This window comes from Schistocerca serialis, chromosome 3 (assembly GCF_023864345.2).
Source record: "Schistocerca serialis cubense isolate TAMUIC-IGC-003099 chromosome 3, iqSchSeri2.2, whole genome shotgun sequence".
NCBI classification, from domain to species: domain Eukaryota; kingdom Metazoa; phylum Arthropoda; class Insecta; order Orthoptera; family Acrididae; genus Schistocerca; species Schistocerca serialis.
Window position 1 is genome coordinate 720,633,551 of NC_064640.1, and position 72,089 is coordinate 720,705,639.

The window sequence follows — 72,089 nt, forward strand, 5'->3', positions numbered from 1 at the left end:
ACATGCAAGGTCAAATGAGGCTAATGCAATGTGTTCAATTTGCTTCCCTTTGCACCAGTGTTCAGTGATACACAAAATTTGGCTATCAAATTTTTCCAATTCTACTTCTAGCTGTTGTGCTTTGTTCTTTATGGCTTGAATGTTTTGGTGAAACACTGTTAGGCATTTGTTTTCACTTATCTTGGTGGCGCCTTTCCCTTTAGACCTGATGCTAAAAAATCCTTCAGATGGGCTGGTGGCATGGTTATTCTTCTGTTGATGACAGTGGAGGTGAGTCTGTTGCCGGTTTGACTTGGAAGTTGGTGTATCTGAAGGTATCTGCCTTATGTTAGTCTTGTAACTGAGGCCGGGTACCAAAAATCCTGCAGAGTTGAAAGTTTCCTGGTTCTTGTGCTTCTTCTGTTTGCTTCTGTTACTGCTGATGATGGTGAAGCTGGTGAAAAGTCTTTCACTGTTGAAGACTGAGGAGCGGCCAATACTGATGAAAGGTCATTGGCTGTTGGCACATCAGGCGTTTTTTTTCTTGTTAATGATGCAGTTGTGTAGTATGTCGCTGCTTCTGCTGAAGCTGCTTTGGAAACTTCTGTCCTAGTTGAATCATTTATCTCAGCTGTTTTTGACGAAAGTGGAGATTCTAGTGCTGGACCTGTTGTCAGTGATTCAGTTTCATTTTCTTGTTGGAAATTTTCAGTTGCTGTGTTCGGTGGTCGAAGTGGTATGGTCGTGCTATTCTTGTCCTTAAATGCCTTCACTGCATTAAAGATTTCTCGACTAATGAATGATTTTCTGAGTTTATTTCTGTGAAGCCCATGCCTTGTAAAATGACTTCTCTCTGAGGATGGTACGTCCACATATGTGGCATTTGGGAGGCTTCGGCAGATTTTCTCAAATTTCCTATTAGTAACTGTGATTTCTTTGTTGACACAGGATTCTTCTATAAGATCATGTCTTTGTGGGATACTGGCAATGAAGAAGTTAACATCCGTAATTTTCTGTAATGTATTCCGTAGAGCTCTTGTGGCGAGTTTGCCCTCGTTCCTATAAACATCATTAGCACCTCCTATTATTAGACAGTTGCTTCCAAGCTTCAAAGAATGTTCACAGTCTTTTAAAACTTCGCGCAAAGGGGTACCCGGTTTCGTTATTCCACTAACCTTGAATATAGTTCGCATGTTACACAAAATGTCGGCTAAGCCCTTTCCATGACTGTCTGAAAGTATGAAAATATCTTCTTTTTTCTTCTTACCTGTATTGGTAGATATCTTGTCTGCACGATAAGTATGTTCCATGTATTTTCTGGTATTTCCTTTCTTGTTATTACAGGACTTCGTAGGCCTACTGAAATGATTTGTGGCCGCTACATTTGAAGAAAGTACTTCCTTTCTTTGGCTCTTTTCACATATTTCATATTCATCACACGTTAAAAATTCAAACTTATTTGCTTGTGGGAAACGAAAGCTGTTTTCGTTACGATTAACACGACAAAATTTTTTAGGCCTAATAAAGTTACCGTTTTGTTCGTTTACAACCGTTTCACTACCCTTTGAATGGTCTATCACTTCTTCCAGCTTCTGTACACTATCTATCACTGATTCAAGCTTCTCTACATATAGTTTAGCTAACATAAGATCATATTTTAATGAAGAAGTCGTGCATTCTTCTTCGCATTCCGTTTGTAAACACACGATATGACGATAGTTACAGTGCACATTTCCACAGTCACAGGTCATGTTTTTTTCCTCTAAGACATTTAAACATTGACGATGGATCCATTTCTGTGCCCACGAACATAATTTAACACCATATTTCACCTTGTTACTGCATTTTACACACACAGGATTTAAAAACTCGTAATTTTCCGCGGATCGGTTTATTAATACGTCTACACGCGCCGCCATTATCTTACAAAATATTCTGGACAAAGCACTTGGTGAATCTCTTTCATTCTTCTTGTATCTACTTTTTAAATTTGTTCCTTTCAAGAAGCCTTTCATCTTTTGGAAACTCTTTTTCCTATAGATATTTTACCCCTTATTTCTTATGAACAGTTTTCGTTTTCTGTCACCAAATGTCCTAAGTACAGTAGCTATAACATTTTATTTCATCCAAGGTGTTCACTTCCAGTTATATTTGAACTGCAATTCATATCTGACAAAGGTCATCACTTTGGCTTTTCCCTCAATTGTACTTACTAAATAGTCTTTTACAATCCTATCCATCATAAATTGTAGTTTTTCCCCTCATTTTGTGAAGACTATTTGTTTATATTTATACTTAATTGTTTTTATAAGTTCTCCTCCTATTATTAGGCTTCTTGTTTTCCTAACAGATTTATCCATTAATTTCTCAATATAAATATTGAAAAGTGTTAGTGACAAACAAAAATCAGACCTAACATCTCTTCCAACACTCACTTGTTTCATCATTGCTACTTTTGTCTTGTGTACAGATGCCTTATCAGTTATCTATCTTTTAAGTTTGCACTAACAACCAGGCTCTGCAGGAGGATACTCCAGTGAACTGTTTCAAATGCCTTTTCACAGAGTTAAAAAACTGAGGTTTCACTGTACTGTTTCTCTCACTACATTTTCTTTGGCACTGTGTTCTCTGAGAAATCTTTTATTTACTAGAGATAAAAATCCTCTTCACTTCCCTCCAGTTCATACTAAAAAATTCAGTTATACTTCCAGTATGGTGTTTAGCAGACAAAAAAAGTTTTAATTAAAAGATTTCTTCACACTAACTGTAAGAGCTTCTCAAACACTCATAAGTTTGTGACTAAAGAAAAAGGCACACGAACTGTGCAAGCAATGCAAATTTACCCTTGATAAAGACCTGTATGATCCCATATTACTTTAAATAAAATAAATACTTCAATAATTATAGAATTACTAGTGACTCAAAACAATTTCAGAGATGTTACAAAATAAGTGGGAAAGAAAAATCAATATTAATACATAGCAGTAAATGTGGAGGGAAATCCTTAAAAATAACAATTTTTTAGGGAGTTCAAATATTTTACTCACACATGAACATGATTTTATGATTAATCACACTGAAACAAATATTGCTCTATTGTATGTAGCCAGTTGGCAGGACTAGATCTGAGGAAGGCTTTACAACTAAGGTAATTAAGGGGTAAAGGTTGGTCATGGACATTAGTATCAAAGGATGGTAACACAACAATCCTTAGGATGCAAAGAGGTCAACCAAAGAATCATGTGAGCCCAGATCATCACATTAGCTGTACAATAAGCTTACTGGTTCTACACTGTCATAATATGATAGTGACAGAATACTGATCTTCAGTTGGATGCAATCATTGTCAAATTTCTCAGTCCATTTTATGGTTTTAGGTCTCCACAACGTGGAGCAATGGGAGGAATTATGTTGACTAGCAGAGAAACAGCCTGCCCAATGACTGCATCTAGCATCCATATAACACCATCTAACAAGCCTTCAATTGAATACAAGACGAAACAAAGGAGAGGAGAGTAAGTCTTTACTCAGTGCTGTACAAAACTAAAGCTAGTTATTGAACATTATATGTGTTTTGTACTGAATTAGTGAAATATAGACACATCATGATTGAAGTCTCTTTTTATGATCTTGAATCTGAAGATATTTCTGTTAAGTAATATCAGTAGCCTAGAAATCTTCTTTCATAAATGTCTGTTGACACAGTGTGCAGGTAATAATTAGAAATTTTGTCAGTAACACACAAGAAAGAATTTGTTTTTATGAACATTCTCAAGAAACCACCAGCAGTTTCCTTTGAAAAATGAAATGTGAGCAGCTCATGCATCTCCTCTGAAGTAGAAAGAAATTTTTGTCTTCCCTCATAGCAAATTTTTCAGTATGTCTGATATGTGGAAAACTTGTGTTTGATTCCCAATATTGCTTGGGTGGGAAGACTGGAATTGTGTGTACCCAGATTTGTAATGCCAGTTGGGATCTTCTTGAGTGAGAAGTAGTAGCTCCAAGTTCTGGGAAGGTTTCAAAGGCTGTGGTAATTTTATACTGATTCCATGCCTCTTTTTATTGCACCTGAATGACACCATTATTAGAGTCTGACTTGGCAGCCAGTTGATACTGAAAGACCTGACATGGCCAGGAGATGTAGCTTTAGCTTTAGAAAGAAATATTTCCCAGGCATATTAAGAACATGTAGGAGTTAATCAGAAATAAGTGTTACTAATCATTCTAAAGTTTCTCAGCATCAAAAACTCATATTTAGGTTTGTAACAATATGTGTAGATAAAGTATGCATTCCCTAAGTCCATGTAAGCCTTCACTACATTTTAGTTGCATGATAGCTTCCCAAGTGGTGTAACTTTCATTGCTATTGCCCAGTAAGATATTGTTGCAGTGACATGGATGTTATTTCTGTAAAACATCCCAAACTGCTTGCCAGAATATCGTAAGTTGAAATTACAGTGAGAATATAATTAATTTTGACCTATTTTCAGAAAGAAAGATTCTGAGGCCTAGATATGGGCCACTGGGAACTATACAAGGATAACAACATTCCTTTGTGAAAATAAGAAAGTCAATATGATATATAAAGAGTCTTGGATCTTGAGGTGCTTTGGCAGAGCTGACACAGTAAAATGACTAAGGTAGTAGGATTTTATGAGCTCTAGTAAGCCAGGTAAATAGTCTGAGATCACGCATGTGTTGTATCAGCTGCCAGTAGCGTAGAATTAGTGATCAGTGGGTGATAACATGTGGCAGTGTATGCAACGAGCAGCTGCATTTGGGTAAATGGTTGGCACTCAGTGGATGACTGCCCACTGTCAGCCATTGATATTAATTCTTTTATGGGAGTAAAGCTGTTTGTAAGTTGGCCAAGGCTCCTTAGTCAGATTTACTGATGATTCAAGTAAGTGGTTGTTAAATGTTCTGAACTTCTAATGATAGTGTCTTCTCCAAAGCAGAAGTATGACAAGTAGCATAGGGTGCCATGTACTGTAACTATGCATGGATCAGAATAGAAGAAACTGTACTAAAGTAACTGGAACAGAACAGAGTGAGGGCTCATGAGACTATCTCATTGACAGCAAAGTCAAAACTTGAATCAATTCTGGAGTCAGACTGAGAAAGCAATAACAGGGTATGAAGACCTGTTACAGTTTTATAATAACAGTTAAATATCTGATTATATCTCATGATAGGTTGAATAAATGTTGAACTAGTAAACAATTTATTTGTTAAGTTACATTGGCTAGCACCACAGTATAAAAACCCGATACTCTCAGGGCCACCAACAGCAGAATATTTGCTCCTTGCTCTCAGAGCCTCTTTGAGTATGCACTGCCTGATGTCATGTACACCAGCTATAGAAGCTGCATTCACTACATAATAAAAGTGTATAATAAATCTATGACCACATTTTTAACTACTTACTACTTATAAGTGGAGACTGTGATTCATATTATCACGGTACCCCCAAAAATTTGATATGTGTAATATGAAGAACAAAATTTTTAAAAAAGGTAACTTCTGTCTAGAATACATATAATGTAGAAACGGCGTGGTTATCAGCGCCCGTACAATTATCCAATCTTTGCTCAGTCCAATTTCGCCACTTTCCTGGATGATGATGAAATGTTGAGGACAACACAAACACCCAGTCACCCAGTCATCTCGAGATGTTTCTGTCAATAGTTTCCCTGCACAGTTTTGAAGAGCACTTTCGCCACACTCACTTAACTTGTTCTTAAGTTCCTGAATGTACTTTCATAATGTACTGTAGTCTGTTTTGATGCAACACTGCACCAAAACTGAACGTCCTGTGAGACCTCCAGTGCTCTGGCTCAGGATATACAAATCAGCCCAAATTAGCATCCAGTCTGCAATCCACTCAAAAGCACTACTTAAATATTCAGTTCAGTGCCTTATCTCAGAACTTGATCTCCAGAATGACACAAGTGTTGATGCATGTAATTTATCCTGTTTATATTCCATCCAACATTAAGAAATAATTATCCTTTACTAAAGCACTTGCTAATAAAAACAAGGTAGTCGTTAACAGAGCCAGAACTATATGGGTGATAAACTGTTATCTCCCATGCCACTTTTAACATTACCTATTCTACATGGTAGCAAACAAATTTTACAACCTCAGGATTCATAAAAATATTACCAACCACATCTCCTCAATCATCTTATGGAAAGCATATATTTTATCCTCACTTACCATTAATGAATACATATTTTATATGCCCAGAGAACACACAAACAGCCATCACTGTTTAATCATGAAAAATGCTTAATACTATCCCTTATATTTTTGTAGTAAGCATTCTCAGCTGCAGCAAAACACACACACACACACACACACACACACACACACACACACACACACACCATTATTCACTCATATTCTATCTACACTTTTGAAGATGTATGTGTGTATCTTTCATTCTATATAAAACTAGGTCTCATTGTCAAACTATCTCTGTTTTAACGTGTTATTGCACTATTTTTTTCTTCTTACGTTCCTTCCCTTTATGTGAACAAATATTATAGAATTTATTAAAAATTACATTTATAAGCAACTGGAAGTATGATGATTATACTAAACTCCTTTTCCAGTAGCTCTGTTTTCAAATAACTATCAAATAATTACCATACTTATAAATCTCCTTCAATGAATTTTTCTCGTTTATTTTAGATAATAATGCCCTTGTAAAATTCAATTTATTGGCTTTCCAATAGTTTACACAACTCTGTCAGCACAGACAAGTAAACTCTTCTGAGTCCCTCTGACTTCAGGATTTTCTAAGTTTATAAAACCAGGGGAATCCCTCTATAGTATCATGTACTTCCTGCATTTTCTTAATCAACACAGCTTAGTGTTCCATACCCTTCATTTTTCCAGCACCACCAATGCTACATACTTTATATTATGAAGTATTTTCTATCAATGCACTCATGTTTGATCTTAACCCCCTTGATTTTACAGTGTTGTATTTTTTTCCGCAGTTGTTGTATCTGGCTTCACCACCACAAGACATTAGCCCCATTAACATTTTCTACATTATCAAAAATATCAGTTACATCATTGTCCAAATCACTACCAATTCCATTATCAACAGTTTCTTTGCCATTCACTTCATCATTAACACAAATAAAATCATTAAAAACAACAGTGATGTAATAGTTCACTATTGATTGGCTGGATGTCTAATGGGCACAATATTTCAGCAAATGACCATGTTCAGATCATCAGATGATGAACACAAGGCTGAAATATTGTGCCTGTTGGACAGTGAAACGTGATCAGTCACCTGTGAGCTGTTCCACCATGAATTATGCTGGGAGAAGTTGAAAACCATTAAACAGCAACGTTATCATAAGAAATAACTGTCACCTTTAAAATCATATAATTTTGATCTGCATCAACATGCTCATTAGTCACTGCTGCATTCACTATATCACACCCATTCACATTATCTGCTGCTGCAAGTATTCACATACTTTAATTTCTTCCAATGGAGAAGATTTAGTTTCTAAGTTGCAATCTATTCCGTAAATTGCATTCTTAACCTTGCCATTAAACCTTATGTATTCACTTCAGTTACATTGTATCCCCAACTTCAGCTTGTTTTGAGTATCAGTGCCTCCATTGGTCAACATACTTTTCATTGACTTCATACTACTAATAATTTCAGCACCTTGATTCTTTATACTTTTCTTAATTTCATACAACTGCCCATTCATTTTTGCTAAAACTTGCAATATTAAATTCTGGTGCTCCACTTTCATGTCAGAGCTATTCAGAGAACATATACTGATTTCATTCTCTGAAGATTTACAGTCACTGATGGCTTCGTTAACACAGTATCCATTTGATTTATTCATTTTGACGATCTAGCTAAACCAAGTACAAGTTTCAAAAACATACCTGTGTACCAGACAATTCAGTTTTGTTGTTTACACTTATCTTGCGGAGTGCTGCTGCTTCCAACAAAGTTCATGGAGCCAGTACACTGATGTTGCTGCTGCTGTGTGGTTGATGCTGCCTCTTGTTGTGTTTTCTGGCTGCCTGCCATGGACTGCTGCTACTCAGTGGCATCCCATGGTTGTTTTGCTGGTGATTCACAATTTACAAGCCAGCTGCAGCTTTCAGTATCCTTGTAGAATTTCGATGCCTTTTAGGATTCAAACATACATCTTGAATTTCACTTCACCTGCACACTGCTGCAACTTCACTCAGTACCTAAATTATAGCTTTGATTTTGCCTGTAATACTGTCACACAGGAGTTCTTGTAAAGTTGTTATGATCATTAAAGTTAAATATCTGAATATTTGTTTTGATAGGTTGAATAAAAATTCGAGTAGTACAGAAAACATTATTAAAACAAATTGACTAGTTCTACACTGTAAAAACATGTTACCCTTATGGCTACTAACAACAGAATGTTCCTTGCTCTCAGCATCCCTTCCCACACACACTGTCCGATGTCACATCTGCCATCTATAGAGGGTGTGCTCACTACACAATAACAGTGTAAAATACATCATGTCAACATTTTTAACAACTTATTACACTAATGTGGAGGTTGTAGCTTGTGTTGTCACAAGAGTCAGAGTCAGAAGCCGGCATTAAAAATAGATGCTAAGTTGAATCTTTATTAAAATGAACAGTCAGACTAAAATGAAATCCAGCATAGACTGAATGGAAATCAGTACAGCATGGAATTGACTAAAATGACCATGGGATTGGATCAGCATAAAGTCTCAAATACCAACCACTGTAGGGTGAAATTTAGATATGAAAGCCACTTTTCCACTCTATGGCTCAGCAGTTTTCACCCATATCTTCCTTCTCTTATGCTTCCAGAGCATCAAATTTCGGTGCCAACTTTCAGCTGGACTACCTCAAAAGTACCTAAAATCTTACATTTGTCACCAGTTATTGTTAACTCTTCTGTCCTCATGTCCTGCAAATGTTCTCCCTGTATTGCATTCACTGACTAGCTCTCCTTCTGCACCAGGCTGATGACACATGGTTTGTCTCTAGCAATCTTTCACATCTCAGTGGCAGTGATGGTTAACACATGTGAGAAAGTAGCATACCAATTATGTTTCTCAGGTGGTTTCTTCCTTAGCAAAAAGATGTTTTTTGCTAAGGGAGGAAGCCTTAAGCCATCCGAGGATCCTGCTGTCATGAACCTGTGTGACCAGCACCTCTCTCTTGAGTCATATGAAGCTGAGGGTTCATCATTTCATCAGTCCACAGCCATTCACAGTAAGGTTTCTCCAATAGGAAACAGTTATATAACTGTACATTCACCCTGTCCATCAGATGCCTATCAAGGAGAATTAGTCTGTCAATATCATTTAACAAAGTTTTATTTATTTATTGTCTTACAGACTTATTCCTGCTGGTGCTACTATCAGATCCAGTATTTATAAACTGTGAAACAAAGTTTAGGCCAGTTGTAACAAAAACCTTCTTCATTTCCTTTATTAATGTCTTGTGGTAAACACCATTAGAAAAGTGTTGTGAAGTAACTGAAGAATTATTCTCAAATTTTCTAGTCTGTAAGTTTTGAGGTGAGTCAAGGGACATATGCCATTCTTCCACATGCATGTTAAGATGACTGTCAGTGATAAAATTAGTGAAATTTGCACTTTATCAGAGATTTTATGATGGTTGTTTCTAACGATCTTCATCTACAAATGGAACTGGATGGTTCTATGCCCATAAAAGGCCTAGTATGCTATTTTTGCCGTAAATTGTATCATGGTTCAAAAATTAAATATGTATCAGTAGATACAGGGTGAACTTTGCTGAATAAGTTGTTGGAACACAGGAAGAAGAAAAGTAGAAGATGGTAGTAGTGTATTTCAAATCTGCTTCTCCAAAATACAAATCCAGAGTAAGTGCCAGCCACTAGATGCATGCACACAGCATGAGAGAGACCATTTTGTTGGTGCCTGTTTTCCTGCAAAATAGAGTGGTAGCTAATGACATCAATATATAACATTACAGTAAAACTCCATGTTAATAAACTTCTTTTTTAAGGAATTCCCTCTGGTACTGAATACTTCCACCACCTCTAGTGAACCTGCCATAATAACAATATTACTGAAATTCAGATTTAACAAATCATACTTACAAGGAAACCTCTTTTAAGGACCAAATATTAAACAGTTTGCAAACTGAAACCTGCAAAATCCAGATGAAGATTTTCACACGGGGGTGTTGCTTTATGTGTTTGCCATGTGGTGCATGCTGACATGAGGGAGGCAATGTCTTTATCCATAGTGCGTGGTAGGCCAGCTGTTTGGTGAGGACAATGTTCCAATGACCATTGAGGAGAAGGTTGAGGACATGGTGATGGAACACATGCGGTATGACCACCTGGGTAATGTCGGAATCACTACGCAAAAGGATAACACCACTTTGGAGAAAGAGACTGTGCTGATGATCCCAAAAGTGCTGGACCTCTGCATTGCAGATGCTATGATGGCTGGTCGGCCAACCCACAGCGATTTGGTGGCAGAGAGCTTGCAGTGTCTGTTCCCTAGCAGTGGCCTGCCGGGCTGCATCGATATCCAACACAAATGCATCCAGAGTTGCGTCCACGTCTAGGTCCACATAGGAACAAACCAAGGGGGAAGCGTCAAACTCAGTCCTCCCTGGCAGGCAGCTGAGACAGAAAATTGGTGTTTGCATGCCGTTTAGAGCTGTGGTAGACAATATCAAAGTCGAACGTCGCCAGGAAGAGTGCCCAACATTGGAGGCAGTGCACCGTCCAAATGGGCACTGCAGCATCCACATGAATCAAAGAAATCAAAGGTTTGTGGTTGGCCTGTGGCATGAAATGACGACCATACACGAAACTACAGAACTTCATCAGGACAAAAGCCAGCACCAAAGCTTCCTTTTCAATTTGACTGTATTTGATTTGAGTGTCGGTCTATTATTTGGATGTGAAAACCACCAGCCTGTCAACGCCATCGACCACATGTGAGAGGACCGCATCCAAGGCCATAATCTGAGGCATCGGTGACAATGATGAGGGGCAGGGAAGAATTGTAAGTGACCAGAAAAGGAGGGCAGGAGAGAGCTCACTTGAGACATGTGAAAGCCTGCTCACATGCCATGTCTCAAACCCAAAGTGCATCCTTGCGCAACCTGGTCAGGGGTGCCGAAATCTCGGTGGCGTGGGGTATAAAACGCCGATAATGGTTGATTTGACTGAGGATGGACTGCAGTTGGGTCATGTTGGTGGGAAGAGGCAGGTTTTGAATACCTTGACATACTCCTTAGATGCGTGTAGGCTGCGGGCATCAATCGTGAATCCGAGATAGCTGACCTCTCATGCAAAAAGGTCACACTTTTCTTTCCAGCAATGCAGGCTAGCATTGGAAAAAACCGGAAACATCTGGTCCAGCCACAAGGTCCATTGCAGATGAGATACCGACAATTACATCATCCAGATAATTGGCCCCCTCGGCACCTGGCTTGTGGGGCGTTCCAAATAACATTGGAAAATGGCGGGGCACTGGCAATGCCAAACAGGAGGCGGTTGTACTGGAAAAGGCCACGCAGGGTATTGATGAATAGGATCTGCTGCAATTCCTCATCCAACGGCAGCTGCAAATAAGCATCGCACAAATCAGTTTTGGCGAAAACAGTCGAGCCTGCAAGATGTGTGAGTATGTCATCCACTGATGGGACATGTGAGTATGTCATCCATCAATGGCACAGGATAGGCACTGATGATGGACTGAGAATTGGCCGCGACCTGAAAATCACCACAGCTGCATAAAACACCATTTGGCTTCTCTACTAACACGATAGGCGTCACGCAGTGACTGTGTGCAATGGGAGAAAGGATGCCGTCATCCTGTAAGTGGCAAAGTTACACCTAGAGCCTGTCTCGGAGAGTAAAGGGGGCCGGGCGGGCCTTAAGAAAACAAGGAACACTGGAGGGAAGAAGCTGAACACGTGCAGTGAAACCCTTTACCCTTGGTGTGGAGGATGAGAACAACGTGTCGCATTTCCTGAGTGATAGGGTGAGGAGGGTATCCTATGAGGGAATCAACACCGCTTATACTGCGTCCTGCACTGATAAACCCAAACGACCAAAAATGTCCACACTCAGAAGATTAATAGCTCAAGGGGATTTGACCACCAAAAACTGAGTGGTGAAAGAACGACTGTTGTTTGAGATTTGTGTGCAAATACGCCATCAATGGATATAGAGCGATTACTGAAACCGCGCAACGTGCAAGTGTACTGGGATTAAGCTGGCAAGCCCAGATGTTGGTATGTGGCACCATCCACAGTAGAGATGGATGATGCTGTGTCAATTTGGAAGACTACCGGAATATGCACAACCTCCAAAGTAATGAGAAAATGGGCACCCAACTGGGGAATGATTGAGAATACTTGGCCATCAATGGAATGCAAATCTTCCAGGTTTTGAGGTGACGAATTGTGATGAGCCTGTGCGTCCGCAGGAAGCATGGCATCAACACTATGTTTCTGTGAAGCCTGACACATCATGGCGATATGGTCCACTTGGCTGCAAGCCATGCATCTTGCTCGCCAGTGGGGGCACTCTGCCCTTTGGTGAGTCCGGAAGTAGTCCACACAAGGTGGAAGCCTGGTGAAAGACTTCCTGTCATGGAGTGGGCCAACAGATCGATGACGCTCCCACTCAGCGCTAGCAACTGGCGAGCCACAAAAACAGCTGGATAAAGATGCGGTAGCTGTAACCAGTGAGACTGTTCAAACACACGAATTATAGGCAGACTGGTGTCGAGGGACTAGTCTTGTAAGTTCAAAAACCAGCCCAAAGACCCTGGTCTGGTGTGTGAAACACCACCATATCTCGAGTCAACAAAGAGGCATAAGACTGGTTGCAGGCAATGTTAGCCCACTGGAATTGACAATCGCAGGAGAGACCCTGGAGCATCATAATCTATTCCTGATAGGTCTGACCTGAAGACTTTTGACAAGAAAAGAAAGTCTGACGGGTGGAGGTGACGTGTATTTGTGCGTCAAAATACTCAAAAAGGCAGCCCTTGATGTGAGTAAATGAGAGATCTCGAGGGGACTCAACTGTTGAATTAAATGGTATAGCTGTGGACCGACTCTCGCTAAAAAAAATCCCAACTTTGATTTTCGTCATGGATCCCATGTGCCAGTATCTGTTTTGCTGACTGTTTGACATAATTTGACCATGGTTTGCCAAACCTGTCGAAAGCCGGAAACGTCAGTGGAGCCATGTGCTGCGTGTTCAATTTACCTGCGATAGGGTAGATCCTATGAGCTACTTCTTGCAACTCTGGCAAGTGAGAGCGAATTTCTGAATGCGTGAGCATTGCCTGAATCTGCTGCAGAGTTTCCATCAAGGACTGAAGAAGCTCCTCAGAGGAGGCCATTCCATTTGAAAATGAAAATCCCATCCTCGTCATCAATAACTGTAGTGTCCTGCAATTGGCAGGAAAGAAGTAACAGTCAATTTGAACACAATTTATTACAATTATAGAAAAAATGCCTTCTTGGCATATACTAAGTTTTAAATGAAGAACAAAAAATAAATACAAAATAAAAATAAAAACCACAACTCTGTGGTACCAAAACAGATAAGGAAACAAGACAATGGAAGAAAATACTGACCAAAGCCACTCTACAAAATACAATGTACTACTACAAGACTGGTGACTGAATATGAGGCTAGGGCCAGCATAAGTACTGGCTGGAGCTACTCCTAGCAGTTGGTAAACACTGCCAGTCTGACAGTCTAGGCATGTTTATAAAGCCAGGTCGGCGGAGTGCTATAGCAGTCATATGTGTTCCAATTGGTGGAACACTGTCGCATGTTTGCTGGCAAAGTAGTCCCATGTTTATTTGGAAAACCTGTTACTGTTTCTGTCTGCTGGCGATGTTTCTCTCTGCGCTGCTGGAAGGGGGTTACCAACCCACCTTGCGTGTTTGCTATACAGGCCCTCTAACAATAAGGGGCCCTTACGACAGGCATCCCTATTGCATGTTTAAGTCTACCTAGAAATGTCCCAGTTTTCATTGACAGGTTATGTAAATAGTGGAATATGTGACTGATTAAGTCTACACATGATTTTAAGACCCTGTTTGAGATTCAATCATATTCACAAGACCCATAGCTTTTATGGTTTTTTTCAGTTTCTTTAGGAATTGTGCTTTTGAAATGAAGTGCTATATTTGGTGTGATTTGCATATGATTTAGTAGCTCTATGGCTCCTGTGGAGATTGTTTATTGTATCTCCCTGTTCTTTCAGCTACTTTGAGAAAAAGTTACTAAAATCTGAGGCTGTAGCTTTTTGATTGTTCTTGTCTGGGCCACTGCTAGAGGACTGTCGAGTTCCTGCTTGTTCAGGTTTTATGTTCCTATTTGTCTCACTTTTAATGACGTTGCATATGGTTTTTACTTTGTTGTTTGACTTGCCAATTTTTTCTGCATTATGCATTTGTTTGGCCTTCCTGATTACACATGCTAGAATTTTACAGTATTCTTTTTATTCTTTTTAACGTGGTTCCACTGCTAGGTTTGTGCTAGCCCTTTTGTTCTATATACATGTCTCCCTTTTTAGCACTTGATATTTTGATGCCAACTGTTACACACTCTTTCTTTCCACAACAGGTTGATTTCATACTAATCTGCCTTGGGGTGAAGTAAGCTTCAAAATGTTTGAGAATTAAATCCAGGAATGAATTGAATTTCTTGTTCATTGTGTTTGACTGGTACACTTCCTCTCAGTGTTCACAGTGTCAATTGTTTCTAAACAAGCTAATAGATTCCCTATTTATTATTCTAACATGTTTGACTGGGGTATGACCATTCACTGTTTTTCTTCTGATGAGTTTTAAGATTGTGTATTGACCATTGTGATCAGGCAGACCATTTACTGTGGCTTGTGTTTTTACGTCATTATAATTTGTGAGGTCCAGCAACAGAATATCAAACAAGGTTTGCTATGCCAGTATACTCTTGTTGAGAATGAGACCTTCAGGAGCAAATGGAAAGTTGACAACAATGATTCCAGTTGTTTATGGCTCTAACTATTTGACAGAAAATTAATGTTAAAATTACCACATACTATAATCTGACTGTTATTCCTCTAATGTTATGCAATAACTAATTCTAGCTGCAAGAGGAACTTTTTAATGTTTCCCGCAGGTGCCCTGTAAACTGGAGTTATTACAAGGAACTGTTTTTCCAGTTATAATTTGACAGTGCAACATGGAAAATGTTGTTCAATAGAATACTTTGCAGAGGAAAATTTGAAAATGAAGTTAAGCATTTCTAGTTTTGATTTTTGTACCCTCAGTTTCAGGTCCTGCATTATCCATTAGTGTCTAGACACTGATAACTATGGTGTCACTAACAACCTTTAGACATGATCAGAATTTCTTTTGATTATGTGAGAGTTTACTGGATAATATTCTGCTGCAATAGTTGTCTTTTGACAGGCAAGCGTGTTTCATTTACTGTAACTGTGTCAACATCTTCTGCTTTATGTTACAACTGCTGTCCAGCAATCCTTGTTGCCATAGAAGTTTATTTAGAGAGACTGTTTATTATGAAGGGTCCTTCCCATCATGAGCTGTTCTGTTAGGAACATATCTATCCAATGCTTGATCATGCACTCTAACAAGGGGAATGTATGAACTTCCCCTCACTGATTTGATTCATATTGACAACATCTATAGGACACAAGTAGGACTTTAACATATGTAAGCAGGAAGACACAAATCTCAACCATTTTTAGGAAAATTGAGTTTTAAAACTATATGCATGCTTATGCTGTATGCCTTGTAGAACTGCTAGTGTTCACAGACCAAGTGTTACTGTCATAAGTGTGAGGTTTCTGGATTCTGGATTAATTTCCTATTTTCCTAATCTTTAACAGCAAAAAAGGAGAAATTTTTTCCCTTAAAGAGATTAGAAACGAATAAAGGCTGCATGAGAACTTTCCATAAATCAGTTTAGTCATTTTATCTATAATATTTTCTCCATATTTGTGACAAGTATAATGTGTAACCTGTGTAACACTGGATGAATTAGGGTGATAACGATCATAGAAACATGGGAAACAATAGTTATAGTGACTCGCAGGAGTCTGAACTTTTTGCATGTCCATTGACTTGTCCAATATATGTATTGCAAAACAGACTTGCTTTAAAATCATCAAGGGTAGTCAGTTGTCGTACAATATCAAAGTATAGCATTGAATGTTGGTGCATGTAGCTCACAAAAAATGTAGTATCTGCAGCAAGGCTTGAATCCAGAAACCTTGTGCTTATGAAAATAACTGCTTATTTGCTTGGCTGTTGACTCTATAAAAATTGGTGGCCCTACACAGCATACAGTAGTATAAGGACACCTGTAATTTTCAAACTCAATTTTTTTCAAAACTGGCTAAGAATTATGTCTTCGTGTTTACACATGTTGAAGTCCTAGTTGTGTCCTAAACATCCTGTCAATATGAATCAAATTGGTGAGGGGAAGTTTGTATGGTCACTTTGTAACACAAAAAAGACCACAAAGGATTTATTCAAATGTGATGGAAATTAGTACATGTGATGTACATGTACAGACAAACAAGTGATCAGAATTTCAGAAAAATAAGATAATTTGTTCAAGAGAAGGAGCTCCACAAATTGAGCTGGTCAATAACGTGTTGGTCCACCTCTGGCCTAGAAACTCATTGACTGGAGTAGGTATATGATGAGTAATGAGTCCCACTTTGAACTGAGCCCTGATGACTAGCAGAGATATGTCTAGAGATGCCCTGGACAATGCTGGGATACCAGTTTGACTTTTGCCTGCCATATGGCCTGACAACCAGGAGTGATCGTCTGGGGTGCCTTTTCATTCCATCTGACTATTACTTGTGACAAAGCTGATCATCAGCCCATGAGCATTGGTTATAAACAAACTTGAAGAAATAAAAAATTAAATACAGCAATGTGGTATACATTGTTTGATACATGTCTGTAAGGTACTTTCACAACAGGAAGATCTTCCACACTGCAGTGGCAGTGCAGACAGTTAGTTAGTTAGTTACACGTACCACGGATCATATTGCATAATAGATCACAGTGATGTGGAATGAATCGTTTTACATTCACATCATAAATTAATTTGTGCATATTTGAACATTTTTAAGATTTTTTTGTCAACAGGAGAAAAGAGACACAGATTTACAACTGGTAACAATTTTATTTATTTATTTACTGTTCCAGTCTTCTGGATACATCAGAGCCGTACTTACTACAGTTAGGTATTATTGTCTGGTATTATTATCTACACAATTTTTTTCTAAATTTAGTTACATACATGGGCTATACATAAAAACAGTTTGCCACTGCAATACATAGATTAAGAAGTTTACAGTGTGTGACACAGTCTTTAGATCTGATGTTCATATATTTACTATTTGTGACACTGTCCAGGACCTGAGAGTCATATATTTGTAGAACAAGGGTCTCCCATCATATGAGTGTACTAAATCTAGAAACTCATCTATTGAATACAGATGACTGTTTAGGAGATATAATTTTAATTTCTTTTTTGGCTCTGTAATGGACAATTTAGAGATATTTGTGCGAAAGCAATTCTGTGATTTGATAGTGAGGGCTTTTCTCACAATGCGTGGTTCTATGAGAGATATTGTGGGGCCTCTCTGTGCCTCTAGTGTTGTGGTCATATATTTATTTATTAGGTCTTTTGTTACTGTTTACTGCCATAATCATTATCTTAAGCCCATAAGAGTAATGAAAATTTAGTATTTTTAATTCTTTAAACAAATTTCAGCAGGATTCCCTGGCACATTTCTTTTCCATAATTATAAGTGCCTTCTTCTGTAGTATAAGTACTCTTTTCATATTATGTTTACTGCTGGATTCCCATAGCTTAGATAGGATTAAAACAGTGCAGAATATTTTTGCCTCAGAGTAGTAATGTTACAAAAAGGTGTCAGTTTTCTTAGCTTTTTGCAAATATCATTTACGTGATCAGACCAATTTCACTCCACATCAAGTTCAGACAACCAAACTTGGTTAAGTATTCTTTTTTAATGTAATCATTGAACATTAAAATTTAGTTTTCAGGAGTTTTTGTGCCTTCCAAGATCATATTCAAATGGACTGATTTATCTGTATTTAATTTTAGTTTGGTTTCATTAAAATACTGCAGAACTATACTTGCTGCAATATTGCATTCCACTTCAAGTTTTGAATAGCAAGGATTATCGCATATTAATGTGGTATCATCCACATATAAGATAATTGTAGTCGGGTTTGTTATAGACTGAATATCATTAACATAAATTGTAAAAAGAAGTGGTCCTAATTTTGACCTCTGTGAGGTACCAAAATTAATGTCCTTGGTGTTTGACTTGTATGCTCCCTTGGTAGTGCTAATAGACACAAATGGCTTCCTATTTGTCAAAAAGGATCTAATCAGATTATGTGCTGTGCTTCAAATGCCATAGATCCACTGTTTTTCTAGCAATATGGTCATATCAGCAAAATTAAATGCATTTTATAAGTTTAGATAGATGCTACATACATGTTCTTAATTGCCTGTTGTTTGAGTGACATCTTCAATTAAGTTGGATGCTGCTGTAATGGTGGATGACCTCTTGACATACCCATACTGCCCCTTAGAAATAACTTTTTTGCTTATAAGGAAATTCCATATTCTTATGTATATTACTTTTGCAAAGATTTTGGCTATTATTGGCAGAACAGATATGGATCAATAGTTTCCAACTAGATCTACGTTTCCTTTTTAAAAAGAGGCACAACTTGAGCAATTTTTAACTCATCTGGATATAGACCATCTTCCATATAAGAGTTGATAACTGCTGATAAAGGTGATGCAGTTGTATGAATACATTTCTTATGAGTGGCCAGATTAAGACCATCATATCTACATCTACATCTACATTGATACTCCGCAAGCCACCCAATGGTGTGTGGCGGAGGGCACTTTACGTGCCACTGTCATTACCTCCCTTTCCTGTTCCAATCGCGTATGGTTCGCGGGAAGAACGCCTGTCTGAAAGCCTCCGTGCACGCTCTAATCTCTCTAATTTTACATTCGTGATCTCCTCGGGAGGTATAAGTAGGGGGAAGCAATATATTCGATACCTCATCCAGAAACGCACCCTCTCGAAACCTGATGAGCAAGCTACCCCTCGATGCAGAGCGCCTCTCTTGCAGAGTCTGCCACTTGAGTTTATTAAACATTTCCGTAACGCTATCACGGTTACCAAATAACCCTGTGACGAAACGTGCCGCTCTTCTTTGGATCTTCTCTATCTCCTCCGTCAGACCAATCTGGTACGGATCCCAAACTGATGAGCAATACTCAAGTATAGGTCGAACGAGTGTTTTGTAAGCCACCTCTTTTGTTGATGGACTACATTTTCTAAGCACTCTCCCAATGAATCTGAACCATAATTTTATATGATCATTCCACTTCAAATCGTTCCGCATGCATACTCCCAGATATTTTACAGAAGTAACTGCTACCAGTGTTTGTTCCGCTATCATATAATCATACAATAAAGGATCCTTCTTTCTATGTATTGGCAATACATTACATTTGTCTATGTTAAGGGTCAGTTGCCACTCCCTGCACCAAGTGCCTATCCGCTGCAGATCTTCCTGCATTTCGCTACAATTTTCTAATGCTGCAACTTCTCTGTATACTACAGCATCATCCGCGAAAAGCCGCATGAAACTTCCGACACTATCTACTAGGTCATTTATATATATTGTGAAAAGCAATGGTCCCATAACACTCCCCTGTGGCACGCCAGAGGTTACTTTAACGTCTGTAGACGTCTCTCCATTGATAACAACATGCTGTGTTCTGTTTGCTAAAAACTCTTCAATCCAGCCACACAGCTGGTCTGATATTCCGTAGGCTCTTACTTTGTTTATCAGGCGACAGTGCGGAACTGTATCAAACGCCTTCCGGAAGTCAAGAAAAATAGCATCTACCTGGGAGCCTGTATCTAATATTTTCTGGGTCTCATGAACAAATAAAGCGAGTTGGGTCTCACACGATCGCTGTTTCCGGAATCCATGTTGATTCCTACTCAGTAGATTCTGGGTTTCCAGAAATGACATGATACGCCAGCAAAAAACATGTTCTAAAATTCTACAACAGATCGACGTCAGAGATATAGGTCTATAGTTTTGCGCATCTGCTCGACGACCCTTCTTGAAGACTGGGACTATCTGTGCTCTTTTCCAATCATTTGGAACCCTCCATTCCTCTAGAGACTTGCGGTACACGACTGTTAGACGGGGGGCAAGTTCTTTCGCGTACTCTGTGTAGAATCGAATTGGTATCCCGTCCGGTCGAGTGGACTTTCCTCTATTGAGTGATTACAGTTGCTTTTCTATTCATTGGACACTTATTTCGATGTCAGCCATTTTTTCGTTTGTGCGAGGATTTAGAGAAGGAACTGCATTGCGGTCTTCCTCTGTGAAACAGCTTTGGAAAAAGGTGTTTAGTATTTCAGCTTTACACGTGTCATCCTCTGTTTCAATGCCATCATCATCCCGTAGTGTCTGGATATGCTGTTTCGAGCCACTTACTGATTTAACGTAAGACCAGAACTTCCCATGATTTTCTGTCAAGTCGGTACATAGAATTTTACTTTCGAATTCAATGAACGCTTCGCGCATAGCCCTCCTTACGCTAACTTTGACATCGTTTAGCTTCTGTTTGTCTGAGAGGTTTTGGCTGCGTTTAAACTTGGAGTGGAGCTCTCTTTGTTTCCTAACTTTGTTGTTGTACCACGGTGGGTTTTTCCCGTCCCTCACAGTTTTACTCGGCACGTACCTGTCTAAAACGCATTTTACGATTGCCTTGAACTTTTTCCATGAACACTCAACATTATCAGTGTCGGAACAGAAATTTTCGTTTTTATCTGTTAGGTAGTCTGAAAACTGCCTTCTATTACTCTTGCTAAACAGATAAACCTTCCTCCCTTTTTTTATATTCCTATTAACTTCCATATTCAGGGATGCTGCAACGGCCTTATGATCACTGATTCCCTGTTCTGTACATACAGAGTCGAAAAGTTCGGGTCTGTTTGTTATCAGTAGGTCCAAGATGTTATCTCCACGAGTCGGTTCTCTGTTTAATTGCTCGAGGTAATTTTCGGATAGTGCACTCAGTATAATGTCACTCGATGCTCTGTCCCTACCACCCGTCCTAAACATCTGAGTGTCCCAGTCTATATCTGGTAAATTGAAATCTCCACCTAAGACTATAACATGCTGAGAAAATTTATGTGAAATGTATTCCAAATTTTCTCTCAGTTGTTCTGCCACTAATGCTGCTGAGTCGGGAGGTCGGTAAAAGGAGCCAATTATTAACCTAGCTCGGTTGTTGAGTGTAGCCTCCACCCATAATAATTCACAGGAACTATCCACTTCTACTTCACTACAGGATAAACTACTACTAACAGCGACGAACACTCCACCACCGGTTGCATGCTATCTATCCTTTCTAAACACCGTCTGTACCTTTGTAAAAATTTCGGCAGAATTTATCTTTGGCTTAAGCCAGCTTTCTGTACCTATAACGATTTCAGCTTCGGTGTTTTCTATCAGCGCTTGAAGTTCCGGTACTTTACCAACGCAGCTTCAACAGTTGACAATTACAATACCGATTGCTGCTTGGTCCCCGCACGTCCTGACTTTGCCCCGCACCCGTTGAGGCTGTTGCCCTTTCTGTACTTGCCCAAGGCCATCTAACCTACAAGAGAATTCTTCAAGCTACTTACTATTTTAATTATTTGATCTTCACTTGTTGGTGTCAAAAATATACTTCCAGACACTGGTGTATATCTGAATTTGTGTTTGTGATTTTTAAGCTGGTTGTTTCTGCTGGAGCCAACAGAGGCAAAATAATTGTTAAATAGATCTGCTACTTTATTCTGATAAGTTTCTGTTGTACCATTTATCAGCAAGTGATTTTCCATTGTATGTTTCCAGATTTACCTATTTCTCTATTTACTAATGACCATGATGTTTTGGATATATTAATTGAGTTATGAATGACGGTTCCAAAATATTTCTGTTTTTTTTTTTATAAATTTAGGAGGTCTACATAGTATTTCTGATACTTTTTGAACTCTTCTTTTAATTTTTTATTACTCAAGTCATTTAATGTAGCATATTGATACCATCGTAGTTTCTCTCTAGCTTCAGGGACTGAACTTGGTAATAAGTTTCAGTTTACAGCATGTGACTGAATTCTCTTTTTAATTAATGGACAGGCTTATGTGAGACTAGTATAATTCACTTGAGAATTTGCCACAACTGTAATGTGTTATCAGAATATTGTTCCAATCTACATTACTCAGCTTGTTATTCAAATTAGTTATATTTTGATCTGTATTCATCCTAACATATCTATGGAGTCAGCAATTCCTATCCACCACATTTTACCCATTACAGTAATAGAAATTCTTCTACAGAATAGAAGGTGTTGTCAAGGAGAAACTTTCTCAGTTTGTTTTCAAATTTTACTTTGCTATCTGTACAACAGTTATATCATGGGTAAGTGATTAGAAATCTTATTTGCAGCATTGCACACCCCTTTTTGTTCTAAAGGCAACCTTGATGTCGAGTAATGAATGTCATTTTTCGTTCTAGTATTGTAATTATGTACCTCATTGTTCCTTTTGAAATGCAGTGTATTATTGACATCAAACTTAATAAGGGAATAAATATACTGAAAAAATTAGTCATAATGCCCAGCTTCTTAAGCAGATGACTAGAAAATTAGAATGAGTGAGTACCACATATTATTCTTACAGCACATGTTTGCACGGTGATGACTTTCTCTCGCAAAGATGAGTTAACCCAGAACATTTTCCCATATGGCATTATTGAATGAAAATACACAAAATATGTTGACTTTCTGATTTGGATCTCTCCAAGATTTGCGATCTAACTCCAAATGTGGCTGAAGTAAGTTGTCTTAGGGGTTCCAGACTGTGGTTTTTCCAATTTAAATTCTCATCAACATGGGTACCTTATAATTTTGAACTTTCCACCCTATTTATTATTTCCTCTCTACATGTTACATTTATCATTGGTGTAGTACCTCTAGAAGCAAAGAACTGTTTTTTTAATTGAGCATGAGACCATTTGCAGAAAACCAGTAATACCTTGTTTACCATTTTTTTCTTCAAGAGTAATAGCAGTGTACTTGGCTACAACACTAGGAGAAAGGATGATCTTCACTACTCAAGGTTAAATCTAACTTTGGCTCAGAAGGGGGTAAATTATGCTGCTACAAAAGTCTTTGGTCACTTACCTAATAGCATCAAAAATCTGACAGATAGCCATTAGCATTTAAAAGGAAATTAAAATAATTTCCTAATGGCAACTCCTCCTACTCATTAGATGAATTTCTGGATATAGTAGGTGAGTAATTTCCCCAACACACCCCCCCCCCCCCCCAAAAAAAAAAAAACAAGTGTCATGTAATATTTTTTGTAATGTAATATCTTGTATAGACACCTTTTATTAACCTGACATGTTCCACATCATTGCGGAGTGTGGTATTTATGATCTTTGGAACAAGTACTAATCTAATCTGCTTCTGTAGGTCTGCTTGGATTGATAACAATACTAGTGTCACCTGCAAAAAGAATTAACTCTGCTTATTGTATATTAGAAGCAAGATTGTTTACATGTGCGAGGAACAATAGTGGGCCTAAGATTGTGCCTTGGGAACTCCATATGTGATTTCTCTCCAGTAAGAATTATCTCCCCAAACTATATTGGTTGAACTACTAAGTACAATTTCCTGCATTCTTTTGGTTGGATGTGACTTCCATTGGTTGTCTATACCATCAATCCCATAAAACTTCTATCTATCTGGGAAAAATACTATGATGCACACTGACAAATGTCATAGGTATGTCACAGAAAATACCAACTTGTGCTATTTTGTTATTTAATGCATGTAAAATATGGTGTGTGATCATGTAAGTGGCAGTCTCAGTAGATGAAACCTTCTGAAACTCAAATTGTTGTTAAGGTGGGATAGAGTCCTACAGTATATCATCCTCTCAAAAATTTTTCATCACATTTTTTTAAAGATGGGTACAAAAACCATAAATTTCAGTCTGCCTGAAAAAAATACCTTGAGTTAGTGATGCATAAAACTGGGCTTATTATATGGGATCAAATCTTTAGTACTCTATTGGACACAAAAGCAAAACCAAATGACCTTTTATTTTTGAGAGAATGTGTATTTCTCCTATTTTCAGTAGGACAAGTTGATGATACATTCATATAAATGAATTTTATGAAAGTTTTGTTTTTGACATACTGCTATGAATTTTTCAGTATATTTATTGAACTGTTTGTCCCCTATGCTTCCTGCTATACTTAAGGAATTACTATTAAATGCATTTGTTACCAGTGACCGATCATTTATAGCCCTTCCATTGAGCTGACTGGTCATGCTGTCTTCTTCTGTGGCTGGTTGTGTTGGCTCTTGTTTCACTACTTTACACATAGTCTTAAGTCTGTTCTCAGAATTACTGATTTCAGACATTATGTGCATAGTTCTTGATTTTTTAAACAATATTTATTAGTAATTTTTAATACCAAATGCTTAATACCATTTGAGAAAACTTAAATGCTGGGCTTATGTTAATTAAATATGGAGTGGGGAGCACTGTTTCTCCATACAAATCTTCCTTCAGTGTGCTAGCAAAGATTGCAGCTCTTGCCTTATTCATTATTGTCAGATTGAATCTCCCTCCTTTCCCATTGAGGTGAGGATTGTAAGGAATGCTATAGTCTAGCACAATTTCTCTTTCTTGACACCAATTGTTAAATTCACAACTGGTGTAATCCACATGTTAATCATACCTTATCTTTGATACATTCACATTGAACTGATTTTCTAGTTCCAACACATATTTTCTTATGAATACTGTAGCCTCTGACTTATATCTTAACAACTCCATCACACAAAAAAAGAGTGAAATCATGTAATACATTCATGTGATATCTGTATCCACCAATTTTGGGGATCTGTCTCTTCACACACGCCAGCTTGAGTTGTTTCATGTCAGTCTGTTTCTGTTTCTCTCACAAAAGAATATTGCTTTCTTGTTAGCTTAGCTCTCATAAGCTGCACGTGATTTTTCTGCTGAGCATACGTTATTAGGGAATCTATCTCATATTTTCTAGAACTTTGAAATATACTTATGTCTGGATGACCTAGCTTATTGTGCCGTTCTTGTCTTTCTTCTCCTGTCAGCAGTGATGGCATGCCTGGTTTGATTGGCACTTGGTACGAACCATTTCTTGTTTTTTTGTCGTTTTAAAATAAGTGGCATGCACTTATAAATTTGAACAGAATGTTTAGTAAACCTGTCTGTGCAATCTTCTTCAGTGATAGAATACATAACACCAGATTTCTACACAGTTCAGGAACATATACAAGATTTTTGAAAATAAAGCTTTCACCCACAAAGTTTCATGTTGATGCTGTCTCCTCTGATTCATCTCATTTGGAAACTTTCACAAAACTGTCATAGTTTTTCACATTGGTTAAACAGTACACTTCATTACAAATTTGTCCTGCACGTGCAGAAGCAATTTCCATGACCATTTCTTCTTTCTCATTGACTCTTTCTGAAATATTTTTTTGTTGCTTTCATATACAGTAAGTGCTGTGTCTTCTTTCTTTTTCCTTTATTGATATCTACTTTCCTGTTGTCTTCAGTGTTGCCTTCTCACTTCTTGTTATCATTGATGTCTTCTTTCTTGCTTTCTTGAGTGATTCATTTCTTCTTGTTTCCTTGAATTAATGGATTGCCTTTGATGTCTTTTAGGCAAAATGCTGTTTCTATGTTTGTTCATGAAAAACTTCTTTTTCTTCATGCTTTGACCTTTTTCAGTGAAGAAAAAGCTTGGAAGGTCTAATTTTTTGTTCCCAAACTCCATTTTTGTTTTTGAAGTGCCACTTATCTTCTTTGTGAATATTTTTCTTGCATAGAAAAGTGTTCTTTCTTCTTAAACTTCTCGAATTCTCTTGCAAATTGTGTACATCCACCACAATTGTTACAAATTAGATAATTTCTTTTATTTTTGTTAAAATGAACACCAAAGGATTGTTATCTTCTTGATTATTACTATTCAGTTGTTTCTCTTCTCTTATGAGCCATCCAGTTACATTTTCTCTGGTCTACTCACTCACCAGTGATTGATGACGGTCATGTTAAAGAAGACAATATATGAATTTGTCTGGCAAACTAGACAGCTTCTTGGATATGGCCATGTCTCTAATTTTATTATGTTAGAAATCATAAAATTCTTATGTGAGAGCAGGCTTTCTTTGCGAATTTCATATATAAAGTCTTCACGGGTTGTCAGCTGAGTAGCGTTGTAATCTCGTAGCAGCGTTTTGATTGAATGCATCTCTGTCATCTTCAGGCAAAGTCACTTCACCTGAAGATAATGGAGATGCATTCCATCAAAATGTTGCTACAAGATAACAATGCTACTCAGCTGACAACTCGTGAAGACTTCGCACATAAAATTCTTGACACAGCTGCTACATTCTTGGGAGAAGTGTGTCTATTTCATATTGCTTTAACTTTATTGTACGTAGCCTTGTAACCTTCACAACATGACATGTTTGAAATTACCATTTTGTCAATTGTACTCATTAGACAATGTTTCACCTTGTGGTCCCCATCTTTTTTCTCTTTTATTTGAATGATAGATTTATTATTAAAAGCAAATATCCATTATTGAACACTGAATCATAATTTTGTCTTAAAATAACTTTTTTTCTGTTTTTAATTACTAATAACCTGAAACTTTTAAAATGTGTGTGTGTGTGTGTGTGTGTGTGTGTGTGTGTGTGTGTGTGTGTGTGTGTGTGTGTGTGTATTATAATTTCTTTGTGAATACTGGAGTATACATGCAATTCAGTTAGTAATTCAAAAGAAAAGGATGTGTTTTTATTTACAAAATATGAAATGATGCTGGTTAATAAACATTTTGACTGGATGATAAGTAAATAAATTAAATGAAAATAAGGAAAAGATACTAACTAGGAGAATTGAACTTATATCACTGAAGTTATGAGGCTTACATGCTTTGCACTCAGCTACTGGTGATGGATTTAATACAGTTCAATTTTTTAACCGTCCTGGAAATTTTATAATATTCAAAAAGATTTTCTTGAGGTTTTGAGAATTTCTTTATGAAACTTATGACTGGGTACTGATCTTCAAATCCTAAAAGTGAGAAGCCAATTGAAGAGAACCAGTCCATAAAGTCACATCATAATTTTTATACTGAGAACTTGTATACAGAGCATAGTGTCTCTCTGTATGGCACATGTGCTATTACAGCAACAAGTTAGTGTTGATGAGGAGAAGCAAGTAATGCATTTCCTCATTGTTAAATATGCTCACACCACTTTAGTCTTGTCGCCAGTGATGTTTTACTTTTGAAAGAGGCTTTATCTTCCTAGCATAGCGGTATCATTCATTTTAAATTGCATCTCTTGTAGCCATAACCACAAAGGCCTTCCCTGTACTAACAATTTCAGCTCATCCACTTGTGTTCTGACCCAATTCATATTACATCGCAGTATGGGAGCCACTTAGTTAATAACTTTTGTATGTTCCTTTTTCATCTTGCTGCTGGTATTTCAGACATATGGCAATTGATGTTCCCAGGGAGGTATAGGTTGTTTCTGTCCAACAGACTACACATTCTGTTACTTCTCTGGGTGGGACAACGTCAGACTCATTACAAAAAACAATTATGTAAATGTGATGATTTCTTCTTTTTCTTTTTTGTGTCTCTATTTATGAATATAGCATTTATCATTTAGTGGTCACAATAGAGGTGATTAGCAATTTGACATTCTGCTTTCTGTAATATGTGCCATTCTTTGTTGTGGTGTAACCTGCTTTCTGTACCATCAGTACTCTGTGTGGCTGACCTACTTGTTACTAGAGTGGAAGCTAATAATAATAATAATAATAATAAAATAATACTGCTTTCTGTAATATGTGCCATTCTTTGTTGTGGTGTAGCCTGCTTTTTGTACCATCAGTACTCTGTGTGGCTGACCTGCTTGTTACTAGAGCGGAAGCTGATAATAATAATAATAATTCCCGTGGAGGCCCGGGAAAAGAACAGGCCTCCGGTATGTTCTGCCAGTCGTAAAAGGCGATGAAAAGAACAAACCACTAATAGGGCTAACCCCCCTTTTAGTGTGATTAGTTGGTTCAGGACAGAACTAAAGAAGTCTCGGACAAGCGCCTTCATGGTAGGGGACAACGCTTGAACCCTATGTCCGCCACAATGGTAACGACACTGCTAGCCAACTGGAAAATGATTCAAATCCAAATAGAGGTGTTTTGCAGGATATGCTTCCTGCAACCACCCTAGAAGGAAAACAAGGACGGAGGATGAGATGGTCAGATGAAGTTAATCGACACCTCATATTCTGTTATTACCAAGCAACAAACCTAGGAACCAACACAACTGGATACAGATCACAAGTATTCACAACATTTATTAACAGATACCCAGAATTAAATTTTTTAACAGAACAACGACTAGCTGATCAAATCCATGTAATAATCAAAAATTACAGGATACCCCAGTCAGAATTAGAAAACATCAAACAACAAGTACAACAAATACTGGAACAAAATAATGTGCAAACAGAAGAAGAAGAAAATACAGTAATGGACTCAAACATCCAGGAGCAAACAAACAAAGAACAACACACATCAATTAAACAATCAGAGGAAAACGAAATCTTAAAACAGCCACCAGAACAAGCGCAAATAGAACACGAAGTGACAGACATGTTAGATATAGAACAAAAATTTCAGCTGACATATATAGAATACAAAGACACAAATACAAAAATTAGACCATTCTTGCATAGACCACCAAATAACCCACAAGTCGAAACAATAATAAAAACTATTAACACAATCATACGCAACAAAATAAATGAAAACACATCTATGGAAGAGTTACAACTACTGGTTTATATAGGAGCACTCACTACACTAAATATACACACTAGGCAGAGATCAGAACCAACCAACACACAGAAGAAACCCACAAAACCAGCATGGCAACACAGGCTACAGATCAGAATAGAAAAACTGAGAAAAGACATTGGACAGCTAACACAATTTATAAGAAATGAAATGTCAGAAAAAAAACGAAAAACGTTAGGTAAAATCTCACAACAAGAAGTGATAGAGCAATTAGATGAAAAGAAGCAGAAATTACAAGCATTGGCCAAATGACTTAGAAGATACAAAAAAAGTGAAAATAGAAGGAAACAAAACCAAACATTCAACACAAACCAAAAGAAATTTTACCAGACAATAGATAACACACACATTAAAACAGACAATCCACCAAACATAACAGACATGGAACACTTCTGGAGCAACATATGGTCAAACCCGGTACAACATGACAGTCATGCACGGTGGATACAAGCAGAAACAGATACATACAAGATGATACCACAAATGCCTGAAGTGATAATTTTGCAACATGAAGTCACCCAAGCAATTAATTCTACTCATAATCGGAAAGCCCCTGGAAAAGACAAAATAGCAAATTTCTGGCTAAAGAAATTCACCCCAACACATTCATATGTAACTAAATTATTTAACATATATCTAAAAACAAAGATGATGTGACTTACCAAACGAAAGTGCTGGCACGATGATAGACACACAAACAAACACGAACATACAGACAAAATTCAACCTTTCGCAACAAACTGTTGCCTCATCAGGAAAGAGGGAAGGAGAGGGAAAGACGAAAGGAAGTGGGTTTTAAGGGAGAGGGTAAGGAGACATTCCAATCCCGGGAGCGGAAAGACTTACCTTAGGGGGAAAAAAGGACGTGTATACACTCGCACATACACACATATCCATCCACACATATATATGTCGATAGACACACAAACAAACACAAACATACACACAAAATCCAACCTTTTGCAACAAACTGTTGCGTCATCAGGAAAGAGGGAAGGAGAGGGAAAGACGAAAGGAAGTGGGTTTTAAGGGAGAGGGTAAGGAGTCGTTCCAATCCCGGGAGCGGAAAGACTTACCTTAGGGGGAAAAAAGGATGGGTATACACTCGCACATACACACATATCCATCCACACTTTATTAGGTCATAAGCACCGCCTCTAATGCCCATGTTCCATAGCTTGTCTAATAGGATGTCAACGTTCACACAATCAAAGGCTTTTTCCAGGTCTAGGTATACACCTGCCACATGTTCCTTGCTTTCGATACCCCCTAACACCTCTTCCAATAAGTTGAGCAGCTGCAGTGCTAGTTGATTTACCTTTTACAAATCCATTTTGATTTTCGAACATCAGGTTGTGTTTGTTAAGAAAGTTTATAATCCTGTTGTATATAACTTTCTCAACTATTGTGGAAAAGACAGGAAGGATTGAGACTGGTCTGTAGTTTTCTATTTTGTTGTCACCTTTCTTAAAAATGGGTGTTACCTGTGCTATTTTTAGTCTGTCTGGAAAGGTGCCTGATTCTATTATATAGTTGACTGCTGCAGACAGAGGTACAGAGACATTTTGGCTACAGGCTTTTAAAAAATTAGTATTTAGGCCATCATGCCCAACTGAATTAGAGGGTTTTAGAGAGCTAATGATGCCCATTATTTCTGCACAGTTTGTGGGGGCTAGATATATATTATGGTCACATGTATTACCTTTAAAACTGTAGTGCATGTTTTTATGTTTGTCATTTATGGCTTCCCCTACGGAAGAAAAATATTCATTAAAATATTTGCAATTTCCAGTTGGTCTTTTATGAGCATGCCATTGTGGTTAATAGTAAAGTCCATACAGGATTTGTCATTGCCGGTTGTAAAACTGTTTATGACTGCCCAGATGCCAGTAGTTATGTTGTGAGAGTTTTGAAGCTTATTTGCAACATAGTTGCTCCTGGTCTGTGTAAGTAAGTCCTTATAGTGTGCTTGATATATTTTGAAGGCTTCCTTTAGCTCAGGAATCTCTCTATTATTCAGCATTGCACTGTGGAGTAGTTTTAATTTTTCCCTCACTTCAGTGACATTACTATTTACCCTAATATTTTTGTTTATATTTTTTGTTTGTTTCATTTTTGTGATTACAATTGGGCATGTGGTATCAAAGCAGTAATAGAAGTCAGCAGCAAAGTTATCATATGAAAAGCTATTATTTTCAAACCATTTTATTTGTGTTAGCATCCAGTTTAGTCTATTTATGTTGTCATTATACATTATTCTTTTAGTTACAAACTGTTGCTTTGTGGTGACAGTGGCGGCGTCATGGCATTCCAATTTAAGCTGTACTGCATGGTGATCTGAGATGGCTAGTTTTAAAACTGATGCACTGTGGGATAGGTGGGTCATATTTGTTATTATGTTGTCAAGACATGTTTTACTATTGCCAATTTCTCTAGTGGGTTCCTGAATGAGTGGGGTCAGGTTAAATTCATCACACAGACGATGCAACTTTTTGGTGCTGACATCATTTGTTAATAAATCTATATTTATATCCACAGTAACTATAATATTTACATGACCATTTGGCTCAGAAAATGTTGTGTCTATATATACAAGCAAGTCAGAAAGATTTACAAAAGAGGTATCTGTATTTGCTGCAGGTGGCCTGTAAACACTGAAAACTGTTATGTTATCTCTACCCCATTTCAGGTTTATTGCAGCAAATTCTGAGACTCCTTCCAAGCAGAAGGCACTCACATCAATAACATTAAAATTACTTTCATTTACAGTGAAAATTGCTACACCTCCCCCAGTCTTGTCTTTTCTACTGAAGGCTGTGCAGCATTTCATACACAGTGGTTGACTAATGCTAATCAGAGCTTCATTGTACCAATGTTCAGTTACAACTAATATATCAGGTTTGTCAATCCGTGAAATTACATCTAGATCATTATGCTTATTTCTAAGACTATCAAGATTCTGGTGTATGATTTTAAGGCTGAGTTTTACCTGCTGCACCTTAGAGGATAATTTTGGACTAGCAATGAGGCCAGCAGGCTTCACAAGTTTCCCTGGCTTGCCAGCGGTGGCTGGTGTTGTGGCAGATTTTGTTGAGGTGGGTTGTACCACCCCATGGCAATGGACATCTTTTCATCACTTTGTGAACAATGTCGCCTGACTTCCTCAATAATTTTGCTACTAATGATCTTTTTGCCTCTTTTGTTCATGTGCAGACCATGAGATGTGTGCAGCTCTCTTTCTAGATAGGTGACATCTACTAGAGACACATTCTGAAATTTACTACATAGATCTTTAATCCTGTCATTTGTTTTATGAACTTCCCGGTTCACAATAGTTTGTTTCATAAGATCATGCCTCTGTGGAATGTTGACAACAACTGTTTTAGTGTCATTTAACTTACCCAGTACCATTTTCATATGTCTAATTGCATCATTTGTTTGATTTCTTGCTACATCAAATGAACCTTCCATAATAACGACACAGTCACTGGATGAGAAGGAGTCACACTCCTGCATGCACGGCTTCACCACAGCAGAAAGAGGGGCTCCAGGCTGGATGTGGCCTACAGCTGCAAAGTTGTCTTGCATGTTTGCGATGTTTTGCGCAATTTCACGTCCATGGCTGTCTCCATATAATAGAATCCGGCCCTGCTTGTGTTTCTGATTGTCGTCGTTTCTTCTGTTTTTCTCTAGGGACGATTTCTTGCATGTAATTTCACAGATTCCACTTCCTTGGACGGTTTGTTTACGTTCAGTTTCACGTTTTGCACACGAGTTTGGGACTTCGTGTTTCCTGAACTTATCACTGACAGTTTTTTTGCTGCCTGAAGGATTACTTCTAGTTTGCACGGACTGAACTTGCTCTTGTTCCACTATTTCTTCGAGAATTTGAAACCTGTTTTGAGTATTGACGGCATGAAAGCTTTCCTTGGTTTTTAGTTTAGGCCTGCAGTCGTTCATCAGGCGCTGTTCAAATTCACTCACCTTCTTATTTAAGAGAGTAACTTCAGCCTATAGGCTCTGGACTTCACTTACCATATCGCCAACTAGAACTGATAATTAACACGTACAGTCACAAATTTTTGCTTTATGATAATTATCTGAGTTCTGAACGCAGCACTGACTACAGTTCCAGCATGTTATAAATTCATTATTTTCTTCCACAGATGAGTCCACTTTTGCACATCGAAAATGATACGAGTTATTACATTCCTTGCACGTGATTCCGGTTTTCAGTACTTTTCCGCATTTTTTACACTTTTCCGCGTCAAAACACGAGTTTTTACGTAAGCTAATAACTTTACCATTACTATTTGCCGCCATCTTGGATATTTATCCAAGCTATAATTGATCTGGAGCTATGAGGGGCTTAAGAATCTGAATTGCTTAAGATCACAAAGTTGTGGTGACATTTGTTCTGGAGCTTGTACACTGGAAGAGTTGATATGGTTGTCTTTATTTATCTAAGTCTCACAACTTGTCAAATCCTTCTTCTTTTCTGTTAAAGTTGTTTTTGTGTATTTTTAATTTCTGTTGTCTCTCTGTCTACATTGCAGCATAGCTATGTGTGTGCTTTGAAAAACCTATTGTATTAGAGAAAGTAGTTTAAACACATTCTACATATAAATCTACACCTACATACGTACTCCACAAGCCACAGTATGTTGGAGGATACTATGTACCACTACTAGTCATTTCCTTTCCTGTTCCCCTCTACTCTCATCTCCATTGTTCTTACACAATATGTACATTAGTATCAGCAGAATCATCCTGCATTCAACCTCCAGTGATGGTTCTCTAAATTTTCTCAATAGTGTTCCTAGAAAAGAATGTGAAATTCCCTTCAGTGATTTCAGTTTGAGTTCCCAAAGCATCTCCTTAACATTTGTGTGTTGTTCAGACCTAATGGTAACAAGCCTAGTAGCCTGCCTCTGAACTGCTTTGATGTCTTCCTTTATTATGACCCGGTGCAGACCCCAAACACTCAAACAGTACCCACCAATTGGTTGCACTACTGCCCTGTATGCAGTCGCCTTTACAGAAGAACCACACTTTTCTGAAATTCTCCCAATAAACTGAAGTCAACCATTTGCCTTTCCTACTACAATGCTTACATACTCATTCCCTTTCATATTGGTTTGCAGTGTTATGCCTAGATGTTTAATCAATGTGACAGTGTCAAGATGCACACTATGAATACTGTACTCTAAAACTATGGGTTTGTTTTTCCTACTCATCTGCATTAATTTACATTCTTCTGCATTTAATGCTAGGTGCCATTCATATCATCAACTAGAAATTTAGTCTAAGTCATCTTGTATCCTCCTACAGTCACTCAAAGATGACACCTTCCCATACACCACAGCATCATTAGCAAACAGCCACAGACTGCTGCTTACCTTGTCCAACAGATCTTTTATGTGTATAGAATATAACAGCAGTCCCATGACACTTCCTTGGGGGCGCATCTGACAATACCCTTGGCTTGAACAATTGCTGTTGATGGCAAAGTACTTAGTTCTGTTACTTAAGGAGTCAATCAGGCCACTCACATACCTGGCAACCTAGTCCATATGCTTGTACCTTCATGAACAGTTGGCAGAGTGGCACTGTGTCAGATGCTTTATGGAAATCTAGGAGTGTGAAATCCACCTCTTGCCCTTCCTCCATAGGTGACAGGATTCCATATGAGAAAAGAGAAAGCTGAGTTTCACATGAGTGACGCTTTCTAAAACTATATTGATTTTTTGACAGAAGCATTCCTCTCCCAGGGTAATTAATTATATTCAAACTGAGAATATGTTAAGGATTCTGCAGCAGACATATTAAGGATATTTGTCTGTAATTTTGCTGGTCTGGTCTGTTCTATTAACCACCTGCAATTTTTTCCAGTCATTTGGGACTTTGTGCTGGATGAGAGAGTCACAAAAAATGCAAGCTAACTAAGGAGCCAGTGCTGTAGAGTACACTTTGTTGAAGCAAATTGTAATTCCATCAGCACCTGCAACATATTTGCTTTCAACTCTTTCAGTTATTTCCCTAGACCAGGGATGCTTATTAGTATATCATTTGTATATCAAAGGACTGATGACCTCACTGTTTGGTCCCCTTCCCTGAATCAGCCCTCACTACCATATGTCATGTGATGATCAAATGACAGTATGTTTGTTTGAATGAGTTCTTAACTATGCAATGTAAGACTTCACCTTTACTTCTGCTATCTTTCACTGCCACACCTGTGAGGTCACTGAATGACTGGATTGAAGCCTTATGCCTCTACGTTGTGATCATTGCACCATTTGAGGCGGTGTCTCAAGTCTCACATCTGTTGCATCCTTGGAGCATATGAATAGCTATGAGTTTCATATTGATGTCAGATGGACATTAGGCCTTATTTCACAGAATATACCTTTTGAAACCTCAGATGGCTCATGCAGTGAATTCCCCACACCTTTCGTACCAGGCATTGTATGTGCTGCCAGTTTTGAATACTATATTAAGTGAAACCAAAAATCAGTATTTGTAGATGGGCATCTGCATAAAGTTATCCATAGAGGAATGGGGACAAGACTCTAAAATTTCCTTTTTGATATAAACTAGTTGTCAAGACATGATGTACTAAAAAAACTAAATTTATGGGTGACACACACACACACACACACACACACACACACACACACACACACACACACACACACACACGCACACAAATCTTATTACTTGCTCAATATTTATTCCTGGTAGATTACTTTTATGCTTAAAAGATAGGCATGATTTCACAACTATCTTCAAAGTAAATCTCTCTGTATTATTATAATTAGTATGGAAGGGGTATACTTTTTAAGCTGACAATTTGAAATTGTGACATAGTGACATCCAATAAGTTATTCAGCAATTGCTAAAGCTGTGGTATTGTCCCCCTGTGACCAGCCACACAGTGTTACAATGGGCTAAATGAGAGTTTTAGTGTAATCATGGAATTTCTGAGAATTCAGTAGTGAATTAAAAATCTGTATTCCACATGTGGGGGAGGCGATGAAATAAGTGTCCCTCATTTCTGTCCTTGCCCCCACCTTAGTGGACACATATGACAGTATTGGAATTGTACGGAGAAGACAGATAGCATACTGCTCATGCTCAAGGATGAAATTAAGCAATAATTAGATACTTAAGTAGAACACATAAATGATGACAGTTAAGTCACAGTGATAATAGATAAGACAGTGACCCAAGGGATCTGCAATCATTTGTGGAGATTGTAAGGCAACTATATATTCTTAATCCGTAATATAAACACAGAAGAGTTCAGAAGAGTTTCGGTCAATATTTGCAAGAAGAACATATTTTTAAAACTTGGATCTCATCATTATATATTTACAGTCACCATTAGATAAGGCACCAACACACCCTTCTGGTCATATCATCACAAGTGCATTAGTAATATTTCAAATAGCTGGCAGCATAGTCCTTTCCTGCCTCCAGTATGCATGAATAAAGTGCCGCCCGTAGTAAAATAAATAACATATTTAAGGCACGTGTTTATTGAAATTAGCATTGCAGCATCTAGACAACACTTACCAGCAATTGATGACATTCCTCGCCTCACCAACATTACATTCTTAAGAAATGCAAACTTTATCTCCAGAGCTGTGAACAGATTGAGGCCTCTTAATTTAGCAATTCATAAACCATACAATTTGGAAGGTCATGTTCAAAGAAGCAAGCTTTCCCAACAGTCATGAGCAAGTTCTGCTTGGCTCTCTATTTGGAAAACTACATATGTGGGAAGCTCATGGCAGTATAAGGAGGTGCACATCAATATGGAACATGCCCAGCTGTTTCACACCAGTCCACACAGTTCCATACAATGAATTAAGGCACTCGGGGCAAGATAATGGTAAGCCACATTGAATTAATTTTGCAGGACAGTCATTCAAAAGTTCATAAAATTCATAAATCAGGTAATGGGCGTAACAGGTGTGTTTCTTGTATAATAAGATTCTACATATGTTACAGTGTTATTCTCACATGAAATAAAACATTTTTAACTACTGCATGTAATGAAAAACAATATTAAGTATAAGAAATACAAACAATTCTCTGGCTTGTGATTGTGCCTCACCAAATTTATAGTGCCAACATTTAGCTCCATCGATCAAAATTTAGTGTAATGAGAGATACTGCCATCCGTTAATGTGGATTCATTAACCTGATCCATGGCTTTGTACTGAGTCAGGGATAAATAATATCTATGATGCACTGCTGGTATATAGGGGAGCAGGTCCATGATGTGAGACAATTTCTTATGCTGTATAGTAACAGGCCTACAATAATCTGGTCATAATCTGTGATATCTGTGTTGGACAGCCACACTTCTCAACATTAATGTCATGGAGGCCTAGTTGAACAGTGTGTTTCAGGAAAATTGAATCAGGATTTGGGACCAAAAATATAAATACTGTAACTTCTGATTAGTTACTATAATATGCTGTCTATCCTTTGCTGTATTTCTTTTTGTTATGTGCTGATGAGGCATTTTGCTGAACTCTAGAAAGTCATCATGTTTCATAACTGTCATGGCTAATTTGTTTTCTGCTTTGTTTTTCTTGACAATATCTAACCACTCAGTGGTCATGAAATCCCGGCTCATGTGTTGCCTTCAGTATTTCTTGACTACTATCTGACAGGAGTTGTGTGTGACCAGGAATCACAATCTCTTTTCAGTCTCTTCAACTATGTCTTTGCATACTACTGATGACGACTTGCACATAAGAGTCAAATTCTCGTATTGTCCAGCACAGTTACCTGAATAGGAAGCACTGCTATTTGTCTGTAGAAACATAAATATATGTTTACATATCATTTCACTGCTAGTTTTGCGACATCCTCAGTCCACATGTACATGTGTCCTATGCCTGCTTCACAGTCACATTTACACATGTTGTACATCTGTAGTTTTTGTTTGTAAAAAGCAGTAAGTTTTGGAACAGGGAGGACCTGCTACAAGTCAGTTGAGGTAATCATGATAATGAAATCAGCTTTGACTGTGACGATATCTGCCTGCATTACTTCTGCTTTGCAGTGATGTAGTTCTCATCAGCTTTTTTTGTTTGTCAGGTGGGTTATGGGATTTTGTCTCAGTATTGAGCTCCTAGTGTGGTTTACGGGTGAAGGGGCATCTTGAAGCCTGTGTTGTATTCTTTGCAGAAAATCTGTCTGTACTTAACCTCTGTAACACTGGCATTTTTGTCCCTCATAGTAGGGTAGATATTGATCCCAGTATAAAGAACTGATTGTCATCTCCCACTCCAGATAAACCTTTCTGGGATTCGTGTGCCTGCTATAGTGATTTCAGGAGGTCAGAATGCTTTGAATATGCTTGTGAACACCTTCTACCACTTTATATGGACATTTCTGATGATTTTTATGGTGCCACCTCTGATCTGTCTTTACAAACTATTTACCACTATTAACTCATTTTACAATGTTTTCCACTCTTCTTCTCGATTTGTGTAACCTGTGAATGGAGAGAAATGCTTTCTTACAGATTTTGATGACTTCACCTTGCATCTTAACAGAGCAGATAGTTGTGATCTTTTAAGAAGACTGATCCTTTTTCCATTTCTTTCAGGTAGGAGTGGTTTGGAGGTGCCATTTGAGATACACAAAAAGAAGTAGTTGTTTTGTGCATCAACATCCTCTAAGTCCCAAAATCCATGTAATATTGTGGAATCTGCTTCTTTTGTCTTCATCATCCATTTCTGATGGCAGGAACATGGATGTCTAATTTCCTTGGCAGCTAATTTCCATTTTGTTGCATCATCGTGTAAACCTGACTCTTAAAGAGGAAAATAACATTTGTATTACAACATGTTTATGAAAAAAATTGTGTTAAAAATAATAATATTTATACAATATTATTTGTGCTGGCTCTCCTCAATAATAATAATAGTAATAAATAGTGTTAATTAAGTAAATTGATAACATTTGTTAATACTCTTTGATTGTGGTCAGTAGCCCTTCTCTCAATTCAGATGTCCACTGCTGCAATCAACACCTTCCATCCTTAGCAGAGGAGATGGCTACCTCTCTAACAACAAGTGTTGAGTCTGCCTCCTTGTGGAAGGAAAAAATGCAAAAATTATGAAGAGATTGAACCTATGAATTTACAATGAACAATACTGTAATTTAACAGCTACACAGTGGCACTGCTAGAACAATACAATAGTTTAACAGCTAATTAATGGCAAGCCACAATAACCCCTGTACCAGGCACCTACTGATGTTCATCACAAGTATAAAAATTGTTCATAGTTAATAGGCTCCAGATAAATATCTTAGAAATTGTCCCATAGTTCACAATTCCATTAATTTCATAGTATTAAGAGTTTTCTGCACTGTCAGGGTAAGCTACATTGTCACATGCTTCAGTATTGAATGCCACATAATTAAATTTTGTTACTGATTACTTATAATCACATGGACACATGGATTAGGTCTGTAATCTACATCTACAACCTTGTCATTGCAAGAGGATTCACTGTCAAAACAGTCGGCTTCTGTATCGGTCCTCAGTACATTTTTTTATATGGACAGGTCAGACTGTTTCTTTTGTGAGTCATCATCTTGGCTGTGAATTACCATACTAAAGCAAAAAAAAAAAAAAAAAGATGTACTTTGTCTCTTAGTCTTATCAAATCATGCTCTGCCAGTGGCTTTCCATCTTCTAGCAGATATGAAAAACACAGAAATCTTAATCTCACTGAGTGTGTGGCTTACCATTATCTAGCCTTGAGTGCTTCAGTTGTATTTGACTCTAATTCACTCAATGCAGCATAATGTAACTGCATTTAGGTACAGAGCCATTGGAATAGTATATACAAACCTGAAGTTCCATTATTTGATAAAAGGTTTCTCCATGTAATGGACCCCATAATAGAGCATTAATAGCTATATTTGGTGCATGTAATATTATACCAAATCAGACAATATTTGGCCCATGTGATATGATATCAGACACCTGAGCAATGACAAAGTAGGCTGCATTTTTAGAAGCATACAAATGTAAGATTATTTTATAAGCTTGTCATCCATGGTACCACTCCTAATGCTCTATTCAAACCTCCTGTAGGACGCAAAAGTAGCTCTAGTTACTAACAAGGATCCCATCCTAGCGGCAGTGACTCAAAGAGTGTAACACATTTGGCTCAAACATTTACCTGAGGTTGCAGCACAACTTGTGCAGCAACATCAACTATCATTAGCTAATGGAATGTTGATAGTTTCACTAAATCCAGAAGAATATTAGGTAGTTATTCCAAAGCCAATGCAGGAGCACATCTTATCACTGCTGCACAGAGGACATTGGAAGTGGACACAGGAGTAACAGCTGGCTAGGCAATATGCTTAAGTCCCCAAATGTACAAGTACAAGAGCCACAGAAAGTACTGTGTGTACATGCTATAAGTATGCACACTTCCAGCTGGTATCTCTGAGGAAATCTGAATTATTACCAATATCTAGCCATCCTTAGTGGCACACTCATCTGGACCACTTGGAACTGTTTTCAAAATACATGTGGTTGGTGGTGTCACACACAGAGTCTAGTTATCCATACATCATCAACATGCTGTCAGTCACTACAGATCATATAATATGAAGCCTAACTAACATTCTCACACTTGAAGTGAGCCTATTTGCATACCAGACAACACAAATAAACTGAAAAGCCCGGCACAGATATTTTATGGTGGACAACCATAAATGTTACTACACCTCCTCTACATTCAGCTACCTCCATCCTGCACCCAAACACCTTGCTTCTGGCAGTAGTAGAGACCACCCATGGCCAGATGATGTTCACTGCAACCACCAGGGAGAGTTCTCCGTGGCACCACCGAAACTGTCTCTGTCCATGGTGGTCTTACCAACTAACCTCTAACAAATGGAGAACAACAAGACCATCAAATAATATCCCATGAAAAATTTCACCGGACATCACAGATGGTAAGTGATACTGGACCAACTGCTTCACCACAACCAGAGACAGCACCCCATACAGGTGGCACCTTCAACTAAAATAGGATTTTCCATAAAGACTATTTTCGGGAGGCCCTTGGAAGGATGGTCTATTGGCAAATCCTACCAACTATCGGTCTAACTACCCTGATAACTTCATGCCTATAGACAAAGAGAGGCAGAACAATGCCCCAACATTGAACACCCACATACTTTGCACATTATTAATCTGCCAGAGTCACAGTCACTCAAGATACATCTAGGCCTATTTGCTTTCCATTGGGGTGGGTTTTGATGCCAGGAAATATTATTAATAATGATGTTGTATCACAGATGTCACAAAACCTAGAGATAACTAACAACCAGAGGGCACCCTCAGGCCATAACACCACCATGGCTCCATCAGCCTCCTTCACATTACTAGGATATGCATCCACTGGCATCAACATATGACACAAAAATTTAACAAAAACCATAAGTTTTTTGCTATGCTGGTGTGATGTACTCACCAGTCTCCTAATATTAATGTCAACTCATATTCACTATGGACATTAAATGAAATATTCTATAGGTTGTTGCTGTGATTAGTGGTCTCAAACTTTGGCTTTGTTGATGGGTTCTCTTCTGTACCTGTTTAGTTGTGACTGGGAAGTGCTCATGCCTTCAAAACAGGAACTTGTAGATGTGCTCTTGATATTCTTGATATTAACTATACTAATATTTGAGATTTAATAAATGTTAGCATGTCACTGACAGATCAGACTCATCCTGCTCACCATAATTTGGTGATGGCAGCCTATAAGGTGAACACTTACTGTTGTTATCTTGTGTAAACTGCTATTAGTGTTGAAAACAGTGTGCAAACAAATTCATTAGACATCCTTACACATTTTCTTTGGATGCTGGGCTAGGATTTGTCTCTGTAACTGCTAAAGGCTGTTCATTAGTCTTACTTTATATGTGCTGAGGGAACCATTTTTTTTCTGAAACCACTGGCAGTGAGGTTGCCCAGTGGACATAATGATCCAAGACATGTAGAAGATTTTACTTTTTTGCCTAACCATCCCAGAACCTGCATCATGTTCCCAAATTGTGAGAAGGCAATCTATTTTGTACTTTCCCACTGATATTCTCTGTATATAAATGGACCTTAGTCTCCAGAGAGATTGTAAACTACATTGTCTCTTGTAGCCATGTATCTCCTTTAAACATGAAAATCCGAACCATTTCCCTCCCACTGGTATTACAAACTCAGTTTTCTTCCCATATTGTGTTTAGGATGTGAAAGTTTCTCATTCATTTGAAACATGTGTTCAGACTAGAGTCTGTCAAAGTATATGAAACCTAGGAGTTTTAGTGACTGAATTATGAATCTGCCAACTTAGCAGGTGTTAACAAGGTGCTCTTACTAGAGATCTGTAAACTCCCACATAAGATAAGAAGAAGAACAAAATACCACAATGATCACAAGATATACAGGTGACTTCACACAGCTTTATAGATGTTGCAGCACTTCTGTAAAAGAAAGGACAATATCAAAACATTGCAGATAACCTAGGCAATAAATTCCACAAAATAATTCTTTAACCAGGATATATATTATTCTTGATATGGTATCGTGAGATTTATATTCAAAACAATAAATTTGGTGCTATTACGTTTTGTTGTACATTTACATAGGACCAGTTGACTCTACATGACCAGTGGAAGGCTTCAGAGTTTTATTTATCCAGAAAAAAGGTGATATTGGCTGTTATCATTGGTGGCTGGCAAAACAGACATCCTGAGGATGCAAAGTATTTAACCAAAATGTTGAACAAATACGAACATAATGCAAACAAACTTATGTCTTCAGTAGTTCTACAGCATTCCCAGTTTGTAGTGACAAAGTGGCAATATATTGTAAAGCTCACTGTTGACCATTTCATCTTGCTTTCAGGAATTTGGAATGTAGAGCAACAAGTGCAGTGATGTCAACATTCTGTGGCACACCAGTCATTCGCCCATCAACAGAGTATGCTGAGAAACAAATGGGAGGAGGGTAAGTATTTCCTCAGACCTATACAAAACTGAACAGAAAATATCCAATTCTTTATTGAGCTGCATGAACTGTATGCATCAAAATATAATCCACACATCATAACTGAGTTCTCTCTTTATTCTGAAAACAGTACTGGGAACTATCATCAGTAATTTAGTAGTCAATGGATTTCCATAAATGTTGGTTGACTGTAAATAGAGAACTTTGTCAATGATGATGGAAACAGTTTCTTCTTATGAACGTTTTCAGCTGAATTTATCAACAGAAATCACAAACCATTATAAGGGTAGGTTAGATATTTACATACCAACAAAGTTTAGGTCATTACAAATGAAACAAAAGTTTGTGTTCAGTATTTTTTATGCTGTTTTTCTGTATATCAAGTCAGATTGAAGGTAGAGACACAAAATTTTGTAAGAAGAGAATATGGAAACCCATTCAGGATGTTTTGTGTTCACCTCAATTGCTTAAGCAAAATTCTCAACAGACTCCTGTGGTAGACAACAAAGGAAAAATATTGTAATTAGTTGATATCTTAATATTAACTTTCCAAGCCTATGAGTTTGGATACAAGTCATAATAAATATTCCACCCTCACACATATGTATAATGTAGTGATTAAAACAGTAAAATCAGTGAAATGTGTGTTCTTTTAATGTGTTTTAATAGTGGTTCTGCATATTCTGCATCTGAAAATGGGACTGCACATCGGTAAACCAGTACTGAAGTATTATGTAAGACACACTGTAAGCTTTGTGACTGCTTAGAAGGGTACAAATGTAGAGGAATATATGGACTGGTATATAATGAAGGAATTGGACTGAATGGTGAAAGAAAATTAAAGTAGATAACTGTGGAGTTGAAATCCACTTCTCATAGATATTCGTCAATGGAAATTGATGGACAGAAGACAAAATATAATGTCATAATAGAGCACAGTTTGCTACAAAACAAGAAAGGCACAGCTACGGACATCAACAACTCATATTAACTTTTCTGTAGTTTACAAAAAGTTTACCTTTTTAAAACAATATGAGTCTTCAGGTACAATATTTTAACTATAAATAACTTTCAAGTTTGTTTTACTCACACTGCACAAGTGTGCATTGTTTACAAAGTGTATATGGTGTTTGTTTGCACACAAAGCCTATAGACAATTAACAAACAACTAAAACATGTTAGACGAAAACTATTCAGTGTGTACATGACAACAGAAACAGAAGTCTTACAGTCAAGGTTTGGTGAAACATTCCTTGCACAACTGAAAGCCAGTGAACTCAGATGTTAGATTAGATGTACTTTTCATTCCAATTGGTACATAGTGAAGATATCTTCTGGGATGTGGAACATGTCAGAAAAGAAGTATATAAAACTTGTTTCAAGGTATTAAATGTTCAATACACTTAGGTGTGTATGATAATTCTAAGACCATTGTAGCCATGCATCAGCAAAGAAAGAATATAAAATAAAAAACATTTTACAGCACTTGTTTACAATGATTGCATTACTGCACAAAATTTGAAAAGAAGTCAGATTGCATGCACTATTCATATTATGTGGTTAATAACATAAACACATCAGTCATTTTTGTTAAGAAATTCAACAATGGAGTGGAAGGAGTTGGCCACCAATAAATTCTTTGTACTCTTCTGAAACTGAAATTTATTATTCGTTAAACTTTCTACGACTGCTGGCATGTTAATGCAAATGTATACTGCTGAATAGTGGACACCTTTCCGAACCAAAGTTAATGACATTCAATCTCTGAGAAAGCTGTTGTTATTTCTAATACTGATTCCATAAACTGAGCTATTGGTTTGGAAAAAAATATATGTTTTTAATGACAAATTCCATGAAGGAACAAATATATTGGAGAGCAGTAGTTAGTATCCCCAGTTCTTTAAACAGCCCTCTGCAGGACGTTCCTGAGTTCATGCCTCAAATAATTCACATTGCACGTTTTGAGGCTTGTAAAAACTTTGCTTGGCTTGATGAGTAACCCCATAAAATATTCCTGTATGACATTATGGAATGAAAGTAAGAATAGTACACTAGATTTTTTTGTTTTTATGTCACCCATATCTGACAACATTTCCATTGAAAATAGAGATTAGTTTAGGCGCATCATCAGTACTGTGGTATGCTCCTCCTATTTAAATTTATTATCAAGGTGTAATGCAAAAATTTAACACTGTCAATGTCTTCTACCTGCTTGTCATCATATTTTAGATATGGGAAACCCTTTACAAGTTCAGAACTTCAAATTCTATGTTTTTCCCAGGTTTAACGGCAGAGAACTGGCTAGGAAACTTTTATTACTATCCACAAAAACTTCATTAGCAAACCTTTCTAAGCCTGTAATTGATTTACTACCTACTGCAATATTTGTATCATCTGAAAACAAAAAAACGTTGGCATCGTAATGTTACTGATGGAAGGTCATTGATATACACAAGAAAAAGTAAGGGTCCTAAGACTATTGTGTGTGTTTAGGATTCCAGTCTGGAGACCATACAATGCAGCAGAAGTAGCTGGTACAGAAGGCCCACTTGATCTGACTACACACAACAGAAAAAAGGCTACAAAGACAGTGCCTACAATAGATCAGCCACAATACCCATCAAAGTAAGTCTTTTCCATTTACGTGTGTAAATCAGTAAGCATTCTTAGTAGCTGTTCAAGTATTTTGAGTGTTGATAGAACGTATATGGGTAAGAAAATTGACAACCACATAATGTATGGAACTGGACACTGCACTAATTGCAGTAATTTCAAGAATTTGTGGAAAATATGAATCTAATTTTCTTGAAGAATATTTCAACCTAAGCTTGCTGAATATACGCACACAATATTCTAGTAGGGCTTGTATTATTTTACCCCTGCATCTAAGTTCGTGATCTGATGCAAGTAAGTTTTATGTCCTACAACTTCAATAAATGTTTAACAATGGAATTACTAGAGGTAAAATCTTATCTTAACCTTTGACACTTATAAATTGACATACCAGTAACCATTAACTTCCATAACCAGATCATCTTAACCCACATTTGTAGCAAAATAACCAAAATGTTACCCAATGACAATTGTATTAGCCTCTCACCTCCACACTGTGAAGGTGGGACAGGAAGTTCTTTCATAACTTTCAATGGGACTGCATTGCCTGTTATAATAAGTTGTAATTCACTACATAGCAACAGTAGTGCATGGAGCAGTCCCATTTTCATTTTGTCAGAGGAATACAATGTTGAGAATGGTGTTTCTCATCAGAAGTTGTGAAATAATTGCCTGTCCTACCCTTGCAGCATGGAGGTGGGTGACTAATTCAAGTGTTATTGGATGACATTTTGAAACATAAGACTTTTTACCCATTTTGAATTTTTTGATTATAGTGTCATCTGTAGTGAAATGAAAAAAAAAAGCATTGACCAAACTTATCTATCACATTCTGTAGAATCCGAAACTGTAATAGCAAATTGGGGTTCCTATTTAAGGTTTCAGAGTTGCCTCCCATCCCCATATATGGAGCAGGTTGGGTGATCAAGCTTGGTGTCCTTGGATGTGCCTTCTAAGATGAACAAATTTTAACTATGAATTGTTTGGATCCAGTGTGTAGTTTTTAAGATATTTCAATGTCTTCAGTTAAATTGAACACCCTGTATATGGCTTGTTAAATATTCTATAGACTGCCAAAATTTCATCAGTTTCCGTCATTATATTTGTGCTTTCATTATTATTTTTCATTATTTTACACCAGCTACTTTAAAGTATTTCACAAACTGTAGCAGAAGTCCTTTACTTAGATGTGATTCAAAACGTGGAAATAACATATTTCTATTGACCTAACCATCACAGATCCTCCACCATGCTTCAGAACAAGAAGAACACTGTTTATTGTGGGTACTTGCTGGTGTTTTTTGTGTGCAAACAGTTACTAATGTTGGGAACTGTGTCAAGTGACAGAGTCATTGAATAACATTACATGCTCCCATATGACATCTCCTGACTGCGTATCTGGCAGGAACACCATACTAATTCTGCAGGTATTTCCTATTGTAAATCCGTTTCGCAGAACCTGCTATGTAGGTAAACTTTAATCTGAGTACTCTCTTGTATTTTACTTTTTATCTTGTTATAGATAAAAGTACTAATTTATGGCCTGTTCTTTCCAGTATTGTGCTTAGCAGATAAAGATTTGTCATTCATTTGAGATATGTCTTCATACCAGATACAGATAAAATTACATGGATCTAATAGATTAGAGCTCAAAGTCATGAAAACATCAGCTGAGCAGACATCAACAATGTGTCCTTGACAGAGATCTGTAATGTTCCACATGAAGTAGATACAGGTTGCAACTTCAAATTATCTGGTACAATTACTAGTCCATTTACAATTGACCTTTCAAACAGTATTACCTTACTGACAAATTTTGTACATTTTAAAATATTTTGTCATGTCTCCTTGTTTTACTGCTTCTAAAAGGCTTACTGGATTGATTGACTGTGCTCTTTCCAAATGAGACTTGCAGTCAGGACATCAGCCATATACATAACTTGTTTGGACAGTAAATCATCTTTTAGTACCTGACACCATCCGCTTATGAAGACACAAATGCTGCAATAAAAACCAAAAGGCACAATCTGCAAACTGATAAAATGTCTCTTGTATATGAAAGCCATGTCCTTATGAGATTGATGTGTGCGCAGATTGTACACGCCCTTCAATAGTGAGAGAAGCCTGTCAGTGTGGAGCATATTTTTATTAGTCAACATTAAACCATAGAGGTTCTCTCATTCTGTGTTAGTTCTTTTATTTAATGCAAGATAAAAGATTTCCTCTCTTCCCTTACATAATTTCACTTCATCCAGATATATGGACTATAGCTCCGCAAATGACCGTGGACCAACTTTCAATGTAACACTTATACTGGACTTCCATTCATTTCTCTTGACACATTTCATTACATTACAGAAGTCACCTTGCTAGGCTATCTTCTGCCCACAGAATGAGATAAGCCGGTACTAAGCACAATGAACTGACTCCAATAGTAAAATGTTCACAAAGCCACAATAGTTCCCTTTATTTTTTGTTCACATGATAGGTGTGGCCCATTTGCTCACATTTACAGATTTGACAACACAGAGATTCTAGAGTTACTCTGACTTCTTCTTTACTACTGCTTGAAGGGGAGTTGGTACAAAGGCTGCTCCAAAAAACTGAGTGGTTGCTGTTGGTTTCAAGGTAAAATGGGCTTTTAATTCGTTGGGGCATCCAAGGTTGATCTGAATTGGTTCATTAAGTTCATCAGAGAGTTGTTCTAAACTGAGGAAACGAATATCTTAAACCAAAGTGAACCTGAAAGTACTGGATACTTCGTATCCTTGCTTTTGACTGGCTTCTGTTCTGAATGTAAGCTTCACTGATATTCTTTTCTTGTTATATGAAGTTATACAGTTGTCAGCTAGTGACAGCAGTGGTAGACCCGTTCTCTAGTACATTACCATGTTTGATAATGTTACTGTTGTACTTGTGTTCTGGAAACAATAATGACTGTTTACTGATGTAACTGACATTTTATATGGTGTATAACATTCTGCTACAAGATTTTATACATTGCTGGAAAATTTCAAATTTTGTATTTTGGCTTCTAATTGACGTCTGAAGCATATTGGAAAACACTGGATCTGTTTGTAGAAGAAATCTACTGAACTAAATTTTCTCCATTGTTGTAGTGGTGATTATTTATGATCTTCCTTCACTGCTTTGAATTCCTAATGGAGTCATCATGCATGAAGGAACATAAATGTAGCACTCTAATAACCACTGTTCAGAGTGGTTCATTAACTGTTTAAAAGGCTTGCTGCTCAGGTACCAAGTCCATGCTCAATTCTTTAGTTGGTGTGGCACATGCCTGGGGCATGCTTGCTGCAGCTGTGAATCTCAGCTCTTTTCTGATGTGCCAGTTATCTGCAGTACATTTATGCATTCGGCACATCAACACTATTTCTGATTTTGGTTATTGGTAATACTTGATGTAGTGAAGGGACCTGTAATTTTAAGGAATTGTGTCATACCTCTTCCATCTGGCTCTTACTGCATGAGTCTATTATGAGTAAAACTGCCCATATATGGTGTCTGAGGTTATTGGCATCCAAAGGATATTTATGTTCTAATGTCTGTTAATCTGTTGGTGATGATAGTATGCTGCTAGTGACACACACATTTATACAAATAAGTGTTTTTGGGTCTGCTGCAGTGGCTAGCATATGTAGTCTTGTTCAGTTTACAACAAAAAGTAGCCTTTAGGACTGACAGTGTCTCGTACCTTAAAAACTGGAAAATTCTGTAGCAGTCATTTACATATTAAGACTCTTAGCCATATATGGCTTTTTCAAATGGTAGTAAAAGTGGTAACTGTGCAGTAGTTGATACCTATGCTAAAGGAGATTTCTGCATTTGCAAGATGTAGCTCCAGAATTTCTACTCGTGCATCATCTACACTGTCCAGTCACACTAATGTGGCCACCTGTCAAAGCCTAAATAACCACCTTTTCCAAACTGGCCATCTGGGAAACATGCTGTAAGAGAGTCAATGAGGTTCTGGAAGGTACTGATAAGGATGTAGAGTCATGCCAACTCCAGCACAGTGGTAGACTGTACTAAGTTTCTTGGTTGAGGATCCACAGTGCAAACAGCCTGATCGATGTGGTCCTATGAATTCTCAGTTGGGTTTAAATCTAGTGTGCTCTTCAAATGAAGCACATCTGCTTAATAGCTTGTTTTTTCGATCTCTGGAATGAAATACATCACTGATTCTGTGTATCAGGCATCCGACAGTTTGTTGGTATGTTTGCAGGGGTATATGGAATTAGATGTCTGTTTACAGGTCACATTATTCACGTTAATTAAGGGTCATTGATTTGCATATGTGGTGATGGCAGCTGATAGCAGGACAGATGGGTTCAATAGGATTTAAATTATGCATAATTGGTTGATGAGAGATCAACAGTTGTTCACTTTAATGCTCCTAGAGCCACTGTAGCATGGTTCTGGCTCTGAGAAATGGACAATTATACTGCTGAAAGATGACATCATCATCAGGAAAGACATCAAGCAAGAAGGGATGCAGGTGATTCACAGCTGTCACCATATCTTTGATTACTGCTGCAGGTCCCATGCAAGCTCAGGATAATGTCTCTCATAGCATAACACCGCTCCCATCAGTCTGCATCCATGGCTTGCTGCATGTTTTGAACCACCTTTCACCTTGATGATGGCATATGTGGAGATGACGAGCAACCTAGTGTAGCAAAAGTGTCATTCACCTGATGAGCCAACACATTCCCACTGATCAACAGTTCAATCCTGATGGTCTCATGGCCACTGCAATCATAATTGATGATGTTGACTCAACATGCAAACACGTAGGGACAGTCTGTTGCAGAGCTCCATATTTAACATTGTATGGTGAATAGTGTGCTCTGAAGCACTTGCATGCACACCGGCATTGGTTCTATTCTGTGAAGGAGTCGTGGATATCCAGCCATTTAGTGCTTAGTGATAGTTTCACTGTCCTACCTCTTTCCATAGATGCTCATGGCAGTAGCACATGAACATTTGACCAGCTTTCCTGTTTTCAAGATACTTACTCACAGTCTCTGTATAATAATAACAATAATAATAATAATAATCTGTCGTTTGTCCAAATCAGTTATGTGAATGGGTTTCCCCATTTGCAACCCATATCTTCACTAGAGTGATTACCCATGCATGTCTTCTCCACTTATGTACTTTTGTTACGGCATCACAGGCCTGCAACACCTTAAGGCAACATCCAGTGCCATGGTGGTCAGTGGTCATAATGTTTTGGCTGCTCAGTGTACACTGCAAGCTGTGTAACACAATGCATTATCCTGCTGATAGATGCCATCATTCTAAGGAGAAATAACGGTATGTAGGGGTGGGTACATGAATTTATTGTGCCTTCCATAATGATGAGATCTGCAGGGAATGCCACAGAAACATTCCCCAGGCCATAACACTCCCTCCTCCAGCTTCTACTCATCCTATGATTGTTGCAGGGAGTTTGCTTTCAGATGTTTCATACTGTACATGTCAATGACGATCTCTCTGATTGAGCACACAATGTAGTTCTTCTGAAATGGCCATTTGTCACCACTTAGTGGACATTCAGTTGCGATACTGGTGTGTAAATTCTAGCTTTCTTTGTTGATAGACAGCAGTCAGAATGGGTGCATGAACCAGGTGCCTTTTTCAGAGGCCCATATGCAGAAATGTTCAATGAACAGTCTTTGAAGAGCAGCTGTTTGTAGCCTCTTGGTTCATCTGCGTAGTTTTCTGCTTGACAGTTACATGTCTGTTTACCCTTACACATCTCTGCAGCCATCATTGACCCCTATTGTCTTTGGCCCATATGTACCACAGCTGCCTTGGCACCAATTTTGTTCACAACCATTTTGCCATGCCAGTGTACTTTAATGTCAGCAGCATGCAAACAGTTTACAAACTTTGCCATTTTGGAAATGCTTCTGCTATTGGGCTGTAAACCAATGCCCATGCCTTTTTGGGTGTCAGATAAATTGTTATGTTTCCACATTATAGCAATGAATTCACTTTTTAATACGTCCCCCACCATGCTTTATATATCATCCACTGTTTTTGCTTACACCTTCCATCTGTAAGTGGTTATCGCACACTAATGTCAAACATAGGTGGCGGTCACATTAATGTGAATGAGCCGTGTATTTGTTCTGTTCTTCCTGTCCTTACTATAGCTCTTGTAGCTGCCTTAATAGCTGTCCCTGCAATGACTTTTGTCTTTGTCATGTATTTAAAATATCAGCATCTGCACTATTATTTGTAAGTCCACATATAATGTCTGATGCACTTCATCACCAAACAGTTATTCACACTGACTCATGATTCTTTTGAAGCATATGAAAGCCATTGCAGGCTTCAACATCACAATAACTTTTAACGTGTTGGTTCAGTTACCAAGCCAAAGTAGGAGTCTGTAAACCAGAACACAGCAAGTTGTCAGTAGCATAGTCACAGTCAGTCCAAATAACATCCGCAAATGTAGCCCAGGTAGCCCAGGGCCATCGTCCATAGAGTAGTCTGACAGGCAGCTTGAGTAAGCCATGTGATGAGTGTTGAACATCACATGAAGTGTGCAGTCTGTGATGGCAACTTTTAACAGTATCATGATGTCACACTGACACCAACTGTTGCTATGGCTTATGCTATCATGGCCATCAATGATCTGCCTTCTGGTGAGAGAGTATCCCTAGCTCTGGTGGGACATTGATATTGCTATTCAACACTCTTCTTGTACTGATCTGGCAATGGATTTAGAGGTGGTGAACATGGCCTATGCATGTTGGTCAGTGCTGACCTATAGCTGAAGATGCAGGCCTTGTTTGGTGTCTGTTGGTGACCCATTTTCGTATTATAGGGAGTTCAGAATTATGATTGTGTCATTACAACTGTTGATTATGATGAAAGAAGAGCTGACTCTGTCTTCAAGTGTATTGGTACCATCAATGGCCAATGATAACCACCCTGCTTTCACATACACATACAGATACACGTGCTCATGTGGTAATATGTTAGTGACAGTGGACAATGGGCTTGCTGGGTTGGATATGGCAATTTGAACAAAATAAAAATCTAAACATGTGCAAGTGTTCCACAGGCAAGTCGCAATTAATAGAGATGGAACAATATGTTGCAAACAAGATTGTTAGGTCTTCTTCAGCCACTGTTAATAGTATTATTTTTCTTCTTTGGATAATTTGTCCCATTTTGGAATTAGATAGTGCATGGAACAGAATAGTAATAAGGTGCTGACTATAGCTGTGATTGCATTTACCGGAACTCCAAAAGTCTGAGGAAGGCAATTGTGGACAGTTATCAGAAACCATCATTTGGTGTGTTCTCTTCATGGAAAATACTTTTCCCATACCCAAGATTGTAACATTTCTAGTGATGGCAGTGATCTGAACCACATATAGAAAATCTGAGATGGCTTCCACTACCAGTAACCATATAGCTCTTTTGAATAAGTGTGCATCTGCTTCCAAGGGTGCTCACACCTGAGCCAGGGGGAAATATGTTGCACAGGGCAGCCAGAGTCTGAGCACATGCAAATTAGGCTTGCACCAGGTTTTGAGTTTCTGTGTCAATGCCTGTCCAACAAACATAATGTTATGCTGTCTTGTGTATAATTCGCCAATGTGACCTTCACGGTAATTGGAGTAGCAATGGCTCGGAAGTAGGCAAGACAATAATCCTAAAGTCATCATTCTCCATAACCAACAACATTATGAAACTGGTTGAATTGACCATATGTTGTAGTGGGAAGTATGTTATAAAACATTGCAGTAATCGTTTTGGCAGATGAAGTGGCAACTTGTACTCAACTGATGATGCAACTCTGCAGAGTAGTGTGGTTCCCTCTGTACATGGATCTATGTTGTGTGTAGTAACAGGGAATTATACTAGAATAATTTGCACATTGTTATTTATTTGTAAGTTCATTGCCTTGTACTTATCAAGCTTGGTCCATGAAGGTTCATGGGAGAGAATTTGCATTGGCTGGGTCTATGATGAGTGTCAGTCAGTTCTGTGCTTGGGAATAAGAGCCACTACCACAATCATTGTATTTTCTTTTGTGAGAACTTAGACTGGAAGCTTATAGGGAATATGAGTGGCTTATAATCTGGAATTCAGCAAAATTGTGTTCCTCACAGATATATGTGAAACATCATAACCCATACATTATCACTAACACTTTCCCTCTATTTGTGAGTAATTAATTTGGGCTGCCAGTAAGACACTTAAGGTAAAAGTGATTGGCTGGTATGTGCTGTAAGAAATCAAATTGTACTTCTTGTGTTCTTCTGCTCTGCTGTCCCTTCAGTGGTAGTATCATGTCTCAGCAAATGGCCAATGCATATTTCCCTTCTGTGTTAGTTAAGCTTTAAATGACATAACTTCCCTGCCTCAGCTCTCTGGCACACCTCTTCTTTCGATACCTTATTTACCTAGGCAATCTTAAATATTATGCATTAGCAGTACATCGGGAAACCTACTATTTTCTGTTTGTCTTATTACCTATTTAAATACTAATGTTGACAGTAGTTGTACAGCACACACTCATGGGCAAATTGTCTCATGACAATTAATGCTTATACGTTCCCAAAGTGCAGAATAAATGGAGTGATAACATCAAAAAAGGCAGAATCGGCCTCTCCAACTGCCACACTCAGTTACTGTGGCAAAATGCCTGTCTGGTCATTAACTGAATATACTGACCTACAAATTGCAGAAGGGTAAGTTGCTTTATATATGTGTACAAAACCACATAGTGAACTTAACATTAATTTTTTGAACTTTCTAGAATGATTTTTCACTCTGCAATAGAGTGTGTGCTGATATGAAACTTCATGCAAGACTGAAACTGTTTGTCAGACCAAGACTCGAGCTTGGGACCTTTGCCTTTTGCAGACAAGTGCTCTGCCAACTAAGGTACACAAGCTGACTCATGATTTGTCATCTCAAGTTTACTTCAACCATTGCTTCATCTCCTACCTTCCAAACTTTCATTGCCTTCTACTGCAAAACTTGCAGGACTAGCAGGCTTGGAACAAGGATATTGTGGAGAATGCCTTAGCCCCAGTTTGTGGGTGTTTCAAGAAGTGTGGAATGTAGGAGGTGAGGTCCTGACAGAAGTAAAAATGTGATGATGGATCATGAGTCATGCTTGGGTTCCTCAGTCAGTAGAGCACATGTCTGTGAAATGTGAAGATTCTGTGTTTGAGTCTCACTCCAGCACACAGTCTTAATCTGTCAGGAAGTTTCATATCAGCACACACTCTACTGCAGAGTGAAAAATCATTCTGGGAATGTCTTCCAGGCTGTGGCTAAGCCATGTGTCCACAATATCCTTTCTTCCAGGAGTGCTAGTTCTGCAAGTTTCACAGGAGAACTTCTGTGATGTTTGGAAGGTACGAGGTGAGGAAGTGGCTGAATTAAAACTGTGATGAAGGGTTGTGAGTCATGCTTGGGTGGCTCAGTTGGTGGAGCTCTTGCCTGGGAAATGCAGAGGTCCCATGGTTGAGTCTCAATCCACCATACAGTTTTATTCAGATAGGAAGTTTCATTTTTGAACTTTATATGTACATTTTGATAACTTTGATAAGGAGTAAACATACCTAGTGTATGTTTGGTTGTGTATTAGCTTTTAACAATTTCTGTGAAGTAATTGCAGTAGGTTAGATATCTAGTGGTATCTATAATGTGTAAATGATAGAATAATTTGGAAAGTCTTATTAACTTAAACAGAGGTATGAATGGAACAGAAAATAGAGGGTCAATAGTTTTGAATGTACATGGCTCTAAGTGTGTATATATAGCTATAAAATATGCTTAATTGTGATGTGGAAATAAATTGACCTGTTATTTGTTGAAGAAAAAATCTGATTTATAGCATAATGTGAATCACAGAACCATATAAAACATATCTAAAAAGCCAAATTATCATTTGATCCCTGCTGCTCATGAACACAGGTCCAAAACAAATAATAGTAGATACGGTCAGAGAGATGGTGTGGCAAGACATCAGTTTAGTGGTGCTACATTGAACTGTAAATTACTATTCATTTATTTCAGACAATTGTGATTTCAGCCCAAGTGCAGGTTAAAATGCCACATAATGTCCAACCTGCCTAAATGATAAAGCAACTTATGTACCAGTGTAACAACTGATAGGTTAGCAGTGATTGTTGCTCTTTTTGCACATACATTTATATCGATAAAACTTTTTTGAAGACTTCTATAAATTTATTTTAACATTTACTGTTTATTCAGAGAATGTCTAATAATTATGTTGACATGTGCACACTTTTGAGGTATTACCAAGTCTGTAAGTACAGTACCAGTAGATATGACATGTGGATGAAGAGCAATCTCTAAATGGTGGTTGGTTATTAAAAGAAATCACAGAAATTACTGATAACTTGCACTAGTCACTGTTAGCCCAAAAACTAAAGTTCCCATAACCAAATAATTATAGATGGTGACTCAGATATAATTCCCCTTTGGTGTGCTCAATGACGGCATGCTACAAATGTGGAAAATTTTAAGTTAATTTAGATAAGTAGAAGAAACAATCCTTTATTGTTCTGATATAATATTACTAGTGAACTTTTTCATGGCACAATCACATTGATTAACTATCTGAGGGTAACTCTGCTAAGTGGTATGATTTGGCACAACCATATAAGGTCAGTTGTAGGATAGATGAATGGTTGACTTCAGTTTATTGGAAGAATTCCAGGAAAGTATAGCTCATCTATAAAGGAGAAAACATGTAAAACACTTATGCAAACCATTCTTGAGTACTGCTAAAGCATTTGAGCTCCCCACTAGGTGAGATTAAAAGAAGATATTGTGCAGTTCAGAAACATAATGCTACATTTGTTACTGGTAGGTTTGGCCAGCACATGGGAATTAAAGAAATTCCTTGTGAGCTTGAATAGGAAGCTCTGGAGGGAAGACAATGTTGCTTTCATGAAAAATTATAAGAGAAAGTTTAGAGAAACACATTTTTGACTGACTGCAGAATGATTCTATAGTTAACAATCCACATTCTACATAAGGACCACATAGAGAATATAGGAGAAATTAGGGCTTGTACTGAGGCATATATAGTCTTTCCACCTGCTCCATTTGTGAGTGTAACGGTAAAGGAATGACTACCAGAGATCAGAGACAGAGTGAGTATGGGTCTAATCTTTGGGTTTCATGTTTCACAAATCAAGGCATAGCTGTTACATCAGTGTTAACAAGCTTCCTTCATTCATCCTATATGCTCCTGCAGTCACTCACTGATGACTCTTTCCTGTACACTACAGCATCATCAGCTAACAGCTACACATTGCTGCTCACCTTCTCTGTCAGATCATTCTTGCCTGAGACACTCCAGATGATACCCCTGTCTCTGTTGAACACTCATGGTCCAAGACCATGTACCTTGTTGAATTACTTAAAAAGCCTTCAAGCCACTCACATACCTGAGAACTTATTCCATATGCTTGGACCTTTGTTAATAGTCAGCGGTGGAACACTGTATCAAATAATTTCCAGAAATCCAGGAATTTGGAGTCCGCTTACTGCTCTTCATCCACAGTTCACAGAATATCATTTGAGTAAAGGACAAGCTAAGTTTTGGAAGAGGAATACTTTCAAAATCCATGATGATTTATGGGTAGAGGTTTTTATCTCTCAGGAAATTTATTACATTCAAAATTAGAATATGCTCAAGAATTCTGCAGTAAACTGATGTTAAGGAAATTGGTCTCTAATTTTGTGGGTTCACTATTATGTCCTCCTCATGTATGTGATCACCTTTACTTTTTTGCATTGCCTGAGTCTTTGTGATAGATGAGAGGTTCATGATAAACACCAGCCAAGTAAGGAACCAATGCAGATGTGTACCCTCTTGTAAAACCAAGGTGGATTTAATATCACCCTAATCACTATGAGAGATGCAGTTCAGCAGCAACAGATAAAATTGGGTTCAGGATAAATAGTCACAAGGTTTGTGCAGCCAAATGTTAGTTTTAGCCAAGTAACAGAAAATAAATGTGTACCTTAGGGAGTTTAGCAAGTGAATTCACAAACACGCAGAGTGAATTCTCTGGGGCCATTGGGGTCAGGTGAGACAAATGTAATTCAGTTAAATAAAAAATTCAGACTGTATTTAAGAAAATTAAATTTACAGACTTCCACTTCATGACATAAGGGTAGAGTGAGACAGGAAATTAATGCGTTTCATGAGAATATTAGGGAGATAAGAAATAAAGTAAATGAGCTGTTAGTTTGTTTCAAAGATCTCAGCATTTGATAAGAAAGTGATATCATTTGTCTGTCTGAATACAATGTAACCACTGGGATACAAATATTTGTAGTAGACGGCTACATGTTAGCTGCCTATTCATGTAGACTGTTTATGGGGAAAGGTGGAGTTTCACAAAAATGCATGTAAATTCAAAAGTACAGAAGTAAGTGAAATTTCTGTAGATAGTGATTTAGCATCAAGTGCTTGTCAGTTAATACTGAACAATATAACAATTATTGTTACAGTAAACAGGTGACCACAGGATAACTTGTCCATTTTCATAAAAAAATATTATATCCTGGGGTGCTGTCTGTCAGACTCAAAGATGGGATTATTGATTTGTAGTGAGTTTAATGTAAATCTCTTATAGGAATCTGACAGGTTAGATGTTATTAAACTTAGACAGTTTAGTGTCACTTCTTAGTTTACCTATTTGCACAGCTCATGATAATAGTACACTGACAGATAATGTATTCATACAATGAACATAAGTTAAAGAAACACACATATTCCCTGTGGTAGATACATTACATAACTTATCAGCATTTAAAGTCCAGAAAAACTCAATGGAGGCAATAAAGATGATCAATGACTAACCAATGAAGATTTTAAGAAAAAACTTAAGAACATATTGGCTGGAGTGAAGCTTACAAAGAGCCTAATACCAGCTTCAAGTTCAATGTACATCTTAATAAGTTTGTAACCATTTTTAAAATCATTTTCCTGTAAAAGTAAATAAATGAAATATTAGGAAGTCTTCAAAGAAACCTTGGGTCACTATAAGTGTTAAACTATGTTCAAGGTGAAAAAGAGGAATCTACAAAACAGCCAAACCAGTAGGGATCTGATTCTGATGCTTTATTAATCATGTTATGAAACTAGCCAACCATTTTATATAAAAAAATTGCAACTGGCAATTCTAGTACCTTTTTAGTCTTTTCTAGTTTTATCACTCTTAGTTAAGCAAATTTACCTCACTCTCCATTGTGATTTTGTCTCATTCAATTCTCCTGTTTTTTTATCATTGTTTAATAATTGCAATCAGACTGTAGTTCCATAAAATGTAATTTATGATATTAAGCACTCCTACATACAAGTGTTGTACACAAAAACTGAGTCAGTCAATACATGGAAAACAAAACATGAATAATGTGTAGACACTTGTGTGAGTCATTCTGTGCAAATGTACCAGAATGTACATTCATAAAATTTATTTAGCTTATTGATACCAAAACATAGACTCACAGTTAATAGTGCTGAAATCATGTAAATTCATGTATTTGTTTTCCATCAAAGATCTTTTTGATATGGTGACTACTAGTGTCACTTGATAACTTAACTACAATATTTAAACTCCTGCTTATTACAGATCTTACTGCCAGACAGAGAACATTGTGTGTAAATATATATGATCAAATCAAAAATCAGTTACTGAGTGTGGTATACATTATTTAGCATATGTTCGTGAACTGTGGGACAGTGAACATTGCAAGAAGAAAAGGTGTCCAAGGCTTATTACTAGGTTGTAAAGTGACTAATAGAGCCAGCATGTAAGTATGTTATCCAACTATGGCACTATGAAAAAAATTCACAGTGTTTAAGATAGTATGGTTACAGTGAATTTTATATAAATAGAGTTTATTAAAAAATGGTGACAGATGGAACATGAGTGGTTCACAGCACGAGAAACAAGAATACTCATATAGTTTGTGAAGTGTTTATTAGTAACAAATTAAAAAGTTCATATTTGGAGATCGGGTAGTTCAAAATTGAGAAGAATATCAAATTCAGAGGCACGTTTAAAACCAGAGAAAGGAATATTGAGGAGATGGCTACCATGTTTGGAAGATGTCAGCCAGTAGGAATCTGAAAATATTGTCACCACATCTGAAGAGCATTACCCAATGAGAAACTTGCTAGATGTAAACAAACCATCATATCACAACATAATACAGTGACGGCACAAATCAACAACACTACAATTAGAGTAAGAGTGTTCATTTTGTTAAGTGTTCGACAACCGTTGATAAGATGAGTGACAGAGAAGTTGATAATAGCGTGTTTGATAGTAAGGAGCAAGGTTTAGAATCCAATGCTGAAAAAGATTTAGTAGTTAGAAGTGGACTGTATACCGACAGCAGCATGAAATCTGACATACACTGAACTATAGGCAGTGAAATGAATGACAGTCACATTATTGATGAAATGTCAAGAGCATTGCATACAGAATACAGTGAGGTCAAACGAGAGGCTTTGAACAAGTGGTCGCATTACGTGACTGAACAGTGTAGTTTGTGAAGACTCATGGCAGTTAAATGCCTGTAAAAACATATCTGTATGTGTCAACTTACATTAAACAGAAAGCTCTAATGACCTGATCACTTTCCAAACAATAAAGAGATCTAAAAAGAGTAGACAGTCACCTGTGTCCATGCCCATCACAAGTGGGATATTCTTGTAGACTGGTATAAATGTGGAAAAATTGTAACAGCTCTTGGGGCCACACTTTTTTGTTTATGTGCTGTTGACTAAAGTGGTCTCTCCTTAGAGTTTCCGATTAAAAAGCTTTTACCTAATGACACACTCAGAGCCTATTAATTTTATTAGTTTGAGCCTTGAATTTTCAGTCCATGGCCTCTCAATTTGACAAATGGCATGCATGAGTAACAGTTACGAATGTGCACTTCAAATGAATCGATATTTGATGATGGGCACTAGAGGACTGTAAGTATGTTTCAGTTCTGCATGGTCTTCACTCTATTGTGGTATTTGAGAGAGGTGCCAAATAAATTTCATGTAACTTGACAGAAGTTACTGAAGATGACTGGTATCCTGCCTAGTGGCACAGCAGTGTGCTTGGTGTGTATGGCTGCATGCACTCATTTGGCTGTCCCCATGTGTGGCTAAGTTCCCAAGTTGACAAATGCGGGGGTGTGATGCAGTTGCTTCACTCGTCATTACACATCATGCTGCACTGTGATTTATTTCACTCCTATATTTTTTTATGGCAGTGAAGTAAAAGCCAGTGAGGGAACTGCTGGATGTAGGATGCCACACTGCATGAAAAGCAAGTGATGGTAAATGGGTGCTACTCCTGTGGCTTTACTGTGTGCTTGTGCTGTTCAAAAGGATACTAAATTTTGTATATGCTAGTCATACAGCCAAGATCTATGTATTTTGTCAATGTGCAAAATTTCTGGAGAAACTTAGGGACATATACTAGTTTTCTACAGTTCTATAGATCACATGAAGATGGTTGCATGTTTGTCAGCCAAAATATCATGGCAAGATGTCAACATCATCTGGCTGCAACCCCTAAATTCACAGACTACTAATTATAGTAGGAAAACTTGAAAATACCCACAGTACTAACAGATACGGCAGGACAAATCTTCTAGAAAGGAATTCTTATGCCAAGGTGTTCATACTGATTCACCGCATTTGGTTGTGATATCATCCTATTCATTATCTATCTTTGTGCAGATGAATTTGAGATATGATAGACCTTACAAAATTTACATTACTAAGCAAGAGAAGCAATATTAACAGAATCTGTAAAAAAGGTGGAATCTGCATTGGCCATGGTTGACAGGCTTCTGACTACTGCTCAAAGCTGTGGCAACATAAGGGCACTGGTGATGAGACCTGTGACACATTTGGTGCTGTTGAAATCTCCTGGTGACCTGGTTGTCACTAGATCTTTTGAAATACAACATCTGACCAGTTGATCCACACCCAAGAATGTGTGGCAGACAGTGGTAGGTTTGTGTGTCATTGGTCAGAACGTGAAAAAGAGAAGAGTCAGCACAGCTGACTCTTTACACCTTAGCAACAGGTTTGAGGTGCTACCCGGTGTTCATAATACTTCTCAGCCAGCATGAGTTGCCTCACCTGTTGGGCCAGCAGCCAATTTTCCTGCCCAGTCTATACCATTGCAGAGGATGTGTATGTTAATAACTGGGAGCTCAAGTATTAGTTGCATAATGGAGACCATCAGGGAAATAGTGTGTAGAGTAGGAGAGAATGCCAGTGTGCACTCAGTATGTTTACCAGGGATCTCAGGTACAACAGGCTGCAAATAGTGGCACGTGTTGGCATGAATGATGCCGGCCGATTGGGTTCTGAGGCCATCTTTGGTTGCTTTCGGTGTTTAGCTAATTTGGTGAAGGCAACTAGCATCAGACAGAGTGCACACTAAGCTGTCTAGTTGTTGCATCATACACAGGGTTGATCTCAGTCCTGTGGTTTGGAGCAGAGGGGAGGTCTAAAACAGAGGCTCAGATGACTCTGTAATGGTATTGGTTGCAAATTTCTCAGCCTCTATTATGAGTACAGAATTGTATGGCCTGCCTTAACAGGTTAGCCATGAACTAAAAGCGGGAAATGGCTATTAGGGTACCAGAGTATGTGTAGCGTGCACATAGGCTTTTTTATGTAAGAGAAATCCCTCTACCCTTTGGATCAGAGATGTATTGCCTTATAAAATCGAAGTTACAACAGCTAAAATGTTCTTAGAAAATGATTGTCCTCGTGGATCAGATACAGAAATGATTGATATGATATTAGTAAGCAGCAGGTGCATCCAAGAAGAGGTCCCAGGATTAGTGTTGCTTATTGAAGGTTATTTTTGGAAACAGAAAAGTGAATAGCAATGAAATCCTAAATTCAAATTTAAATATTTATTGCGAGGACAGGTTACTCACCAATGGTGGCAGAATGTTTATTGCAGTAAGGAACTCAATAATATTTAACAATTTTATCATGGATTCTAAATTTGAATTAATCTGGGGGAAGTTAAGCATCAAAGATTGGTCAAAAATTGTACGGAGTTGCTTTTATAAACGTCATGGGTCAGGAGCTGTAGTGGTAGAGCACTTGAGAGAGAACTTGTAAGACATGATTAATAATTTTCCTTATCATGCTGTTGTAATGGGGGGAGAGGGTAGCTTCAACTTGCAGGGTACAGATAGGGAGAGTTATGTGATCAAAATTTGTGCTAGAGACGAATTCATTCGACATTATTCTGAATGTGTTCTCTGAAATTACTTGGAGCAGATAGTTAGAGAACCAACTAGTGAAGGTAACATCTTATACCTCCTTGTAACAGACCTGAGCTTATCGACTCAGTTAACATAAAGAAGGGCATCAGTGATCATAAGGCTGCAATTTTAAGAAGGGTATGCAGATAGATTTGCTTAGCAAGAGTGACAGCATACGAATTGCAGAGTATCTGAGTAGTCAGCACCAAATATTCATTGTTGATGATGAAGATGTCGAGCACAAATGGAAAAAAATACAGAAGCATCACTTAATATGTCTTAGACAATCACGTTTCAAGCAAGAAATTAAGGGATGGAAAAGACCCATCATTGTTTGATAGCTGTGTTTGGAAACCTGCTACGTGTTAAAAGAGAGCTTCACCCCATATTCAAGAGAAGTAAAATGAACACAAAGAGAGCAATGAGACAAGTGTTCAGTGACTTTGAAAGTAAAATTTTGTCAACTGATCTCAATAAAAACCCTAAGAGCTTTTGGTCTTCCGTAAAATCAATACACAATTCAAAACGCTCTATTCATTCACTTAGTGAAGATACTGGGACCAGAATGGAAGAATGGAAGATAGATAACAGAGAGAAGGTAAAATACTGAGCTCGGCCTTCCAAAATTGTTTCTCCGTGGAAGATCATAACATGGCCCCGCCATTCAATCATCATACAAATGTCGAAATGGCAGATATTGAGATAACTGATAATGAAACAGGAAAGCAACTACAATTGTTTAGTAGTGGAAAGGCATCATGGCCAGGTGAGATACCTGTAGGATTCTACAAAGCTTATGCAAAAAACTTGCTCCCCTTCTAGCAGTTGTTTACCATAGATCAATGGGGCAACAAACGGTACCTAGTGACTGGAAAAAAGCACAAGTCCCTATTTTGAAGAACGCCCATACGGCAAATGCATCTTTTGTATAACTATGAAACAAGCTTTATGCTCAAGAATTTTTGGCAAAAGAAAATCTCCTCTGTAAAAATCAACATGGATTCTGCAACCAGATATCTTGCAAAACTCAGCTCACTCTGTTCCTCAATGAGATCCATAGTGTTGTAGACAATGGCGCTCAGGTTGATGCCGTGTTCCTTGACCTCTGGAAGGCACTGGACATCATCCCGCATTACCAGGTAGTTAAAAAAAAATGAGCTTACTGAGTATCACAGCAAATTTGCGACTGGATTCAAGACTTCCTTGTGAATGGAACTCAACATGTCACCAAAATTAACGGATGTAAAGGTAATTTCCACTGTACCCCTGGGAAGTGTGGTAGGATCAATACTGTTTACAGTGTGTATAAATGATCTAGTACAAAGTGTCAAAAGCTATGGCAGACTGTTCTCAATTTCTGTGATTGTCTATCAGAAAGTAGCAATCCTAGAAGACAGTGCGAATTTGCAGAATCACTTGCAGAGGATTAATGTATGGTGCAGGCTCTGGCACTTGACTTTGAATGTGAATAAATGTAACATATTCTTCTACATCTACATGGATAGTCCACAAATCACACTTAAGTGCCTGGCAGAGGTTTCATCTAACCACCTTCACAATAATTCTGTATTATTCCAATTTCGAACAGTGCGCTGGAAAAACGAACACTTATGTCTTCCCTTGCGAGCTCTGATTTCCCTTATTTTATTATGATGATCGTTTCTTCCTCTATAGGTCGACGTCAACAAATTATTTTCGCATTCAGAGGAGAAAGTTGGTGACAAATTTAATGAGTAGATACCGCCGCAACGATAAACGCCTTTGTTTCAATGATGTCCACCCCAAATCATGTATTATGACAGTGATACTCTGTCCCCTGTTTCGTGATAAAACAAAACGTGCTGCGCTTCTTTGAACATGCTCGATGCACTCCGCTGGTTTTTGAACACATTCTAAGTTGATTTCTGAACTAGTCATAAGTTGATTTTTGAATGCGTGCATGGTGTATATGCTGTCTCTGCCAGCGGAATCTTCGTCGAATTTAGAAATAAAAAATCTTCCACAGACAAAAGGGGACAGGGCTACACGAACTGAGCTGAATAAACCCAAACAGGTGAATGCCAATCACTGTTTGTTTATGTGGTTGATTACGTTTGCGAATGATAAGCATTGCTAAAATTGTTAGCGAAATCCATAGATTCAGACTACCTCAGTGGAAATAAACGACTAACAGGAACAACCGGTAACAAAGATTACAAATTATCTTCGTGGTGTAACCAACAAAAGCTGGCCTTGGTGGACGAGCGGTTCTAGGCGCTTCAGTCTGGAACCGCTCAACCGCTACGGTCGCAGGTTCGAATCCTGCCTCGGGCATGGATGTGTGTGATGTCCTTAGGTTAGTTAGGTTTAAGTAGTTCTAAGCTGTAGGGGACTGATGACCTCAGATGTTAAGTCCCATAGTGCTCAGAGCCATTTGAACCATTTAACCAACAAAATGAAATTTTGACAGAAAATTTTTGCCAGAACGCTACACTACTAAGGGCGAATAGTACAGTTCCAAGTTGGTAGCCGCTTAAGTTCTATTTTCGGGAAAGCAAGGAACACGCGTTGTACGAACACGAAATAACACCTAACCGGGGAATAAACGTGGGTTAGCGAAGTTAACCGGATAATAATTTTTGACAATGGCAGGATTAGTTACAGAATTAGTGATGACAAGATTGTTTGTTAGAGAGGAAACGGGGACATCACACAAATTGTATGGAAAAATATTACGTCTCCATATTTGCATAAAAATTACGTACTACTACTTCTTTTCGATCACATGCTTGAGAAACTGGAGAATGTAACTGAAATGTGAAACTATTTCCTAAAATAAAACTTTTAGCTTCTAACAGGCTTAATAGGCATTTGATATTGGTACTATGTGAATTATGTTCTGTCGTGTTGTTTATGTAAATGAGGTAGATAAAAATGGCCACTTTGTATGCCAAAACGGTCTTGCTTATAGATTCTTTCGCAAAAAGGAAAGCACGTATTGTAAAGCTTTAGCAATATTATGGAGAAAAAAATGCTGGTACCTAGGGACTGAAGAATTGTGCACTATCGTGCTTGTCTCTTGTATTTACAGGTTTTATATTTCCTATATTTAATTTTATGTCACAAAAAAGAGAAAGTTAGTAGCTATAAACCAATAAAGAGTGCATATTTTCTGAAGAGTTCTTATTCTCCCGGTCACAAATAATCTCATCCAGTATTAATTGTTAGTTTATTTATTAATTTTTAAGGGTGGTTAGGATGCCAAACCGGCCTACTGGGAGTAGGAGAGGCACCACAGCATATTTTAATTACCACTGTCCTGAATATAGGTTTGATTCCATTCCAAAATATACGCGTTTGAATCCCACAGAGTGAAATAGTGTGGCATCCGATCGAAGAATACTTTGTGAAGGCGCGTGGCACCTCGTCTTGGCACACGTAAGACCAAATAACGTGTCTTACATTTCCTCGAACATATATGTTTTATGTATCAGACTCTTCAGAAAGATGTGCGCTACAAAACGAACACAATAGTTAAAAAACGATTTTTTAAAATTTTTGACTTCCTATGTCAAACGCTCGAGAGGGTGGGGATGAGAGGGCACTATCAAGTTTTTGCCCCGATTCGGATATATCGTAGATTCTGGGCTCACTTTGTTAATCCTTTCTGGTAAGGATCCCAGATCACGCAGCTGTAGCCTATCCCAAAAGATGCCGCACAAGCGTAATATAGGCAGTCTCTTTAATAGATCTGTTACATTTGCGAATTGTTCTGCCAATGAAATGCAGTCTTTGGTTTGCCTTCCCCACAACGTCTTCTATGTGTTTTTCCCAATTCAAGTTGTTTGTAACTTTAATTCCTAAGTGTTTAGTTGAATTTACGGCCATTAGATTTCACTGATATATTGTGTTACCGAAGTTTAACGTGATCCATTTAGCACTCATATGGTGGATGACCTCATACTTTTCAGAATTTATGGTCAGTTGGCAAATTTCACACCGTACAGGTACCTTTACTAAATCGTTTTGCCATTGGTTTTTAACTTCTGGCGACTGTACCAGACGATAAACGACAGCATAATCTGCACACAACCTAAGGTGGATGCTCAGATTGTCTATATATTATGTAAATAGATAAGGAACAGCTGGGGGCATGTGACACTGCCTTGGGGAACGCCAGAAATCAACTCTGTTTTACTCAATGTCTTTCCGTCAATTACTACGAACTGTGACCTCTCTGGCAGGAAATCACAAATCCAGTCAAATAACTGAGACGATATTCCGTAAGCACGCAATTTAACTACAAATCGCTTGCGTGGTACAATGCCAAAAGCCTTCTGGAAGTCTAGAAATATGCAATCAATTTGAAATTCCTAGTCAATAGCACCCAACACTTCGTGTGTGTAAAGAGCTAGTTTTGTTTCACAAGAACGATTTTTTTTTTTTTAAATTCCAGTTGACTATGTGTCAATAGACCGTTCTCATCGAGGTAGGCCTAATTCATAATAGATGTGTGCTTGTAGTTTAGTTTATTACTACTGCTACCTTTCTTGAATATTAGTGTGACTTTTGTAACTTTACAGTCTGTGTATTGCGTACACATAATGAAAGGGATCCGCTACTGTACCACAACACTATTGATGACAAACTGTGTGAAACAGCATGTATCATAAAATTTCTAGGAGTAACTATCCAAAGCGACCTTCATTAGCATGACAATATAAAACAAGTCGTAGGAAAAAAAGATGCCGGACTGATTTCGTAGGAAGAATCTTAAGTAAATGTAACTCATCCACAAAGTAAGTGGCTCATAAGGCATTTGTCCAACCTATTCTTGAGTATTATTCATTATGGGATCCTAACCTGGGATCGTTTAGTTGGTGCTAGAGTATTATAGAGATTCTCAGCAAACTCCATTGGCAAACATTACAACAGAGGTCACTATTGAAATTTTGAGATAATACTTTCCGCGAAAAATTGGATGACATATTACTTCTTCCCACATGCCTCTCAGGAAATGACCCTGATGAGAAATTTGAACTATGGTAATACAGAGGCTTGTCGGCAATCATTATTCCCATGCGCCATTAAGAGTGGAACAGGGATGGTGGAGATCAGTTATTGATATGAGAAGTATCCTCCGCCACAAGCCTTTTGGTGGTTTGAGGAATATGATGTAGATGGAGATGTAGATTTGCTGATACTGCAGTCCTAGGGGGAAAAAAGACAGGGAAAGTCTGGCTAGTTATTTGCAATCCCATATCATAGCGCAATAATTTTTTGATGACCTAACTTGTTCTGTGCCATTACTACCTACTAAAGCATAAATTGACATGTTGTCCTGGACTAATTCGTGTTTATAGGTATTCAGGACATGGAGGAACAGGAGGGATTATGTCATCTGTGGCAAAAGCAGCTCCTGTAGCAGCTGAGTCCACTTCCTGTGAGACTACATCTCAATCGCCATTGATTAAACGTACCAAGAAACAAATGGGAGAACAGTAAGTTCTTTTTCAGAACTGCAAGCAATAAACAGAGGACTTGTAATCATTTTAAACTGCCTATGTGATTCCGAAAAAGTAGAGAGCTATGGACACACCCTTTTACCTTTACTTTTATTATTTTATAAACTGTTTCTGTGAACATAACAACTTGATAGAATTATTATGGAAGAGTTATTAACTTCCCATGCAATGTTTATCAGTTTAATAGCCATCCTCTTTTTAAACTCTGTCATCCTAATCTATCTACAGGAAGAAAGGATAGCTGAGGTATGTTAACTGATAGTGATTTATCACTGTTTACTATTATAAAATACAGATGTATTCTATTTAATATCAAGTGTTCATCATTTTTTTTTCTAAATTTCAACATGTGCAATGCATATTATTTTTCATAATGCTTGAACATGATTCCAAATAATTTTGTATGGTAGCTTCAGTTATAGATGAGAAAGTAGATTACTATTTGCCTATGCTTTTGCAGAGGCTCTAAAATCTCCAGCATTGAAAGAAGGCAGTTTAGGTTTTACAGCTTTCCCAGTACGATTAGATTTATTTATTTGTTTGTGTAAACCTCCTTCACAAAACATATATAACACACAAGGTAATTGACAGAAATAACTTTTGTAGCTGTTGTTTTATGAATATTAAACATATGTTATTTAAATTTTTGTTAAGTGAGAAATAACAAATTAGACTATATACAGTACATTTACAACTTATTCCTGCAATTAAAAGCCCGATCTACATGTTTTAATGCAGAGGATACCACAAGATTGAATAAAAGCAGTTTTACAGTCTGTAAGCTGTCACAGACTTAAAGTTTTATAATTCAGGATGAAATTTTATTTGTCTTGGTAATTTGTTGCATAGTTTTTTTTCCTGCATGGTATACACCTTTTTGGCAAAAAGTGGTGTTGCAGTGACTAACATGTATATTGCTGTGTGACCTGGTACTGTAATAAAGGTCAATTCTGTTTTCCATACAAGTGTTTTCTTTCCTTATTATACTTTTTTGTCTTGCAAAACTACTTGCAGTATATAAATGCAGGGAAGGAGTAAAATTTTTAGATCTTAAAAAAAAGTTTTGCATGCTTTTCTGCTGCTTGCTTCCTTGTTTAATTATTCTTATAATTCCTAAAAACTGTTTTGCTTTGGTTCACATTCCCGCAGAAAATGAAACTGCACTTCACTGATGAATACACGTGAGCAAGGTATACAACCCAAACTGTTCCTACACTAGTGTTATTGCAAAACGATCTTACTACATAGCTAATTTTTGCTAGTTTTGAATTTAGAGATGCACTATGACAGCTCCAGTGAAGATTTTCTTGAATATGAATTCCAAGAAATTCAGTTACACATTATGTGTTGTGCTGCATAAAAGAAATATAAGTGAAATAAGTAGCTAGACTAATATTGAATGTTTACATGTTTTAATTAGGTATGCTGAAAATACTGTGACAGCACTTTCCAAAAATTGTATGCCAGATACTAGCTTTATTACACATAGATGTATGTAGCTTCAAAACTTCTTTAGTTTATACTGTAACAAAAGTTACCATTTTTTAAAATAAATTAATGGTGGTGGGGTATTTTGAAGAATTTTAGAATGTTATAAAATTCAGTTATACAGTTTCCTAGAAGGTTAATTACATATTGACTTTGATATGAGAACCTTTTTTTACATATCATCATTTCAAAGATATTACCTCCAAACCTTATATGCCAAATTACCTTGCAGGGTGTGTTTTACTCATTAAAAGTGAAACTGGGCACAAAAAGGCTACTGCATTACTCTGCACCCAATGCATTCCTGCCAAGTTTCATCAAGATCATTTAGTGGTAGTTAGTTAACATACATCTGTTCTTAGAAAGATTGCATCCTTCCGAAATGTGGAATCTTTATTTATTGTACAAATAGATTTTGTTGTAAAATCTTCTAAAGAGATAAAAACGATTTGTATTGAGCCATAAGCAATTCTTAAACTTGGCTTAATATTACGATACTGTGAATGAAATACACTGACAGAAAAAAATCAGAACACAAAGAAGGAGTTGTGTGAGGTAAATAAAAGTTGGTAGGCATGTTACTACATCTGTAAGATGATGTATAGTCAAATTTTGCACCAATTGCATAGGAGTGCCACTAGTAGCACCACTGTGAGGATGCAGATCAAGTTTGCTCTAAATACACACTGTAACAGCATAAGTGTTAGTTACCTTTGAGCTTGGACATGACGAGTTGATGTTAGTCAAGACTGTATTTAAAGGAACAGAGACACCATTATCAGCACCGCACTGAGTTAGGAGGAGGTGGTATAATAGGGCTACGAGAAGGTGGATGTTCCTTCTGTGATATTGCAGAAAGACTTGGCAGGAATGTAGCCTCTATACATGATTACTGGCAACAGTGCTCATGAATATGAATGGTCAAAAGAAACCCAGGCTGCAGACTGCCACATGGTACTACTGAGTGGGAAGACCATCATGTTTCCTATGTGGCTCTGGTACATCGTTCTGCATCTGCAGCTCCAATCTGAGCAGAAGTTGGCACCACAGTGACACAACGAAGTGTTACAAATTGGTTACATTAAGGAAAGCACTGAGCCAAATACCCTGTAGTGTACAATCCACTGAACCCAAACCACCACCTTATGCAACTTCAGTAGTATCAAGCAAGAGCTCTTTGGAGGGCAGAGTGGAGATCTGTTGCATTTTCTGGTGAAAGACCATTCTGCCTTGGTGCCAGTTATGTCCATGTGTTGATCTGAAGGAGTCCATTTCAGTGCCTGCAACCAACTTGTCTGCATGCTAAATGCATTGGACCAACACCTAGAATTATGGTCTGTGGTGCAATTTCATATGTCAGCAGGAGCACTCTCATGGTTGTCCCATGTTCACTGCAATTTTGTACCTCAATCTGGTGATTCAACCTGTTGTGCCGTCACTCATTAACAGCGTTCCAGGTGGTGGTTTCTAACAGCATAACGCTTGCCCACATACTGCTGTTGTAGCTGACCACAGTCTGCAGAGTTTTGACATGTTGTCCTGGCCTGCTTGATCACCAGATCTGTCTTCAATCAAGCGCATATGGGATGTCATTGGATGACAACTCCAGCCTCATCCACAAACAGTATAAACTGTCCCTTTATTGACCATCTGAGTGCAACAGGCCTAGAACTCCATGCCATAAACTGACATCCAGCATCTGTACTACTCAATGCATGAATGTTTTCAGCAATGATATCAACATTGTGGCAGTTGCACTGCTTATTTACATACTAGCGTTTCACATTTGCAATGGCTTATCTCTCCCTTACATTAACCTGTGTTCTTGCAATGTTAATCACTTAAATATGTTATCTAGACAAATGCATTCTTAAAATTTCACTACTGTAAATTAATTATTTTTTGGTGTTGTGATTTTTTTTCATCAGTGTAAATTGTTTAATTGGAGAGGCATGAGAAA